We start from the raw sequence: 68,271 nt of genomic DNA on the forward strand, positions 1-68,271 counted from the left end.
CCCCGCTCTGGGCCACTGGCGACCCCGGGGCTTAGCTCTGCGGCACCAGCGGGCCAAGGGCCGGACCGCGCACCCCGGCCGACCCGCGCCCAGCTCGGCCCTCGACCACGCTCTGGGCCGCTGCCGAACCCGGGGCGTAGCTCCGCCGCACCCGCGGGCCGAGGGCCGGGCCGAGTGCCAGAGCCGCCCCGCGCCTGGCCCGGCGATCGGCCCCGCTCCGGGCCACGGCCGACCCCAGGGTTTAGCCCCACGGCACCACCCGGCCAAGGGCCGGGCTGCGTGCAAGGGCCGCCCCGCGCCCGGCCTGGCCCTCGGCCCCGCTATGGGCTACTGTCGACCCCGGGGCTTAGCTCCATGGTACCTGCCAGCGGAGGGCAGGGCCGCGCGCCTGGGCCACCCCGCGCCTGGCCTGGCCCATGGTCCCGCTCCGGGCCGCTGCCGAACCCGGGGTTTATATCCGAGGCATGCGTGGGCTGAGGGCCGGGCCACGAACTCGGTCGGCCCCGCTCCAGTCCCGACCCTCGGCAGCAATCCAGGCCGCTGCCGACCCCGGGGCTTAGCTCCACGTCACCCACCGGCGAAGGACCGGACACCGCGACCGGTCCGGCCCTTGGCCCCTCTCCGGACCGCTGCCGACCCCGGTGCTTAGCACCGCGGCACCCGTGTGCAGAGGGCCGGTCCACGTGCCCGGGCTGCCCTGCTACCGTTGCGACCCTCGGCCGCGCTCCGGTTCGCTGCCAATCCCGGGACTTACATCCACGACACCCGCTGCCGAGGGCCGGGCCATGTGCCCGGGCAGCCCCGCTCCCTTCCCGAACCTCGGAAGCGATCAGGGCCGCTGCCGACCCCGGGGCTTAGCTCCACGACACGCGCAGTCCGAGGGCCCGGACGCGCATCCGGGTCTCCCCGCGCCCGGCCCAACCCTCGGGCCACCTCCGGGCCGCTGCCGACCCCTGGGCTTAACTCCGCGTCACCCGCCGGTGGAGGTCCCGGCAGCTAGCGCGTGCTGCCCCGCGCCTGCTCCAGCCCTCGGCCCCGCTCCGGACCACTGCCGACCCCGGGACTTACCTCCGCGGCACCCGCGGACCAAGGGCCCGGCCACGTGCCCGGGCTGCCCCACCCCAGGCCTGGCCTCGGCCCCGATCCAGGCTACTGCTGTCCCCGGGGCTTAGCTCTGTGGCAACCGCCGGCGGAGGACCGAGTCGTGCGCCTGGGGAGCCCCGCGCCCAGCTCAACCCTCGGCCGCGCTCCGGGCCGCAGCAGACTCTGGGCCTTAGGTCCGGGGCACCCGCCGTCGGAGTGCCGGGCCATGAGCCCGTGCCGCCCCGTGCCCGTCCCAATCCTTGGCCGCGCTCCGGGCCGCAGCAGACTCTGTGGCTTAGCTCCGCAGCACCCGCAAGCGCAGGGCCAGGCCGCGCGCCCGGATCGCCCCGCTCCCAGCACGGACCTCGACCCCGTTCCGGGCCGCTGCTGACCCCGGGGCTTAGCTACGCGGCACCCGCTGGCGGAGTGCCATGCCGCGAGGCCAGGCTGGCCCGCGCCCGGCCCAGCCTTTGGTCCCGCTCCGGGCCGCTGCCTAACCCTGGGCTTAGCTACGCAGCACCCGCTGGTGAAGGGGCGGGCCGCGCGACCTCGCCGCCCCATGCCTGGTCAGGCCCTCGGCCCCGCTCCGGTTCGGGGCGATGCCTAACCCCGGGGCTTAGCTCCGCGGCACCCGCCAGCAGAGGGCCGGGCCACACGCCCGGGCTGCCCCACGCCCAGCCCGGCCCTCGGCCCTGCTCCGGGTCGCTGCCGAACCCGGGGCGTAGCTCCGTCGCACCCGCGGGCCGAGGGCCGGGCCGCGCGCCAGGGCCGCCCCGTGCCCGGCCGGGCGCTCGACCCTGCTCCGGTCCGCAGCCGACCCCGGGGTTTAGCCCCACGGCACCCCCCGGCCAAGGGTCGGGCCGCGGGCAAGGGCCGCCCCGCACCCGGCCTGGCCCTCGGCCCAGCTACGGGACGCTGCCGACCCCGGGGCTTAGCTCCATGGTACCTGCGAGCGGAGGGCAGGGCCGCGCGCCTGGGCCGCCCTGTGCCCGGCCTGGCCCTTGGCCCCGCTCCGGGCCACTGCTGAACCCGGAGTTTAGCTCTGAGGCATGCGTGGGCCGAGGGCCATGCCGCATGCCGCGGCCACCCCGGGCCCGGCACGGCCGGGTACCGGGGCCGCCCCGGGCCCATCACGTCCGCGTGCTGGGGCCGCCCCGCGCCTGGCCCGGCCCTGGCCCCGCTCCGGGCCGTGGCCGAACCCGAAGCTTAGCTCCGCGGCACCCGCCGGTCGAGGGCCGGGCCGCGTGCCCAGGTCACCCCGTGCCCAGCATGGCCCTCGGCCCCGCTCTGGGCCGCTTCCGACCCTGGGGCTTAGCTCCATGGCACCCGCCGGCGGAGGTCAGGGTCGCGCGCCTTGGTCGCCCCGCGCCCGGCCTGGCCCTTGACCCCGTTCCAGGCCGCTGCTGAACCCGGGGCTTAGCTCCGCGGCACCCGCCGATGGTGGGCCGTTCCGCGCACCGGGTCCGGCCACGCCCGTTCCGGCCCTGGCCCCGCTCTGGGTCGCTGCCGACCCCGGGACTTAGCTCTGCGGCACCCGCGGGCCGAGGGCGGGGCCGCGCACCCAGGCTGTCCCGCACCCTGCCCAGCCCTCGGCCCCACTCTTGGCCGCTGCCTACCCCGGGGCTTAGCTCCGCGGCACCCGCCCGTCGAGGGCCAGGCTTCGTGCCCAGGCCGCCCAGCGCCCAGCCCGGCCATCGGCCCCGCTCCGGACCGCTGCCACCCCGGGACTTACCTCTGTGGCACCCGCAGACCAAGGGCCCGGTCATGTGCCCGGGCTGCCCCGCACCCGTCCCGACCACCGGCCCCGCTCCGGGCCGCTGCCGATCCCGGGACTTCGATCCGCGGCACCCGACGGCGAAGTGCCGGTCCGCACATCGGGGCTGGCCGCGCCCGGCCCGGCCCTCAGCCTCGCTCCGGGCCGCTGCCGACCCCGGGGCTTAACTCTGCGGCACCCGCCACTGGAGGACCGGGTAGCCCTCCAGGGCCACCCCGCTACTGTCGCGACCCTTGGCCGCGCTCCGGGCCACTGCCGACACCGGGACTTACATCCACTGCACCCGCAGGCCGAGGGCCGGACCACGTGCCCGGGCCGCCCCGCTCCCTTCCCGACCCTCGGAAGCGATCCGGGCCGCTGCCGACCCCGGGGCTTAGCTCCGTGACACCCGCGGGCCAAGGGCCGGGACGCGCGCCTGGACCGCCCCGCCCCCGGCCTGGCCGTCGGCCCCGATCCGGGCTGCTGCCGTTCCCGGGGTTTAGCTCCGCGGCAATCGCCGGCAGAGTCCCGAGTAGCGCGCCCGGGGAGCCCCGCGCCGGCCCAACCCTCGACCCCACTCCGGGCCGCTGGCGACCCCGGGGCTTAGCTCTGCGGCACCAGCAGGCTAAGGGCAGGACCGCGCACCACGGCCGACCCGCGCCCAGCTCGGCACTCGACCACGCTCTGGGCCGCTGCCGAACCCGGGGCATAGCTCCGCCGCACCTGCGGTCTGAGGGCCGGGCCATGCGCCAGGTCCGCCCCGCGTCCGGCCCGGCACTCGGCCCCGCTCCGGGCTGCGGCCGACCCCGGGGTTTAGCCCCACGGCACCCCCCAGCCAAGGGCAGGGCTGCGTGCAAGGGCCGCCCCGCACCCAGCCAGGCCCTCGGCCACGCTCTGGGCCGCTGCCGACCCCAGGGCTTAGCTCCACGGCACCCGCCGGCCTAGGGCAGGGCCGTGCGCCTTGGCCACCCCGCACCCGGCCTGGCCCTTGGCCCCGCTCCGGGCCGCTGCTGACCCCGAGGCTTAGCTCTGCTGCACCCGCCTATGGAGGGCCAGTCCGCGCGCCGGGTCCGGCCGCGCCCGGTCCGGCCCTGGCCCCGCTCCGGGTCGTTGCCGACCCCGGGGCTTACCTATGTGGCACCCGCGGGCCGAGGGCCGGGCCGCGCACCCAGGCCGCCCCGCGCCATGTCCAGCCCTCGGCCCCACTCTGGGCTGCTGCCTACCCCGGGGCTTAGCTGCGCGGCACCCGCAGGTCGAGGGCCGGGCCGCGTGTCCAGGCCACCCCGCGCCTAGCCCGGCCCTCGGCCCCGCTCTGGGCTGTTGCCGACCCCGGGGCTTAGCTCCACGGCACCCGCCGGCGGAGGGCAGGGCAGCGTGCTTGGGTCGCCCAGCGCCTGGTCTGGCACTTGGCCCTGCTCCGGGCCGCTGCCGACCCTGGGGCTTAGCTCCGCTGTACCTGCCAGTGGACGGCCCGTCCACGCGCCGGGTCCGACTGCGCCCATTCTGGCCCTGGCCCCGCTCCGGGTCGCTGCCGACCCCGGGGCTTAACTCTGCGGCACCCGCAGGCCGAGGGCCAGGCCGCGCGCCCAGGTCGCCCTGCACCCTGCCCAGCCCTCGGCCCCACTCTGGGCCGTTGCCGACCTCGGGGCTTAGCTCCGCAGCACCCGCCGGCAGAGGGCCGGTCCACGCAGCCGGGTCGGCAGCAACCTGCCCGGCCTTCGGCCCCGCTCCGGGCCACTGCCGACCCAGGGGCTTAGCTCCGCGGCACCCGCCAGTGGAGGGACAGGCCGCACGCCCGGGCACCACATGCCCTGCCAGGCCCTTGGCCCCGACCCTGGGCTTAGCTCCTCGGCACCCGCGGGCCGAGGACAGGGCCGCGTGAACGGGCCACCCCGCGCCGGGCCTGGCCATCAGCCCCCTCGGGGCCGCTGCAGACACCGGGGCTTAGCTACGCGGCACCCGCCGGCAGCGTAAAGGGTCGCATGCGCGGGCTGCCCTGCGCCCGGTCTGGCCCTCGGCCCTGCTCCGGACCGCTGCCGACCCCGGTGCTTAGCTCCGCGGCACCCACGGGCCGAGGGCCGGACCACGTGCCAGGGCCGCCCCGCTACCGTCGCGACCCTCGGTAGTGATGAGGGCCACTGCTGAACCCGGGGCTTAGCTCCACGGAACCTGCCGGCCAAGGGCCTGAGCGAGCCCGGGCCGACCCGTGCCCATCCCGACCCTCGGCCGCGCTCCGGGCCACTGCCGACTCCGGGACTTAAATCGGCGGCACCCGTGGGCCGAGGGCCGGGCCACGTGCCAGGGCCGCCCTGCTCCCTTCCCGACCCTCGGTAGTGATGAGGGCCACTGCTGAACCCGGGGCTTAGCTCCACGGAACCCGCCGGCCAAGGGCCTGAGCGAGCCCGGGCCGCCCCGTGCCCATCCCGACCCTCGGCCGCGCTCCGGGCCACTGCCGACTCCGGGACTTAAATCGGCGGCACCCGTGGGCCGAGGGCCGGGCCACGTGCCAGGGCCGCCCTGCTCCCTTCCCGACCCTCGGTAGTGATGAGGGCCACTGCTGAACCCGGGGCTTAGCTCCATGGAACCCGCCGGCCAAGGGCCTGAGCGAGCCCGGGCCGCCCCGTGCCCGTCCCGACCCTTGGCCGCGCTCCAGGCCGCTGCCGACCCTGGGGCTTAGCTCTGCGGCACCCGCGGTCCGAGGGCCGGGACGCGCACCCAGGGCGCCCCGCACCCTGCCCAGCCCTCGGCCCCGCTCCAGGCCGCTGCCGACCCCGGGGCTTAGCTACGCGGCACCCACCAGCGGAGGGACGGTTCACGCGGCCGGGTCGCTAGCGACCTGCCCGGCCTTTGGCCCCGCTTCAGGCACCTGGCGACACCGGAGCTTAGCACCGCGGCACCGCCGGCGGAGGGGCAGGCCCCGCGCCCCGGCGCCCAGTGCCCTGCCGGGCCCTTGGCCCCGCTCCGGGTCGCTGCCGACCCCGGGGCTTATCTCCACGGCACCCGCGGGCCGAGGGCCGGGCCATGCGCCCCGGCCGCCCCACCCCTGGCCTGGCCCTCGGCCCCGCTCCGGGCCGCTGCCGACACCGGGGCTTAGGTACGTGGCAACCGCCGGCAGAGGGCAGGGCCACGCGGCTGGGTCGGCCGCGCACTACCCGGCCTTCTGCCCCGCTCCGGGCCGCTGCCGACCCCGGGGCTTAGCTACGCGGCACCCCCCGGCCAATGGCCGGGCCGCGTGCACGGGCCGCCCCACGCCCGGCCTGGCCTTCGGCCCCGCTCCGGGCCGCTGCCGACCCCGGGGCTTAGCTCCATGGTACCTGCTAGCGGAGGGCTGGGCCGCGCGCCTGGGCCGCCCCGCCCCAGCCTGGCCCTTGGCCCCGCTCTGGGCCGCTGATGAACCCGGGGTTTAGCACCGAGGCATGTGCAGGCCGAGGGCCGGGCCGCATGCCGGGGTCGCCAAGGGCCCGGTATGGCCACGTGCCAGGGCCGTCCCGCGCCAGGCACGGCCGCCTGCCGGGGCCGCCCCGCGCCCGGCCCAGCCCTGGCCCTGCTCCGGGCTGTGGCCGACCCTGGGGCTTAGCTCCGCGGCACCATCCGGTGGAGGCCAGGTCCACGCTGCCGGGTCGGCAGCAACCTGCCCTGCCTTCGGCCCCACTCCGGGCCGCTGCCGACCCCGGGGCTTATCTCCGCGGCACCCGCGGGCCAAGGGCCTGGCCGCACGCCCGGGCCCCCCCGCCCCCGGCCTGGCCCTAGGCCCCGCTCCGGGCCGCTGCTGACACCGGGGTTTAGCTCTGCGGCAACCGCCCGCGAGGACCGGGCCAGACGCCAGGGGAGCCCCGCGTCCGGCCCAACCCTCGGTCCCGCTCCAGGCCGCTGCCGATCCCGGGACTTAGCTCCACGGTACCAGCGGGCCAAGGTTCGGGCCGCGCACCCCAGCCGACCCGCGCCCGCCCTTGCCCTCGACCTAGCTCAGGGCTGCTGCCGACCCCGCGGCTTATATCCGCGGCACCCGCTGCCAGAGGACTGGGCAGTGCGCCCTGGCCGCACCACGCCCGGCCCGGCCCTCGGCCCCGCTCCGGGCCGCTGCCGACCCCGGGGCATAGCTCACCGGCACCCGCGGGCCGAGGGCCGGGCTGCGCGTCCGGGCAGCACCGCGCCCGGCCCGGCCCTTGCTCCCGCTCCGGGCCACTGCCGACCCCGGGGCTTAGCTCCGCAGCACCCACGGCAGAGGCACGGGCTGCGTGTCCGAGCAGCACCGCGCCCGGCCCGGCCCTTGCTCCCGCTCCGGGCCACTGCCGACCCCAGGGCATAGCTCAGCTGCACCCGCGGGCCGAGGGCCGGGCTGCGCGTCCAGGCAGCACCGCGCCCGGCCCGGCCCTTGCTCCCGCTCCGGGCCACTGCCGACCCCGGGGCTTAGCTCCGCAGCACCCACGGCAGAGGCACGGGCTACGTGTCCGAGCAGCACCGCGCCCGGCCCGGCCCTTGCTCCCGCTCCGGGCCACTGCCGACCCCGGGGCTTAGCTCCGCAGCACCCACGGCAGAGGCACGGGCTGCGTGTCCGAGCAGCACCGCGCCCGGCCCGGCCCTTGCTCCCGCTCCGGGCCACTGCCGACCCCGGGGCATAGCTCAGCGGCACCCGCAGGCCGAGGGCCGGGCTGCGCAGTACGGGCAGCACCGCGCCCGGCCCCGCCCTCGGCCCCGCTCCGGGCCCGCTGCCGACCACGGGTCTTAGCTCCGCGGCACCCGCGGTCAGAGGGCCTGGCCCACGTGCCCAGGCCACCCCACGCCCGTCCCGACAGTTGGCCGCGCTCCGGGCCGCTGCCGACCCCGGGGCTTAGCTCTGTGGCACCCACGGTCCGAGGGCCGGGCCACGTGACCAGGCCACCTTGCACCCTGCCCAGCCCTCGGCCCCGCTCCTGGTCGTTGCCCACCCCGGGGCTTAGCTGCGCGGCACCCGCCACCGGAGGACCGGGCAGCGCTCCAGGGCCGCCCTGCGCCGGCCCTGCCCTCGGCCCCCGCTGTGGGCCGCTGCCGACCCGGGGGCTTAGCTCTGCGGCACCCGCGGTCCGAGTGCCGGGCAACGCCCCCAGGCCGCCCCGCGCCCTGTACTGCCCTTGGCCCCGCTCCTGGTCGTTGCCCACCCCGGGGCTTAGCTCCGCGGCACCGCTGTCAGAGGGCCTGGCCACGCGCCCGCGCCGCCCTGCGCCCAGCCCGGCCCTTCGTCCCTGCTCCGGAACGCTGCCGACTCCGGGGCTTATCTCCGTGGCACCCACCGGCGGAGGACCGGACGTGCACCCGAGCCTCCCCGCTCCCGTCCCGACTATCGGCTGCGTTCCGGGCCGCTGCCGACCCCGGGGCTTAAACTCCGCAGAACCTGCCCCGCACCGGCCCGGCCCTCGGCCACAATCTGGGCTGCTGCCGACCCCGGGACTTAGCTCTGCGGTGCTGGCCAGCGGAGGGCCTATTCACGTGCCCGGGCTGCCCAGCACCCAACCCGGCCCTTGGCCCCGCTTTGGGCCGCTACCGACCCCGGGGGCTCAGCTCCCGGCCTGGTCACGCTCCGGGCCGCAGCCGAACCCAGGGCTTAGCTCCGCGGCACCCGCTGGCTGAGGGCCGGTCCGAGCGCCCGGGCCGGCCGCGCCCGGCACTGCCCTCGGTCCAGCTCCAGACCATTGCCGACCCCCGGGTCTTAGTTCCGCAGCACCTGCGGACTGAGGGCCAGGCCGCGAGCCCGGGCCGCTCCGCGACCGGCAGCCCTTTGCCCCGCTCCGGGCCGCTGCCGAGCCCAGGGCTTAGTTCCATGGCATCCGCCGGCGGAGGGCCGGGCCGGGCGCCCGTGCCGCCCCGAGACCGTCCCGGCCCTAAGCCCCGCTCCGGGCCGCTGCCGACCCAGGGGCTTAACTCCGCGGCACCCCCCCGGCCGAGGGCTGTGCCGTGCGCCCTTGTAGCCCCGCGCCCGGCCTGGCCCTCGGCCCGTTCCTGGGCCACTGCCGACCTCAGGGCTTAGCTCCATGGCACCCACTGGCAGAGGGCCGTGCCGCACGCCCGGGCCGCCACGCGCCCGGCCCGGCCCTCGGCCCCGCTCCGGACCGCTGCCGACCCAGGATCTTAGCTCCGCATCACCCGGGTGCGAGAGCCGGGCCACGTGCCCGGGCCACCCCACGCCTGGCCCGGCCATCGGCCCCGCTCCAGGCCGCTGCCAACCCCGGGGCTTAGCTCCGTGGCACCAGTGGGCCGAGGGCCGGGACGCGCGCCTGGGCCGCCCCGCACCAATCCCGACCCTCGGCACCGCTACGGTCCTCTGCCGACCCCGGGGCTTAGCTCTGCGGCGCTCGCCGGCGGAGGGCCTGTTCACGCGCCCAGTCACGCGCACGGGCTGCCCCACGCCAGTCCCGTCCCTTGGCCGCGCTCCGCGCCGCTGACGACCCCGGGGCTTCGCTCCGCGGCACCCGCCGGTGGAGGGCCTTGACACGCGCCCAGGCCGCCCCGCGCCCTGTCCGGACCTCGGCCCCATTCCGGGCTGCTGCCGACCCCAGGGCTTAATTCTGCGGCACCCGCCGGCCCGGGACCAAGGGGCGCGCGGCCTGGCAAACCCGCGACAGGCCCGGCCCTCGGCCCCGCTCCGGGCTGCTGCCGACCCCGGGGCTTGGATTCGTGGCACCCACGGGAGAGGGACGGGCAGTGCACCCGCGCCGCCTCGCGCCCGGCACGGCCCTCGGCCCCGCTCAGGGCCGCTGCCGACCCTGGGGCTTAGCTCCGCGGCACCCGCGGGTCGAGGGCCGGGCCACGCGCCCGGGCCGCCCCATGCCCGGCCAGGCCCTGGGCCCACTCCAGGTGGCTGTTGACCCCGGGGCTTAGTTCCGTGACACCCGTCAGCGGAGGGCCGGTCCACGCGCCCGGGGCCGGCCGTGTCCGGCACGGCCCTCGGCCCCGCTCCTGTCCGCTGCTGACCCCGGGGCTTAGCTCCACAGGACCGACGGCGGAGGGCCGGGACGCGCGCCAAGGCCGCCCCCGCGCCCGGATCAGGCCTCGTCCCTGCTCGAGGCTGCTGCCGATCCCGGGGCTTAGCTCCGCGGCACCCGCCGGTGGAGGGCCGGGCCGTGCGCCCAGGCGGCCACCTCTCCCGGCCCGGCCTTCGGCCAAGCTCCGGGCCACTGCCGACCCCGGGGCTTAGCTCCGCGGCTCCCGCCTGTGGAGGACCGTGCCGCCGCGCCGTGCTGCCCCGAGCCCGTCACAGCCCTCAGCCCGCCTCCGGGCCGCTGCCGACCCCGGGGCTTAACTCCGCGGCACCCCGCGGCCCAGAGTTGGGCCACGCGCCCTTGTAGCCCCGCGCCCAGCTCGGCCCTCGACCCCGATCCGGACCGCTGCCGACCCCGGAGCTTAGCTCCGCGGCACCCGGGTGCCGAGGGCGAGCCGCGCGCTTGGGCCGCCCTGCGCCCGGCCTGGCCCTCGGCCCCGCTCCGGGCCGCTGCCGACCCCGGGGCTTACCTCCGTGGCACCAGCGGGCCGAGGGCCGGGCCACGCAACCGGGCCGCCCCGCACCAATCCCGACCCTCGGCACCACTCCAGGCCGCTGCCGATCCCGGGGCTTAACTCCGCGGCAGTCTCTGGTCGAGAGCTGGGACGCGCTCCTGGGCCGCCCCGTGCCTGGCCCAGCCCTCGGCCCCGCTCCAGGCTGCTGCCGACCCCGGGGCTTAGCTCCGCGGCACCCGCTGGCAGAGGTCCGGGTCGCGCGACTGGGCCGCCCCAAGCCCGGCCCGGCCCTAGGCCCCGCTTCTGGCCGCTGCCGACCCCGGGGCTTAGCTCCGCGGCACCCGCAGCCCGAAGACCCGGCTACGCGCCTGGGCCGCTCCGCGCCCGTCCCGACCCCCGGCCGCGCTCCTGGCCACAGAAGACTCTGGGCTTAGCTCCGCGGCACCCGCCGGCGGAGGGCCTGGCCGCGCGCCCGGTCTGCCCCTCACCATATCCGGTCCTCGGCCCCGCTCCGGGCCGCTGCCGACAACGGGGTTTAGCTCCGTGGAACCCGTGGGCCGAGGGCTGGGTGGCGCACCCGGGCCTCCCCGGGCCCATCCCGACCCTCGGCCGCGCTCGGGGCTACTGCCGACCCTGGGGTTTAGCTCCGTAGCACCCGCCGCTGGAGGGCCGGGCCGCGCGCCCGGGCCGCCCCGCGCCATATCCGGCCCTCGACCCCGCTCCAGGCCGCTGCCGACCCCGGGGCTTAGCTCCGCAGCATGCATCGTCGGAGGACCGGGGTGTGCGCCCAGGCCGCCCCGCGCCGGCCAAGCCCTGGCCCCGCTCCGAATCGCTGCCGACCCCGGTGCTTGGCTCCACGGCACCCGCGGGCCGAGGGTGGGGCCGCGCGCCTGGGCCGCCCAGTGCGCATCCCGACCCTCTACCGTGCTGCGGGCCGCTGCCTACCCCGGTGCTTCGCTCCACGGCACCTGCCGGCGGAGGGCCCGGCCGCGTGCCTGGGCCGCCCCGCACCCTACCAGGCACACGGCCCCGCTCCGGGTCGCTGCCGACCCTGGGGCTTAGCTCCGCGGCACCCGCGGGTGGAGGGCCGGTCCTCGAACCAAGGCCGCCCCGCTCCCTGCCCGGCCGCGCGCCAGGGCCGAACTGCGCCCGGCCAGGCAGTGGCCCCTCTCCGGGCCGCTGCCCACCCCAGAGCTTAGCTCCACGGCACCCGCTGGCGGAGGTCCAGGCGGCCCGCCCGGGGCACCCTGTGCCTGGCCCGGCACTCGGCCCAGCTCCGGGCCGCTGCCGACCCCGGGTCTGAGCTCCGCGGAACCCGCCGGCGGAGGTCCGGGTCACGCGCCCCGGCCGCCCCGCGCATGGCCCGGGCCTCGGCCCAACTCCGGGCCGCTGCCAACCCCGGGGCTTAACTGCGAAGCAGCTGCCAGCCGAGGGACTGCCCGTGAGGCCTGGCCGCACCGCGCCCGGCCCGCCGCTCGGCCCCCGCTCCGGGACGCTGCCGACCCCGGGGCTTATATCCGCGGAAAAACCCCGGGCCGAGGTCCGGGCCGTGCGACCGGGGCCTCCCCGCGCACATCCTGACCCTCGGCCGCACTCCGGCCCGCTGCCGACCCAGGGGCTTAGCTGGGTAGCACCCCACCGCCGGAGGGCCAGGCCGCGCGCCCAGGCCACCCCGCACCCTTCCCGGCCCTCAACCCCGCTCCGGGTCGCTGCCGACCCTTGGGCTTAGCTCCGAGTCACCCACCGGCGGAGGACCGGGCCGCGAGCCCGAACCGCCCCACACCTGGCCCGGAACTCGGCCCTGCTCCGGGCACCTGCCGACCCCGGGGCTTAGCTCCGTGGAATGCGCCGGCGGAGGGCCGGCCGCGCGCCCCAGACCGCACCGCGCCGGGCCCAGCCCTCGATCCAGCTCCGGGCCGCTGCCGAATCCGGCGCTTAGCTCCGCGGCACGCACCGGGCAGAGTGCTGGTCCGCGACGTCCGGGGCCGCCCAACGCCCGGCCCGGCCCAAGCCAAGCTCCGGGCTGCTGCTGACCCCGGGGCTTAGCACCACGGAACCCGCCGGCGGAGGTCCGGGCCGCACACCAGAGCCACCACAGCGCACGGCCAGGCCTTCGGCCCCGCTCCGGGACGCTGCCGACCCCGGGGCTTAGATCCGCGGCACCCGCGGGTGAGGGCCGGGCGGCGCGCCCGGGCCGCTCCTCGCCCGTCCCGACCCTCGGCCGCGCTCCTGGCCGCAGGAGACTCCGGCCTTAGCTCCCCTGCACCCGCCGGTGGAGGGGCGGGCACGCGCCCGGGCCGCCCCCGCGCCATATCCTACCCTCGGCCCCGATCCAGGCCGCTGCCGACCACGGGGCTTAGCTCCGTGGAACCCGTGGGCAAAGGGCCGGTCGCGCGCCCGGGCCTCCCCACGCCAATCCCGACCCTCGCCGCGCTCTGGGCCGCTGCCGACCCTGGGGCTTAGCTCCGTAGCACCCCGCCGCCGGAGGGCCGGGCCGCGCGCCCAGGCCACCCCACGGCCGGCCCGGCCCTCGACCCCGCTCTGGGCCGCTGCCGACCCTCGGCTCTTAGCTCCGCGGCATGCGTCGTCGAAGGGCCGGGCCGCGCTCCCTGGCCTCCCCGCGCACGGCCAAAGCACTGGCCCCCTCTCCGAGCCGCTGCCGACCCCGCGGCTTAGCTCCGCGGCACCCACCATTAGAGGGCCGGGCCACTCGCCCGGGCCACCCCGCGCCGGCCAAGCCCTGGCCCCGCCTCCGGGCCGCTGCGGACCCCGGGGCTTAGCTCCACGGCACCCGCCGGCAGAGGGCCGGGCCACTCGCCCGGGCCGCCCCGCGCCCGGCCCGGCCCTCTGCCCCGCTCCAGACCACTGCCGACCCCGGGGCTTAGCTCCGCGGCACCCGCAGGCCGAGGGCCCGGCCGTGCGCCTGGGCCGCCACACGCCCATCCCGACCTTCGGACGCACCCCGGGCCACTGCCGAAACCGGGCCATAACTCCGCGGCACCCACAAGCCGAGGGCCAGGCCGAGTGGCCTGGCCGCCCCACGCCCGTCCCGACCCTTGGCCGCGCTCCGGTCCCCTGCCAACCCCAGGGCTTCGCTCCGAGACACCTGCCGGCGGAGGGCCGTGACACGCGCCTGGGCCGCCCCGCGCCCGGCCGGGCCCTCGGCCCCGTTCCGGGCTGCTGCCGACCCCGGGGCGTAACTCCGCGGCACCTGCAGCCCGAGGGCCCGGCTGCGCGCCCGGGCCGCTCCGCGCCCGTCCCGACCCTCGGCCGTGCTCCTGGCCATAGGAGACTCCGGGCTTAGCTCCGCGGCACCCGCCGGAGGAGGGCCGGGCCACGCGCCCGGTCTGCCCCTCGCCATATCCGGTCCTCGGCTCCGCTACGGGCCACTGCCGACAACGATGTTTAGCTCCGTGGAACCCGTGGGCTGAGGGCCGGGCCGCGCACCCGGGCCTCCCCGGGCCCATCCCGACCCTCGGCTGCGCTCGGGGCTGCTGCCGACCCTGGGGTTTAGCTCCGTAGCCCTGGCCCCACTCCGAGTCACTGCCGACCCCGGTGCTTAGCTCCATGGCACCCGCGGGTCGAGTGTGGGGCCGCACGCCCGGGCCGCCCAGCGCACATCCCGACCATCGACCGCTCTGCTGGCCGCTGCCTACCCCGGTACTTCGCTCCACGGCACCTGCCGGCGGAGGGCCGGGCCACGCACCTGGGCCGCCCCACACCCTACCCGGCACACGGCCCCGCTCCGGGCCGCTGCCGACCCCGGGGCTTAGCTCTGCGTCACCCGCGGGTCAAGGGCCGGGCCTCACACCAGGGCCGCCCCGCTCCCTGCCCGGCCGCGCACCAGGGCCGACCCGCTCCCGGCCAGGCACTGGCCCCTCTCCGGGCCGCTGCCCACCCCGGAGCTTAGCTCCGCGGCACCCTCCGTCGGAGGTGCGGGCGGCGCGCCCGGGGCACCCTGTGTCCGGCCCGGCCCTCGGCCCAGCTCCGGGCCGCTGCCGACCTCGGGGCTTAGCTCCGTGGAATGCGTCGGCGGAGGGCCGGCCGCGCGCCCAGACTGCCCCGCGCCAGGCCCGGCCCTCGAACCCGCTGCGGGCCGCTGCCGAACCTGGGGCTTAGCTCCGCGGCACGCACCGGCAGAGGGCCAGGCCGCGCGCCCAGGCCGCCCCATGCCCGGATCGGCTCTCGGCCCCACTCGGGGCCACTGCCGAACCCGGTGCTTAGATCCGCAGCACCCGCGGACCAAGGGCCAGGCCAAGAGCCCGGGCCGCCCCGCGACCAGCCGCCCTCTGCCCCGCTCTGGGCCGCTGCCGATCCCGGGGCTTAGCTCCGCGGCACCCGTGAGTCGAGGGCTGGGCCGTGCGCCCAGGCCGCCCCACGCCCGGCCAGGGCTTGGCCCTGCTCCAGGCGGCTTTTGACCCCGGGGCTTAGTTCCGTGACACCCGGCAGCGGAGGGCCGGTCCACGCGCCCGGGCCGGCCGCGTCCGGCCCGGCCCTTGGTCCCGCTCCTGGCCGCTGCTAACCCCGGGGCTTAGATCCACGGGACTGCTGGCAGAGGGCCGAGCCGCGCACCAAGGCCGCCCCGTGCCCGGATTGGCCCTCGTGCCCGCTCTAGGCCGCTGCCGACCCCGGGTCTTAGCTCCGCGGCACCCCCCTGCTGAGGACCGGGCCGCGCACCCGTGCTGCCCCGAGCCCGTCACGGCCCTCAGCCCCGCTCCGGGCCGCTGCCGACCCCGGGGCTTAACTCCGTGGCACCCCCCGGTCGAGAGCTGGGCCACGCGCCCTTGTAGCCCTGCGCCCAGCCCGGCCCTCGACCCCGATCCGGGCCGCTGCCGACCCTGGAGCTTAGCACCACGGCACCCAGGTGCCGAGGGCGAGCCGCGCACCTGGGCCTCCCCGCGCACGGCCTGGCCCTCTGCCCCACTCCGGGCCGCTGCCGACCCCGGGGCTTACCTCCGTGGCACCAGCGGGCCAGGGCAGGGCCGCGCACCTGGGCCTCCCCGCGCACGGCCTGGCCCTCTGCCCCACTCCGGGCCGCTGCCGACCCCGGGGCTTACCTCCGTGGCACCAGCGGGCCAGGGCAGGGCCGCGCATCTGGGCCGCCCCGCACCCATCCCGACCCTCGGCACCGCTGCAGGTCGCTGCCGACCCCGGGGCTTAGCTCCGTGGAACCCGTAGGCAATGGGCCGGGCCGCGCGCCCGGGTATCCCCGCTCCCGTCCCGACCCTCGCCGCGCTCTGGGCCACTGCCAACCCTGGGGCTTAGCTCCTTAGCACCCGCTGCCGGAGGGCCGGGCCGCGTGCCCAGGCCACCCCGCGGCCGGCCCGGCCCTCGACCCCACTCCGGGCCGCTGCCGAACTCGGCGCTTAGCTTCGCGGCATGCATCGTCGAAGGGCCGGGCCGCACGCCCGGGCCGCCCCGCGCCGGCCAAGCACTGGCCCCTCTGCGAGCCGCTGCTGACCCCGGGGCTTAGCTCCGCGGCACCAGCTGGAGGAGCGAGGGTCTGCGTGCGCGGGCCGGCCGCGTCCGGCTCGGCCCTCGGCCCCATTCCGGGCCACTGCCAACCCCGGGGCTTAGCTCGGCAGCACCCGCCTTTAGAGGGACGGGCCGCTTGCCCGGGTCACCCCGCGCCGGCCAAGCCCTGGCCCCGCTCCGAGCCGCTGCCGACCCCGGTGCTGAGCTCCGCAGCACCCGCGGGACGAGGGTGGGGCCGCGCGCCCGGGCCTCATAGCGCGCATCTTGACCCTCGACCACACTGTGGGCCACTGTTGACCCCGGGGCTTCGCTCCGCGGTACATGCCGGCGGAGGGCCGGGCCGCGCTCAGGTCCGCTGCCGACCCCCGGGGCTTAGCTCCACGGCACCCCCCGGCAGAGGGCCGGGCCACTCGCCCGGGCCGCCCCGCGCTCGGGCCGGCCCTCTGCCCCGCTCCGGGCCGCTGCCGACCCCGGGGCTTAGCTCCGCGGCACAGGCGGGCCGAGTGCCAGGCCACCTGCCTAGGCCGTCGCGCGTCCATCCCGAACTTCGGACGCGCCCCGGGCCACTGCCGAAACCGGGCCATAACTCCGCGGCACCCACAAGCCTAGGGCAGGGCCGAGCGGCCTGGCCGCCCCTCGCCCGTCCCGACCCTCGGCCGCGCTCCGGGCCCCTGCCTACCCTAGGGCTTCGCGGAGGGCCGTCACATGCGCCCGAGCCGCCCCGCGCCCCGCCGGTCCCTCGGCCCCGCTCCGGGCCGATGCCGACCCTGGGGCTTAGCTCCACGGCACCCGCCAGCAGAGGGCCGTGACACGCGCCCGGGCCGTCCTGCGCCCGGCCTGGCCCTCGGCCACGCTCCGGGCCGCTGCCGACCCCGGGGCTTAGCTCCGTGGCACCCAAGGGCGGAGGGCCGGGCTGAGTGCCAGGGCCAACCCATGCCTGGCTCGGGTCTCTGCCCCGCAATGGGCCGCTTCCGACCCCGGGGATTAGAACCGCGGCACCCGCCAGCGGAGGGCCGGGCCATGCGCCAGGGCCGCCCTGCGCCCGGCACGGCCCTCGGCCCGCCCCGGGCCGCTGCTGACCCCAGGGCTTAGCTTCGCGCACCCGCAGGCCGAGGGCCGGGCTGCGCGCCCGGGCTGCACCACGCCCGGCCCGGCCCTTGTCCCCGCTCTGGGCCACTGCTGACCCGGGACTTACCGCCGCGGCACCCACGGGCTGAGGGCCAGGCCACGTGCCCGGGCCGCCCCACTCTCGTCCCGACCCTCGGCAGCGATCTGTGCCGGTGCCGAACCCGGGGCTTAGCTCCGTGGCACCCGCCGGCAGAGGGGCCGGCCACGTGCCCGGGTAGCCCCGCACCCGGCCCGACACTCGGCCCCGCTCACGGCCGCTGCCAACCCCGGGTCTTAGCTCCGAGGTCCCAGTGGGCCAAGAGCCTGCCCACGTGCTGGGACGGCCCTCGACCCAGGTCTGGGCCACTGCCGACCCCAGGGCTCAGCACCGCAGCACCCGCGGGCGATGGACTGGCCACGCGCCCGGGCCGCCCCGCGACCTGCCCGGCCCTCAGCCCCACTCCGGGCCGCTGCCAACCCCGGGGCTTAGCTCCGCGGCACCCGCGGTTTGAGAGCCGGGCCTCGCACCGGGGCTGCCCCGCGCCCTGTATGGCCACGCGCTGGTGCCGTCCCATGCCCGGCCAGGCCCTTGCCCCGCTCCAGGCGGCTGCTGACCCCGGGGCTTAGCTCCGTGGCACTCCTCAGCGGAGGGCCGGTCCACGCGCCCTGGTCAGCCGCGTCCGGCACGGCCCTCGGCCCCGCTACTGGCCGCTGATGACCCCGGGGCTTAGCTCCGCGGCACCCGCCGGTGGAGGGCCAGGCCGCGCGCCCAGGCCGCCCCGCGCCCGGACCGGCCCTCGGCCCCGCTCCGGGCCGCTGCCGACCCCGGGGCTTAGATCCGCAGCACCTGCAGGCCCAGTGCCGGGCTGCGCGCCCGGGCCGCACCGCGCCCGGCCTGGCCCTCGGCCCCGCCCCGGGCCGCTGACAACCCCAGGGCTTAGCTCCGCGGCACCCGCCAGCAGAGGACCAGGCCACGCGCCTGAGCCGCCCCGCTCCAGTCCCGACCCTCGGCCCCGCTCCGGGCCGCTGCCGACCCCGGGGCTTATCTCCGCGGCACACGTCAGTGGTGGGCCTGGCCACACGCCGGGCTGCCCAGCGCCCGGTGTGGCCCTCGGCCCCACTCCTGGCAGCTGCCGACCCCGAGGATTCGCTCCGCGGCCTACGCAGGCCAAGGGCCGGGCCGCTCGCCGGGGCCGCCCCGCGCCCTGCCCAGCCCTGGACCCTCTCCGGGCCGTTGCCGACCCCGGGGCTTAGCTCGCGGCACCTGCGGGCCGAGGCCCGGCTGCGAACCCGGGCCGCACCACGCCCGGCCTGGCCCTCGGCCCGGCTCCGGGCCGCTGCCGACCCTGGGGCTTAGTTCTGTGGCACCCGCGTGCCGAGGGCTGGGCTGCGCGCCTGGGCCGCCCCGCGCCCGGGACGTTCCTCGGCCCCGGTCCGCCCCGCGCCAGAACCGACACTCGGCTGCGCTCCAGGCTGCTGCGAACCCAGGAGCTTAGCTCCGCGGCACCCGCCGGCCGAGGGCTGGGCCACTCGCCCGTGCCACCCCGCTCCAGGCCCGGCCCTCGGCCCCATTCCGGGCCGCTGCCGACCCCGGGGCTTAGCCCCGCGGCACCCGCCGGCGGAGGGCCGGGCCGTAGGCCCGTGCCGCCCTGCTCCCTTCCCGACCTTCGGCCGCGTTCCGGGCCTCTGCAGACCCTGGGGCTTAGCACTGTGGCACCCTCTGGCGGAGGGCCGGGCCCCGCGCCCGGTCTGCCCCGCGCCCGGCCCGGCCCACGGCCCTGTTCCGGTCCGCTGCCGTCCCCGGGACTTGGCTCCGTGGCACACACGGGCAGAGGGTCGGGCCGCGCGCCCGGGCCGCAACATGCCTGGCCCGGTCCTCGGCACCGCTGTGGGCCGCTGCCTACCCCGGGTCTTAGCTCCGCGACACCAGCGGGCCAAGAGCCGGGCCGCACACCTGGGCCGCCCCGCACCCGGCCCGGCCCTTGGCCACGCTCCGGATGCTGCCATCCCAGGGGCTTTGACCCGCGGCACCCGATGGCGGAGGGCCTGGCCTCGCGCCCTGGCCGACCCGTGCCCGGGCCAGCCCTCGGCCCCCGCCCCGGGCCGCTGCCGACCCCGGGGCTTAGCTCCGCGGCACCCACCATCGGTGGGCCTGGCCGCGCACCGGGCCGCCCCACGCCTGGCCTGGCCCTCTACCCCGGTCCTGACCGCTGCTGACCCCGGGGCTTAGCTCCGCGGCACCCGCCAGCGGAAGGCCTGGCCACGCGCCCGGGCCACCCCGCACCCGGCCTGGCCCTCGGCCACGCTCTGGGCCGCTACCGACTCTGGGGCTTAGCAACGAGGCCCACGCGGGCCGAAGGCCGGGTTGCGCGCCGGGGCCGCCCCGCGGCCTGCCCAGCTCTGGCCCCGCTCATGGCCGCTGCCGACCCCGGGGCTTAGCTCTGCGGCACCCGCCGGCGGAGGGACGGGTCGTGCCCTGGGCTGCCCCGCACCCGTTCCGGCCCTCGGCACCGCTCCGGGATGCTGCGAACACTGGGGCTTAGCTCCACGGCACCCGCCAGCAGAAGGCCCGCACACGCACCCGGGCCGCCCAGCGCCCGACCCGGCCCGCGGCCCCGCTCCGGACCTCTGCCGACCCAGGGGCTTAGCTCTCCAGTAACCGCGGGCCGAGGGCCGGGGAGCGCGCCGGGGCTGCACTGCGACAGGCCCGGCCATCCACCCCGCTCCGGGCCGCTGCCGACCTCGGGGTTTAGCCCCGCGGCACCCACCGGTGGAGGGCCGGGCCACAGGCCCGAAGCGCCCTGCTCCCTTCCTGACCCTCGCCCGTGTTACGGGCCGCTACCGACCCCGGGGCTTAGCACTGCGGCACCCGCTGGCAGAGGGCCGGGCCATGCGCCCGGTCTGCCCCACGCCAGGCCCGGCCCACGGCCCTGCTCCGGGCTGCTGCCGAGCCCGTGGCTTAGCTCCACGACACCAGCGGGCCGAAGGCCGGGCCGCGCGCCTGGGCCGCCCCGCGCCCGTCTTGGCCCTCGGCCACGCTTCGGACCGCTGCCAACCCAGGGGCTTTGACCCGCGGCACCCGATGGCGGAGGGCCTGGCCTCGCGCCCTGGCCGACCCGTGTCCGGCCCAGCCCTCGGCCCGACCCCGGGCCGCGGGCGACCCCGAGGCTTCCTTCGGCGGCACCCGCCGGCGGAGGGAATGGCCGCACGCCCGGGCCGCCCCGCGCCCGGCCCGGTCCTCGTCCCCGCCCCGGGCCGCTGCTGACCCCGGGGCTCAGTTCCGCGGCACCCGCCGGCGGAGTACCGGGACACCAGAGACGCCCTGCTTCGGTCCCCACCATCGGCCGCGTTCTGGGCCGCTGCCAACCTCGGGAATTAGCCCTGCGGCACCCGCCGGCGGAGGGACGGGCCGTGCACTTGGGCTGCCCCGCGCCCGGCCTGGCCCTCGGCCCCGCTCCGGGCCGCTGCCGATCCCGGGGCTTAGCTCCGCGGCCCACATGGGCCGAGGGACGGGCCGCGTGCCCGGGCCGCCCCACGCCCGTTCCGACACTCGGCCGAACTCCAGACCGCTGCCAACCCTGGGGATTAGCTCCATGGCACCGGGCGGCCGAGGAAAGTGCCGCGCGCCCGGGCCGCCCCGTGCCTGGCCTTGTCCTCAGCCCCGCTTTGGGCCGCTGCCGACCCCGGGGTGTAGGTCCGCGACACCAGCGGGCCGAGGGCCAGGCTGAGCGCCTGTGCCGCCCCGCGTCCGGCCCGACCCTCGGCCACGCTCTGGGCCGCAGCCAACCCAGGGGATTTGACCCGCGGCACCAGCTGGCATGGGCCTGGCCGCGCGCCCGGGCTGACCCGCGCCCGGCCCCGCCCCGGGCCGCTGCTGACCCCGGGGCTTAGCTCCGCGGCACCCGCGTGCAGAGAGCCGGGCCTTTTGCCCGGGCGGCACCGTGCCCGGCGCGGCCCTTGGCCCCGTCCCGGGCAGCTGCCGACCCCGGGGCATAGCTCCGCAGCACCCGCGGGCCGAGGGCCGGGCCATGCGCCCGGGCCGCACCTAGCCTGGCCCGGCCATCGGCCCCGCTCCGGGCCGCTGCCGAACCCGGGGCTTAGCTCCACGGCACCTGCCGGCGGAGGGCCTGGCCACGCACCCGGGCCTCCCAGCGCCCTGCCTGGCCCTTGGCCCCGCTCCGGGACGCTGCCAACCCCGGGGCTTTGCTCCGCAGCACCCGTCGGCGGCGGGCTGGTCCGCGCACCCGGACTGGATGCTCCCGCCACGGCCCTGGGCCCCGATCCGGGCAGCTGCTGACCGCGGGACTTAGCTACGCAGCACTGGCGGGACGAGGACCGGGCCGCGTGCCCTAGCAGCCCCGCTCCTGTCGGGACCCTTGGCCACGGTCTGGTCCGCTGCCGACCCCGGGGATTAGCTCCGGGGCACCCACCAGCGGAGGACAGGGCCGCGCGCCTGAGCCGCCCCGCTCTCGTCCCGACCCTCGGCCGCATTCAGAGCCGCTGACAACCACGGGGCTTAGCTCTGCAACACCCGCCGGTGGACGGCCAGCCAAGCACCCGGGCTGCCCTATGCCCGACCAGGCCCTGACCCCGCTCCGGGCCGCTGCCATCCCCGGGCCTTAGCTCCGCGGCACCCCCCCTCCGGCGGAGGGCTGGGCCGCGCGCCCGGGCCGCGTTGCGCCCAGCCCGGCCCTCGGCCCCGCTCCGGGCCGCTGCCAACACAGAGGCTTATCTCCGCGGCACCCACCGGTGGAGGGCCAGTCATTGCGCCCGGGACGGCCGCGCCCGTCACGGCCCGCGGCCCCGCTCCGGGCCGCGGCTGACCCCGGGGCTTAGCTCCGCAGCACCCGCCGGCAGAGGACTGGGCCAAGCGCCCGGGCTGTCCCTCGCCAGGCCCGGCCCTCGGCCCCGTTCCATGCCGCTGCCGACCCACGAGCTTAGCTCCGCGGCACCCGGGTGCCGAGGGCCGGGCCGCGTTCCCGGACCGCCCCGCACCCGGTCCGGCCATCGGCCCCACTCCAGGCCGCTGCCGACCCTGGGGCTTAGCTCCGTGGCACCAGCGGGCCGAGGGCCGGGCCGCGCGCCCAGGTTGCGCCCCGCCCGGCCCTCGGCCCCGCTCCGGGCCGCTGCCAACACAGATGCTTATCTCCACGGCATCCGCCGGCGGAGGGCCGGTCCTCGCGCCCGGGACGGCCGCGTACGTCACGGCCCCCGGCCCCGCTCCGGGCCACTGCCGACCCCGGGGCTTAGCTCTGAGGCATCCACGTGCCGAGGATCGGGCCGCGTGCCAGTGCCTCCCCGCGCCCGGCCCGGCCCTCGGACCCGCTCCGGGCCGCTGACAACCCCGGGACTTAGCTCTGCGGCACACGCCAGAGGAGGGCCTAACCATGCGCCCGGGCAGCCCAGCACCTCGCCTGGCCCTCGGCCTCACTCCAGGCCGCTGCCGACCCCGGAGCTTAGCTCCGCGGCACCCACCGGCGGAGGACCGGGCCAAGCGCCCAGGCTGCTCGGCGCGCGGCCCGGCCCTCGGCCCCGTTCCGGGCCGCTGCCGACCCCGGGGCTTAGCACCGCGGTACCCGCCGGCGGAGGACAGGGCCGCGCCCCGGGCTGCCCCGCATGCTGCCTGCACCTCGGCCCTGCTCCGGGCTGCTGCCGACCCCGGGGCTTAGCTCCGCGGCACCCGCGGGCAGAGGACCAGGCCGCGTGCACAGGCCGCCCCGCTCCCGTCGCGACCCTCGGCCACGCTCCGGGCCTTTGCCGACCCCCGGGCTTAGCTCCGCAGCACCCGTCGGCGGAGGTCCGGGCCGCGAGCCCGGGCCTCCCCGCGCCCGGCCCCGCCCTCGATCCCGCTCCAGACCACTGCCGACCCCGGGGCTTAGCTCCGCGGTACCCGCCGGCCGAGGGCCGGGCTGAACGACCGTTCCACCCCACACCCGGCCCTGTCCTCGGCCCCGATCCGTGCCGCTGCCGACCGCAGGGCTTAGCTCCGCGGCACCCGCGGGCCGAGGCCCGGGCCGCGCACCCGGGCCGCCCCTCACCCGGCACGGCCCTCGGTCCCGCTACGGTCCGCTGCCGACCCCAGAGATTAGCTCTGTGGCACCCTCCGGCGGAGGGCTGGGCCAAGCGCCCGGGCCTCCCTGCGCCTGGCCCTGCCCTCGGCCCGCTCTGGGCCGCTGCCGACCCCGGGGCTTTGCTCCACGGCACCTTCGGGCCGAGGGCCGGGCCGCTCGCCCAGGCTACCCCGCTCCTGGCCCCGCCCTCGGCCCCACTCCGGGCCACTGCCGACCCCGGGGCATAGCCCCGTGGCACCCGCCAGCGGAGGGCCTGGCCGTGCGCCAGGGCCTCCACGCACCCGGCCCGGCCCTCGGTCATGCTCCGGGCCGCTGCCGACTCCGGGGGTTAGCTACGAGGCCCACGCGGGCCGAGGGCCAGGCCGCACGCCGGGGCCGCCCCGCGCCCGGCCCGGCCCTGGCCCCGCTCAGGGTCGCTGCCAACCCCGGGGCTTAGCTCTGCGGCACCCACTGGCGGAGGGACGGGCCGTGCCCTGGGCTGCCCCGAACCTGTTCCGGCCCTCGGCACTGCTCCAGGCCACTGCAAACACCGGGGCTTAGCTCTGCGGCACCCGCCAGCGGAGTGCCCGCCCAAGCACCCGGGCGTAGACAATTAAGGAATTATAAGGAACATAATATTTCACTCACATATTTTATTAGAACAAGTGGATCTTTTCCCTAATCTTAAAACAGAACGTGTACGTGCCCCCTGTTGTCTTGGAAACATGACCCATGGCCTGATGTAATGTGTGATTTGCCACGTTGTTTCTGTAACTGTATAAAAAGAAGAACTCTGGATGCAATAAACCGCAGCAGCACTCAACCTCTCTTGTGTTGGTGTCTGTCTGTCCAACGCGCCGAATCTCCTGCTCTCCTGTGCACCTTCGCCTGGTCCCCCTCAGTCTGGTGGTCTTTGACCAAGCAAGTCTGCGGCACTTAGCTATGCGGCACCCACCGGCCGAGGGCTGGGCCGCGTGCCAGGGATGTCCCGCGCCCGGCTCAGCCCTCGGCCCAGCTCCGGGCCGTTGCCGACCCCGGGGCTTAGCTCCGCAGCACCCGCGGGCCGAGGGTCGAGCCACGCGCACGGGCTGCCCCGTGCCTGGCCCAACCCTTGGCCCCGCTCCGGGTCGCTGCCGACCCCGGGCCTTAGCTCCATGGCACCAGGAGGCCGAGGGCCGGGCCGCGCGCCTGAGCCGCCCCGCACCCGGCCCGGCCCTAGGACACGCTCTGGGCCGCTGCCGAACCCGGGGCTTAGCTCCACGGCACACAATGGCGGAGGACCGGGCCGCGCGCCCGGGCCGACCCACTCCTGGCACATCCCTCGGCCGTGCTCCAGACCGCTGCCTACCCCGGGGCTTAGCTCCGCGGCACCCGTCGGCGGAGGGCCTGGCCACGTGCCCGGGCCGGGCCGCACGCCTGTGCTGCACTGCACCCGGCTGGGCCCGCAGCACCTCCCCGGGCGGCTGTCGACTCTGGGGCGTAGATCCGCGGCACCCGCGGGCCGAGGGCCAGGCCGCGAGCCGGGGGGGCCCCACTACCTTCCTGGCCATGGCCCTGCTCCAGGCCGCTGCCGACCCAGGGGCTTAGCTATGCGGCACCCGCTGGCGGAGGGCCTGGCCACGTGCCCGGGCCGCCCAACGTCCGGCCCGTCCCGCGGCCCCGCTCCGGGCCGCTGCCGACACCGGGGCTTAGCTCGGCGGCACACGTCAGCGGAGGGCCTGGCCACAAGCCCGGGCCGCCCAGCGCCCGGCCTGGCCCTCGGCCTCGCTCCGGGCCACTGCGGACCCCGGGACTTATCTCTGCAACACCAGCGGGCCGATGGCCGTGCCTCGCGCCTGGGTCTCCCTGTGCATTCCCGGCCCTCGGACATGATCCGGTCCACTGCAGAGACAGGGGTTTTGCCCCGCGGCACACGCCGGCGGATATCCTCGCCGCCCCGGGCTGCTGCTGACCCTGGGGCTTAGCTCCGTGGCACCCGCGGGCCTAGTGCCGGGCTGCGCGCCTTTGCTGCACCGCGCCCGTCCCGGCCCTCGGCCCTGCCCCGGGCCGCTGCCGACCCCGGGGCTTAACTCCGCGGCATCCACTGGCGGAGGGCCTGAACTTGCGCCAGGGCCGCCCCGCGACCAGCCCGGCCCTCAGCCTCGCCCCGGGACAGTGCTGACCCCGGGGCTTAGCTCCGCGGCACCCGCGGTCCGAGGGCCGAGCCGCGTGTCCGGGCCACACGACGCCCGGCCCGTCCCTCGTGCCTGCCCCGGGCCGCTGCCAACCCCGGGGCTTAGATCTGTGGCACCCGCCGACGGAGGACCGGGACGTGCACCCGAGCCGCCCCCCTCCCGTCCCGACCATCGGCCGCGTTCTGGGCCGCTGCCGACCCCGGGGCTTAGCTCCGCGACACCCGCGGACCGAGGGCCGTGCCGCACGCCTGGGCCGCCCCGCGCGCTTACGGACACTCGGCCGTGCTACAGACCGCTGCCGACCCCGGGGCATAGCTCCGTGGCACCAGCGGGCGGAGGGCCGGGCCGCGTGCCCGAGCTGCCCTCTTCCCGTCCCGATCCTCGGCCCCACTTCGGGCCGCTGCCGACCCCGGGGCTTAGGTCCGCGGCACCCCCCGGCGGAGGGCTGTGCTGCGCGCCCGAGCTACACCGCGCCCCGCACGGCCCTCGGCCCCGCTCCGGGCCACTGCCCACCCCGATACTTAGCTCCGTGGCACTCGTGGGACAAGGGCTGGGCCGCGTGCACGGGCCGCCCCGCTTCCATCCCGAAACTCGGCCACGCTCCAGGCCGCTGCCGACCCCCGGGCTTAGCTAGGCGGCACCAGCGGGCTGAAGGCCAGGCTGCGTGACCGGGCAGCCCCACGCCCGGATGGGCCATCGGCCCTGGTCCGGGCCGCAGCCGACCTCGGGACTTATCTCCGCGGCACACAATGGCGGAGGGCCGGGCGGCGCGCCCGGGCCGACCCGCACCTGGCCCAGCCCTCGGCCCCGCTCCGGGCCGCTGCTGAACCTGGGGCTCAGCTCCCTGGCACCCGCCGGCGGAGGGCCGGGCGGCGCGCCCGGGGCGCCCTGCGCCCAGCCCGACCCTCGAGCCCGCTCCTGGCCGCTGCCGACCCAGGGGCTTAACTCCGCGGCACCCGCCGGAGGAGGACCAGCTGCGCACCCGGGCCGCCCTCCTCCCGTACCGATCCTCGTCCCCGCTTCGGGCCGCTGCCGACCCCAGGTCTTAAGTCCGCGGGAAGCGCCAGCCGAGGGCCGGGCCGCACGGCCTGGCCGCCCTGCGCCCGGCCCGGCTCTCGGCCCTTCTCTGGGCCGCTGCCGACCCCGGGGATTACATCCGCGGCACCCGCGGGCAAGGATCGGGCAGCGTGCCTGGGCCACCCCACGCCCGGCCTGACCCTCAGCCACGCTCCGGCCGCTGCCGACCCTGGGGCTTAGATCCGCGACACCAGCGGCCCGAGGGCCGGGCCGCTCACCCTGGCTGCCCCGTGCCCGGACCGGCCCTCCACCCCGCTCTGGGCCGCTTCCAACCCCGGGACTTAGCTCCGTGGAACCCGCTGGCAGAGGACCGTGCCGCGCGCCCGGGCTGCCCCGCGCCCATCCCGGCCATTGGCCCCACTCCAGGCCGCTGCCGACCGCGGGGCTTAGCTCCGCGGCACCCGACAGCGGATGACCGGGCCACGTGCCCGGTCTACCACTATCCCATCGGGACCCTCGTCCGCGTTCTAGGCCGCTGCCGACCCCAGGGCTTAGCCCCGCGGCACAAAACAGCGGAGGGCCGGGCCACGTGCCCAGGCTGCCGCGATCCCGTCGGGACCCTCGGCCGCGTTCTAGTTGCTCCCGACCCCGGAGCTTATCTCTGCGGCACACAACGGCGGAGGCCAGGCCGAGTACCCAGGCCAACCCGTGCCTGGCCCACCCCTCGGCCAAGCTCTGGGCCGCTGCTGACCCCGGGGCTTAGCTCTGCGGCACTCGCCAGCTGAGGGCCTGGCCGCGCACCTGTGCCGCACCGCACCCGGCCGGGCCCGCGGCACCGCTCCGGGCCGCTGCCGACCCCGGGTCTTAGCTCCACGGCACCCGCCGGCGGAGGACCGGACCACGTGCCCGGGCTGCACCGATACCTTCGGGACCCTCGGCCCCGCTCCGGGCCACTGCTTACCCCGGGGCTTAGCTCTGTGGCACCATGGTCCGAGGGCCGGGCCGTGCACGCGGGCTGCACCGCGCCCGGACCGACACTCGGCCGTGCTCCAGACTGCTGCTGACCCCGCGGCATAGCTCCGTGGCACCAGTGGGTGGAGGGCGGGGCCGCGCTCCCAAGCCGCCCTTCTCCCGTTCCGATCCTCGGCCCCGCTTCGGGCCACTGCCCACCCCGGGGCTTAGCTCCGCGGCACCCCCCGGCGGAGGGCTGGGCCGCGCGCCCGGGCCACACCGCGCCCCGCCTGGCCCTCGGCCCCACTCCGGGCCGCTGCCCACCCCGGGGCTAAGCTCCGTGGCACCCGCGGGACAAGGACTGGGCCGCGCGCACGGGCCGCCCCACTTCCATCCCGAAACTCGGCCATGATCCGGGCCGCTCCACGGCACCCGCGGGTCAAGGGCCGGGCCTCGCACCAGGGCCTCCCCGCTCCCTGCCCGGCTGCGCGCCAGGACCGATCCGTGCCCGGCCAGGCCCTGGCCCCTCTCCGGGCCGCTGCCGACCCCGGGGCTTAGCTCCGCGGCACCTGCCGGTGGAGGGCCGGGCAGCGCGCCCAGGGCGCACTGGGCCCGGCCCGGCCCTCGGCCCCGCTCCGGGCTGCTGCCGACCCCGGGGCTTAAATCCGCGGCAAGCGCCATCCGAGGGCCAGGCCGCGCGGCTTGGCCGCCCCACGCCCGGCCTGGCCCTCGCCCCTTCTCCGGCTGCTGCCGACCCTGGGGCTTAGCTCCGTAGCACCCGCCGCCGGAGGGCTGGGCCGTGTGCCCAGGCCGCCCCGCGCCAGGCCCGGCCCTCGACCCCGCTCCGGGCCGCTGCCGACCCCGGGGCTTAGCTCCGTGGCATGCGTCGTCGGAGGGCCGGGCCACGCGCCCAGGCCGCCCCGCGCCGGCCAAGCCCTGGCCCCGCTCCGAGCCGCTGATGACCCTGGGGCTTAGCTCCACGGCTACCACCGGCGGAGGGAGGGTCCAAGTGCGTGGGTCGGCCGCGTCCGGCTCGGCCCTCGGCTGCGCTCCGGGCCGCTGCCGACCCCGGGGCTTAGCTACGCGGCACCCGCCGTTAGAGGGTCGGACCGCTCGCCCGGCCGCCCCGAGCCGGCCAATCACTGGCCCCGCTCCGAACCGCTGCCGAACCCGGGGCTCAGCTCCGCTGCACCCGCGGGTTGAGGGTGGGGTCGCGCGCCCGGGCCGCCCAGCGAGCATGCCGACCCTCGACCGCGCACCGGGCCACTGCCGAAACCGGGCCATAACTCCGCCGCACCCGCAAGCCGAGGGCCGGGTCGTGCGGCCTGACCGCCCCGCGACCAGCCCAGCCCCCGGCCCCATTCCGGTCCGCTGCCCACCCCGGGGCTTAGATCCTCGGCACTTGCGGTCGAGAGCCGGGCAGCGCGCCCAGGCTGCCCCGCGCCCGGCCCGGCAGTATGCCCCGCTCCGGTCCTCTGCTGACCCTGTGGCTTAGCTCCGTAGCACCCGCCGCCGGAGGGCCAGGCCGCTCGCTCAGGCCGCCTCGCGCCAGGCCCGGCCCTCGACCCCGCTCCGGGCCAATGCCGACCCCGAGGATTAGCTCCGCGGCAAGCGTCGTCGGAGGGTCGGGCCGCGCGCCCGGGCCGCCCCGCGCCGGCCAAGCCCTGGCCCCGCTCCAAGCCGCTGCTGACCCTGGGGCTTAGCACCGCAGCACCCGCCGGCGGAGGGAGGGTCCGAGTGCGTGGGCTGGCCGCGTCCGGCTTGGCCCTCGGCCCCGCTCCGGGCCGCTGCCGACCCTCGGCTTAGATCCGCGAGACCCGTGGGCGAGGGTCGGGCAGCGCGCCCGGGCCGCCCCGCGCCCGGCCCGACCCTCAGCCGCGCTCCAGGCCGCTGCCGAACCCGGGGCTTAACTGCGCAGCACCCGCCAGCCGAGGGCCAGGCAGCGCGCCCGGGGCGCCCTGCGCCCAGCCCGACCCTCGGCCCCACTCCGGGCCCCTGCCGACCCCGGGGCTTAGATCCTTGGCACCCGCAGTTGAAGGCCGGGCGACGCGCCCAGGCCGCCCCTCGCCCAGCCCGTCCGACGGCCCAGCTCTGGTCCTCTGCCGACCCCGGGGTTAGCTCCACGGCACCTGCGGGCCGAGGGCCGGGCCGCGCGCCCAGGCTGCCCCACATCCTTCCCGACCCTAGGCCGCGCTCCGGGCCGCTGCCGACCCCGGGGCTTCACTCCGCGGCACCCGACGGCGGAGGGCCGTGACACACGCCTGGGCAGCCCCGCGCCCGGTCCGGCCCTCGGCCCCGTTCCGGGCTGCTGCCCACCCCGGGGCTTAACACTGCGGCACCCGCCGGCCGAGGGCCGTGCCGCGCGACCTGCCCAACCCGCGACAGGACTGGCCCTCGGCCCCGCTCCGGGCTGCTGCCGACCCCGGGGCTTGGATTCGTGGAACCCACGGGAGAGGGCCGGGCAGCGAACCCGCGCTGCCTCGTGCCCGGCCCGGCCCTCGGCCCCGCTCAGGGACGCTGCCGACCCCGTGCTCTGCTCCGCGGCACCCGCGGGTCGAGGGCCGGGCCGCGCGCCCGGGCTGCCCCACGCCCAGCAAGGCCCTGGCCCCGCTCCAGGCGGCTGTTGACCCCGAAGCTTAGTTTTGTGGCACCCGTCAGCGGAGGGCCAGTCCATGCGCCCGGGCATACCGCGTCCGGCCCTGCCCTCGGCCCCGCTCCTGGCCGCTGCTGACGCCAGGTCTCTGCTCCGCGGCACAAAACGGCGGAGGGCCGGGCCACGTGCCCAGGCTGCCGCGATCCCGTTGGGACCCTCGGCCGTGTTCTGGTTGCTCCCGACCCCAGGGCTTATCTCTGCGGCACACAACGGCGCCTGGCCCAGCCCTCGGCCAAGCTCAGGGCCGCTGCCGACCCCGGGGCTTAGCTCTGCGGCACTCGCCGGCCGAGGGCCTGGCCGCGCATCTGTGCCGCACCACACTCGGCCGGGCCCGCGGCACCGCTCCGGGCCGCTGCCGACCCCGGGTCTTAGCTCCACGGCACCCGCCGGCAGAGGACCGGACCACGTGCCCGGGCTGCACCGATACCTTTGGGACCCTCGACCCCGCTACGGGCCGCTGCTGACCCCGGGGCTTAGCTCTGTGGCACCGTGGTCCGAGGGCCGGGCGGTGCGCGCGGGCCACACCACGCCCAGACCGACACTCGGCCGCGCTCCAGACTGCTGCTGACCCCGCAGCATAGCTCCGTGGCACCAGTGGGCGGAGGGCTGGGCCGCGCTCCTGAGCCGCCCTCCTCCCGTCCCGATCCTCATCCCCGCTTCGGGCCGCTGCTGACCCCGGGGCTTAGCTCCGCTTCACCCGCGGCCCGAGGGCCGGGCCGCACGCCTGGGTCGCCCCGCGCCCTTACGGACACTCGGCCGCGCTACAGACCACTGCCGACCCCGGGGCATAGCTCTGCGGCACCAGCGGGCGGAGGGCCGGGCCGCGCGCCCGAGCCGCCCTCTTCCCGTCCCGATCCTCGGCCCCGCTTCGGGCCGCTGCCGACCCCGGGGCTTAGCTCCGTGGCAGCCCCTGGCGGAGGGCTGGGCCGCGCGCCCGGGCCACACAGCGCCCTGCCCGGCCCTCGGCCCCGCTCCGGGCCGCTGCCCACCCCGGGGCTTAGCTCCGTGGCACCCGCGGGACAAGGGCTGGGCCGCATGCACGGGCCGCCCTGCTTCCATCCCGAAACTCGGCCACGCTCCAGGCCGCTGCCGACCCCGGGGCTTAGCTAGGCGGCACCAGCGGGCTGAGGGCCAGGCCACGTGACCGGGCAGCCCCACGCCCGGACGGGCCCTCGGCCCTGGTCCGGGCCGCAGCTGACCCCGGGACTTATCTCCGCGGCACACAACGGCGGAGGGCCTGGCCGCGCGCTTGGGCCGACCCGCACCTGGCCCCGCCCTCGGCCCCGCTCTGGGCCGCTGCCGACCCTGGGACTCAGCTCCCTGGCACCCGCGGGCGGAGGGCGGGGCAGCGCGCCCGGGGCGCCCTGAGCCCAGCCTGACCCTCGAGCTCACTCCTGGCCGCGGCCGACCCCGGGGCTTAGCTACGTGGCACCCGCCGGAGGAGGACCGGCCGCGCACCCGGGCCACCCTCCTCCCGTCCCGATCCTCGTCCCCGCTTCGGGCCGCTGCCGACCCCGGGGCTTAGATCCGCGGCACCCACAGGCGAGGTTCGGGCAGCGCACCCGGGCCGCCCCGCGCCCGGCCCGAACCTCAGCAGCGCTCCGGGCCGCTGCCGACCCTGGGGCTCAGCTCCCTGGCACCCGCCAGCGAAGGGCCAGGCGGCGCACCCGGGGCCCCCTGCGCCCAGTCCGACCCTCGAGCCCGCTCCTGGCCGCTGCCGACCCCGGGGCTTAGCTCCGCGGCACCCGCCGGAGGAGCACCGGCCGCGCACCCGGGCGCCCCGCGCCTGGCCCGTACCTCGGTCCCGCTCCTGGCCCCTGCCAACCCCGGGGCTTAGCTCCGTGGAACGCGCCGGTGGAGGGAAGGACTGCGCGCCCAGGCCGCCCCGCGCCAGGCCCGACCCTCGACCCCGCTCCAGGCCGCTGTCGACCCCGAGGCTTAGCTTCACGGCACCTGCCGGCGGAGGTCCGGGCGGCGCACCCGCGGCGCCCTGCGCCCGGCTCAACCCTCTGCCTGCTCCGGGCCGCTGCCGACCCCAGGGCTTAAATCCGCGGCAAACGCAAGCTGAGGGCCGGGCCACGCGGCCTGACTGCCCCGCGCCAGGCCCAGCCCTCGGCCCTTCTCCGGGCCGCTGCCGATCCCGGGGCTTAGCTCCACGGCACCCGCGGGTCGAAGTCCGGGTCTCGCACCAGGGCCGCCCCGCTCCCTGCCCGGCTGCGCGCCAGGACCGACCCATGCCCGGCCAAGCCCTGGCCCCTCTCCTGGCCGATGCCGACCCAGAGGCTTAGCTCCACGGCACCCGCCGGCGGAGGGCCGGTCCTCTTGCACGGGCCTGCCGCGTACAGCCGGGCCCTCGTCCCCTCTCGGGGCTGCTGCCGACCCCGGGGCTTAGCTCTGCGGCACCCGCCGGCGGAGGTCCAGGCAGCGCGCCTGGGGCGCCCTGCGCCCGGCCTGGCCCTCGGCCCCGCTCCGGGCCGCTGCCGACCCCGGGGCTTATGTCCGCGGCAAGCGCCAGCCGAGGGCCGGGCCGCGCGGCCTGGCCGCCCCGCACCCGGCCTGGCCCTCGGCCCTTCTCCGGGCCGATGCCGACCCCGGGGCTTAGATCCGCGGCACCCGCGGGCGAGGATCGGGCAGCGCGCCCGGGCCGCCCCGTGCCCGGCCCGACCCTCGGCCACGCTCCGGGCCGCTGCCGACCCCGGTGCTTTGCTCCCTGGCACCCGCCGGCAGAGGGCCAGTTGGCCCAGATGGGTAGGCCGCGCCCTTCCTGGTCTTCGCCCCGCTGCGACCCGCTGCCGACCCCGGGGCTTAGCTCCTCGGCACCCCCGGGCCAAGGGCAGGGCTGCGCGCCCGGGCCGCCCCACGGCCAGCCCAGCCCTCGGACCCGCTCCGGGCCCCTGCTGCCCCCATGGCTTAGATCCGTTGCACCCGCCGGCAGAGGGCCGGGCCATGCACCAGGGCCGCCCCGCACCCAGCCCGGCCCTCGACCGCGCTCCTGGCCGCTGCCGACCCCGGGGCTTAGCTTCGCGGCACCCGCCGGCGGAGGACCGGGCCGCGTACCCGGGCCTCCCCGCGCCTGGCCCGTACCTCGGCCCCGCTCTTGGCCCCTGCCGTCCCCGGGGCTTAGCTCTGTGGAACACCCCGGCGGAGGGCCGGACCGCGCGCCCAGGCCACCCCACGCCAGGCCCGGCCCTCGACCCCGCACCGGGCCGAAGCTGACCCAGGGGCTTAACTCCGCGGCAAGCGCCAGCTGAGGGCCGGGCCGCGCGGCCTGACCGCCCCGCGCCTGGCCCAGCCCTCGACCCTTCTCCGGGCCGCTACTGAGTCTGGGGCTTAGATCCGCGGCACCCGCTGGCGAGGGCCGGACGACGCGCCCAGGCCGCCCCGCCCCCGGCGCGGCTCTCGGCCCCACTACGGGCCGCTGCCGACCCCAGGGCTTAGCTCCGCGGCATGCGCCGGCGGAGTGCCGGTACGCGCGCCCGGGCTGCACAATGCCCGGCCCGGCCCTCGCCCCACTACTGGCCGCTGCCGACCCTTGGGCTGAGCTCCGCAGAACCCGCCGGCGGAGTTCCGGGCCGCGCGCCCGGGCCGCCCTGCGCACGGCCCGGCCCTCGGCCCCGCTCCGGGCCGCTGCCGAACCCGGGGCTTAAGTGCGCAGCACCCGCCAGCCGAGGGACGGGCCGCGCGGCCTGGCCTCCCCGCGCCCGGCCGGCCACTCGGCCCCACTCCTGGACGCTGCCGACCCCGGGGCTTAGATCCGCGGTACCCGAGGGCGAGGGTCGGGTGGTGCACCCGGGACACCCCGCGCCTGCCCCGGCCCTCGGCCCCGCTCTGGGCTGCTGCCGACCCCAGGGCTTAGCACCGCGGCACACAACAGCGGAGGAAAGGGCCCCTTGCCAGGGCCGACCCACGCGTGGACCATCCCTTGGCCATGCTTCGGAACGCTGCCGACCCCGGGGCTTATCTCCACGGCAACCACCGGCCGAGGGCCGGGCCACGCTCCTGTGCTGCACCGCAATTGGCCGGGCCCGCGGCACCTCCCCGGGCGGTTGCCGACTACGGGGCATAGCTCCGCGGCACCCGCGGGCCGAGGGCCGGGCCGCGAGCCGGGGATGCTCGCTCCCTTCCTGGCCATGGCCCCTCTCCAGGCCGCTGCCGACCCCAAGGGCTTAGCTCCGCGGCACCCGCCAGCGGAGGGCCTGGCCACGTGCCCGGGCTGCCCAACGCCCGGCCCGGCCCTCGGCCACGCTCCGGGTCGCTGCCGACCACGGGGCTTAGCTCCGCGGCACACGCCAGCGGAGGGCCTGTCCACGTGCCCGGGACACCCAGCGCCCGGCCCAACCCTCGGCCTCGCTCCGGGCCACTACCTACCCCGGGACTTAGCTCCGAGGCATGCGTCGTCGGAGGGCCAGGCCGCGCGCCCAGGCCTCCCCGCGCCGGCCAAAACCTGGCCTGCTCCGAGCCGCTGCTGACACTGGGGCTTAGCTCCGCGGCACCCGCCGGCGTAGGGAGGGTCCGCGTGCGTGGGCCGGCCGCGTCCGGCTCGGCCCTCGACACCCACTTTGGGTCGCTGCCGACCCCGGGGCTTAGCTACATGGAACGCGCCAGCGGAGGCCCAGGCCGCGCGCACAGTACGCCCCGCGCCAGGCCCGGCCCTCGACCCTGCTCCGGTCCCCTGCCGACCCCAGGGCTTAGCTCCACGGCACCCTCAGGACGAGAGACCGGCTGTGCGCCCGGGCCGCCCCACGCCCGTTCTGACCTTCGGCCGCCCACCGGGCCACTGCTGAAACCGGGCACCCGCAAGCCGAGGGCCGGGCCGCGCGGCATGGCCGCCCCGCGCTCAGCCCAGCCCCCAGCCCTGCTCCGGGCCGCTACCTACCCCGGGGCTTAGATCCTCAGCACCCGCGGTCGAGGGCCCGGCGGCGCGCCTGGGCCGCCCCGAGCCCGCCCCGGCCCTGGGCCATGCTCCGGGCCGCTGCCGACCCCGGGGCTTAGCTCCAAGGCACCGGCCGGCGGAGGGCCGGACCGCGCGCCTGGGCTGCCCCGCACCCTGCCCCGCACTTGACCCCGCTCCAGGCCGCTGCCGACCCCGGGGCGTAGCTCCGCGGCACCCCTCGGAGGAGGGTCGGACCGCGAGCCTAGGTTGGTCGCGTCCGGCCTTGTCCTCGGCCCTTCTCTGGGCCGCTGCCGACCCCGGGGCTTAGCTCCACGGCACCCGCGGATCAAGGGCCGGGCCTCGCACCAGGGCCTCCCCGCTCCCTGCCCGGCTGCGTGCCAGGACCGACCCGTGCCCGGCCAGGCCCTAGCCCCTCTCCGGGCCTCTGCCGACCGCGGTACTTAGTCCCGCGGCACCCGCCGGCGGAGGGCCGGGCAGCGCGCACAGGGCGCCCTGGGCCCGGCCCGGCCCTCGGCCCCGCTCCGTAGCACCCGCCGCCAGAGGGCCGGGCCTTGCGCCCAGGCCGCCCCGCGCCTGGCCCGGCCCTCGGCCCCGCTCCGGGCTACTGCTGACCCCGGTGCTTAGCTCTGCGGCACCCGCTGGCGGAGGTCCGGGCCACGCGCCTGGGCTGCCCCGCGCCCGGCCTGGCCTTAGGCCCCGCTCCGGGCCACTGCCCTCCCCGGGGTTAACTGCGCAGCACCCCCCAGCCGAGGGCCGGGCCACGCGGCCTGACCGCCCCGTGCCCCGCCCGACACTCGGCCCCGCTCCGAGCCGCTGCCGACCCTGAGGCTTAGATCCGCTGCACCCGCAGGCAAGGGCCGGGCGGCGCACCCAGGCCGCCCCGCCCCCAGCCTGGCTCTCGGCCCAGCTACGGGCCGATGCCGACCCCGGGGCTTACCTCCCCGGCATGCACCAGCAGAGTGCCGGTCCGCGTGCCCGGGCCGTCCAACGCCCGGCCAGGCCCTCGCCCCTCTCCGGGCCGCTGGCAACCCCGGGGCTTAGATCCGTGGAACCCGCCGGCGGAGGTCAGGGCCGCGCGCCCGGGCCGCCCCGTGCATGGCCCGGCCCTCGGCCCCGCTCTGGGCCGCTGCCGACCCCGGGGTTTAGCTCCGCGGCACCCGCGGGCCGAGGGCCGGGCTCCGCGCCTGGGCTGCTCTGCGCTCGTCCCGACCCTCGGCCACGCTCCTGGCTGCAGGAGCCTCCGGGCTTATCTCCGCGGCACCCGCCGGCGGAGGGCCGGGCCGCGCGTCCGGGCTGCCCCACGCCATATCCGGCCCTCGGCCGCGCTCCGGGCTGCTGCCGACCACGGGGTTTAGCTCCGTGGAACCCGTGGGCCGAGGCCAGGCCGCGCACCCGGGCCTCCCCGGGCCCAATTCCGACCCTCGGCCGCGCTCCGGGCTGCTGGCGAATCTGAGGCTTAGCTCCGTAGCACCCGCCGCTGGAGGGCCGGGCCGCGCGCCCGGGCCGCCTCGCCCCATATCCGGCCCTCGACCCCGCTCTGGGCCGCTGCCAACCCCGGGGCTTAGCTCCGCAGCATGCGTCGTTGGAGGGCTGGGACGCGTGCCTAGGCCGCCCCACACCGGCCAAGCCCTGGCCCCGCTCCGAGCCGTTGCTGACCCCAGGGCTTAGTTACTCGGTACCCGCCGGCGGAGGTAGGGTCTGCGTGCGTGGGCCGGCCGTGTCCGGCTCGGCCCTCGGCCCCGCTCCGGGCGGCTGCCGACTCAGGGGCTTAGCTCCGCGGCACCTGCCAGTAGAGGGCCGGGCCGCTGGCCCGGGGCGCCCCACGCCGGCCAAGCCCTGGCCCCGCTCCGAGCCGCTGATGACCCCGGGGCTTAGCTCCGCGGCACCCGCGGGCCGAGGATGGGGCTGCGCGCCAGGGCCGCCCAGCGCACATCCCGACCCTCGACCGCGCTGCAGGCCGCTGCCGACCCTGCTGCTTCGCTCCATGGCACCTGCCGGCGGAGGGCCGGGCCGCGCGCTGGGCCGCCCCACACCCTGACCGTCACTCAGCCCCGCTCCGGGCCGCTGCCGACACCGGGTCTTAGCTCCGCGGCACCCGCGGGTCGAGGGCCGGGCCTCGTACCGGGGCAGCCCCGCTCCCTGACCGGCCGCGCGCCAGGGCCGTCCCGCGCCCGGCCAGGCACTGCCACCTCTCCGGGACACTGCCGACCCCGGGGCTTAGCTCCGCGGCACCCGCCGGCGGAGGTCCGGGGGGCGCGCCCGGGGAGCCCTGCGCCCGGCCCGGCCCTCGGTCCCGCTCCGGGCCGCTGCCGACCCCGGGCCTTAGCTCCGTGGCATGTGCCGGCGGAGTGACGGTCTGGGCGCCCAGGCCACCCAATGCCCGGCCCGGCCCTCGCCCCGCTCTGGGCCGCTGCCGACCCCTGGTCTGAGCTCCGCGGAACCCGCCGGCGGAGGTCCGTGCCGCGCGCCCAGGCCACCCCGCGCACGGCCCGGGCCTCGGCCCAGCTCCGGCCTGCTGCCGACCGAGGGGCTTAACTCTGCGGCAACCCCTGGCCGAGGGCTGGGCCACGCGCCCTTCTAGCCCCGCGCTCGACCCGGCCCTCGGCCCCGTTCCGGGCCGCTGCCGACCCCGGGGCTTAGCTCCGCAGAACCCGCATGCGAAGGCCGGGCCGCACGCCCTATCCGCCCCGGGAACGGCCCGGCCCTCAGCCCCACTCCAGGCCGCTGCCGACCCCGGGGCTTACCTCCGCGGCACCCAAGGGCGGAGGGCCGGACCGAGCACCCGGCCAACCCGTGTCCGGCTCGGCTCTCGGCCCCGTAACGGGCCGCTGCCGACCCCGGGGCTTAGCACCTTGGCACCCGCTAGCGGAGGGCCGGGCCACGCGCCAGGGCTGCCCTGCGCACAGCACGGCCCTCGGCCTGCCCTGGGCCGCTGCTGACCCCGGGGCTTAGCTCTGTGCAGCTGTGGACCGAGGGCCAGGCCGCGCACACGGGCTGCCCCACGCCCGGCACGGACCTCGGCCCCGCAAAGGGCCGCTGCTGACCCCGGGTCTTAGCATCGCAGCACCCGCCGGCAGAGGACCGTGCCACGCGCCCAAGCCGCTCCGCTCCAGTCCCGACCCTCGGCCGCGTTCTGGGCCTCTGCCGACTCCGGGACTTAGCTCTGCCGCACCCGCCGGTGGAGGGCTGGGCCAAGCACACGGGCTGCCACACATCCGGCACGGACCTCGGCCCTGCTCCGGGCCGCTGCCGACCCCGGGGCTTATCTCTGCGGCACACGACAGCGGAGGGCCAGCCCACGCGCCGGTCTGCCCAGGGCCTGGCGCGGCCCTCGGCCCCGCTCCTGGCCGCTGCTGACCCCGAGGATTAGCTCTGCGGCCTATGCGGGCCAAGGGCCGGGCCACGCGCTGGGGCCGCCCCGCGCCCGGCCCAGCCCTGGACCCGCTCCAGGTCGCTGCCGAGCCCGGGGCTTAGCTCCATGGCACCGCCGGCGGAGGGCCGGGCCGCCCGCCCGTGCCGCCCCGAGACCGTCGCAGCCCTTTGCCCCGCTTCGGGCCGCTGCCGACTCAGGGGCATAACTCCGCGGCACCCCCCGGCCGAGGGCTGGGCCGCGCGCCCTTGTAGCCCCGCGCCCGGCCCGGCCCTCGGCCCTGTTCCAGGCCGCTGCCTACCCCGGGGCTTAGCTCCGTGGCACCCACAGGCAGAGGGCCGTGCCTCGCGCCTGGGCCGCCACGTGCCCGGCCTGGCCCTCGTCCCCGCTCCGGGCCGCTGCCGACCAGGAGCTCAGCTCCGTGGCACCTGCGGGCCGAGGGCCGGGCTGTGAACCCGGGCTGCCCCGCACGCATCCCGACCCTTGGCACCTCTCCGGGCCACTGCCGACCCCGGGGCTAGGCTCGGCAGCACCCGCCGGAAGAGGGCCGGGCCGCACACCCAGGCCGCCCCGCGCCCATCCCCGCCCTCGGCTCCGCTCCGGGCTGCTGCGGACCCCGGGGATTCACTCCGCGGCAGCTGCGGATCGGGGGCCGAGCCTCGCACCGTGGCCGCCCCGCACCCTGCACGGCCGCGCGACGGGGCTGCCCCGCGCCCGGCCCGGCCCTCGGCCCTGCTCCGGGCCGCTGCCGACCCCGGGCCTAAGCTCCGTGGCATGCGCCGGCGGTGTGACGGTCCGGGCGCCCGGGGCACCCAATGCCCGGCCCAGCCCTCGCCCCGCTCTGGGCCGCTGCCGACCCCTGGTCTGAGCTCCGCGGAACCCGCCAGCGGAGGTCCGTGCCACGCGCCCAGGCCACTCTGCGCACGGCCCGGGCCTCGGCCCAGCTCCGGGCCGCTGCCGACCCTGGGGCTTAACTGCGCAGTACCCGCCAGCCGAGGGACTGCCAGACCCCGGGGCTTAGCTCCACGGCAACCCCCGGCCGAGGACTGGGCCGCACGCCCTTCTAGCCCCACGCTCGTCCCGGCCCTCGGCCCTGCTCCGGGCCGATGCCGACCCCAGGGCTTAGCTCTACGGCACCCGCGTGCATGGGCCGGGCCGCACGCCCAGTCCACCCCGGGAGAAGCCCGGACCTCAGCCCCGCTCCAGGCTGCTGCCGACCCAGGGGCTTAACTCCGCGGCAACCTCCGGCCGAGGGCGGGGCCGCGCGCCCTTCTAGCCCCGCGCTCGACCCGGCCCCCGAGCCGCCCCACTCCCTTCCTGACCTTCGGCCGCGTTCCGGGCCGCTGCCCACCCAGGGGCTTTGCTCCACGGCACCCGCGGGCCGAGGGCCCGGCCGCGTGCCCGGACCGCCCCACACCGGTACGGACACTGGGTTGCACTCCAGACCGCTGCAGACCCCGGGGCTTAGCTCCGCGGCACCCGCCGGCCGAGGGCCGGGCCGCTCGCCCCGGGCCACCCCACGCCCGGCCCAGTCCTCAGCCCCACTCCGGGCCGCTGCCGACCCCGGGGCTTAGCCCGCGGCATCTGCCGGCGGAGGGCCGAGCCACGCATCCGAGCCACCCCGCTCCCTTCCTGACCCAAGGCCGTGTTCCGGGCCGCTGCCGACCCCGGGGCTTAGCTCCGCGGCACCCGCGGGCCGAGGGCCGGGCCGTGTGCCCAGGCCGCCCCGCGCCAGTACGGACACTCGACCGCGCTACAGACCGCTGCCGACCCCGGGCTTAACTCCGCGGCACCCACCGGCCGAGGGCCGGGCCACTCGCCCGGGCCACACAACGTCCGGCCCAGTCCTCAGCCCCACTCCGGGCCGCTGCCGACCCCGGGGCTTAGCGCCGCGGCACCCGCCGGCCGAGGGCCGGGCCGCTTGCCCGGGCCACCCAACGCCCGGCCCAGTCCTCAGCCCCACTCCGGGCCCCTGCCGACCTCAGGGCTTAGCCAGCGGCATCCGCCGGCGGAGGGCTGAGCCGCGCGCCCGAGCCGCCCCACTCCCTTCCTGACCCTCGGCCGCGTTTCGGGCTGCTGCCCACCCTGGGGCTTTGCTCCACGGCACACGCGGGCCGAGGGCCGGGCCGCGTGCCCGGACCACCCCACGCCGGTACGGACACTGGGTCGCGCTCCAGACCGCTGCAGACCCCGGGGCTTAGCTCCGCGGCACCCGCCGGCCGAGGGCCGGGCCGCATGCCCGGGCCACCCCACGCCCGGCCCAGTCCTCAGCCCCACTCCGGGCCGCTGCCGACCCCGGGGCTTAGCCTGCAGCATCCGCCGGCGGAGGGCCGAGCCACGCACCCGAGCCACCCCGCTCCCTTCCTGACCCTCGGCCGCGTTCCGGGCCGCTGCCGACCCCGGGGCTTAGCTCCGCAGCACCCGCGGGCCGAGGGCCGGGCCGTGTGCCCAGGCCGCCCCGCGCCAGTACGGACACTCGACCGCGCTACAGACTGCTGCTGACCCCGGGCTTAGCTCCGCGGCACCCACCGGCCGAGGGCCGGGCCGCTCGCCCGGGCCACCCCACACCCGGCCCAGTCCTCAGTCCCACTCCGGGCCGCTGCCGACCCCGGGGCTTAGCTCCGCGGCACCCGCCGGCCGAGGGCCGGGCCGCTCGCCCGGGCCACCCAACACCCGGCCCAGTCCTCAGCCCCACTCCGGGCCCCTGCCGACCTCAGGGCTTAGCCCGCGGCATCCGCCGGCGGAGGGCCGAGCCGCGCACCCTAGCTGCCCCGCTCCCTTCCTGACCCTCGGCAGCGTTCCGGGCCGCTGCCGACCCCAGGGCTTAGCTCCGCGGCACCCGCGGGCCGAGGTCCGGGCCGTGTGCCCAGGCTGCCCCGCGCCGGAATGGACACTCGACCGTGCTACAGACTGCTGCCGACCCCGGGGCTTAGCTCCGCGGCACCCGCCGGCCGAGGGCCGGGCGGCTCGCCCGGGACACCCCACGCCTGGCCCATCCCTCGGCCCCACTCCTGGCCACTGAAGACCCCGGGGCTTAGCCCCGCGGCATCCGCCGGCGGAGGGCCAGGCCGCGCACCCGAGCTGCCCCGCTCCCTTCCTGACCCTCGGCCACGTTCCGGGCCGCTGCCGATTCTGGGGCTTAGTTTTGTGGCACCGGACGGCGGAGGGACGGGCCGCGCGCCCTGGCTATCCCGCGCCCAGCCCGGCCCTCAGCCCCGCTCCGGGCCGCTGCCGACCCCAGTGCTTAGCTCCGCGGCACCTGCGGGCCGAGGGCTGGGCCACGCGCCAGGGCCGCCCCTCGCCCGTACCGACACTCGGCCGCACTCCAGACCTCTGCTGACCCCGGGTCTTAGCCCCGCGGCATCGGCCGGCGGAGGTCCGAGCCGCGCTCCCGAGCCGTCCCACTTCCTTAATGACCCTCGGCCGCGTTCCGGGCCGCTGCCGACCCCGGGGCTTAGCTCCACGGCACCCGCCGGCCGAGGGCTGGGCCGCTCGCCTGGGCCACCCCACGCCCGGCCCAGTCCTCAGCCCCACTCCGGGCCGCTGCCGACCCCGGGGCTTAGCCCCGCGTCATCCGTTGGCGGAGGGCCGAGCCACGCGCCCGAGCCGCCCTGCTCCCTTGCTGACCCTTGGCCACATTCCGGGCCGCTGCCGATTCCGGGGCTTAGCTCTGCGGCACCCTACGGCGGAGGGACGGGCTGTGCACCCTGGCTGTCCGGCGCATGGCCTGGCCCTCAGCCCCGCTCCGGGCTGCTTCCGACCCCGGGGCTTAGCTCCGCGGCACCCGCGGGCCAAGGGTCGGGCCGCGTGCCTGGGCCACCCCATGACCGGCCCGGTCCTCGGCCCCGCTCCGGGCCGCTGCCGACCCTGGTGCTTAGCTCTGCGACACCAGTGGGCCAAGGGCCGGGCCGCGCACCTGGTCCTCCCCGCGCCTGGCCCGGCCCTCGGCCATGCTCCGGGCCGCTACCGACCCAGGGGTTTTTGCCCGCTGCACCCACGGCGGATGTCCTGGCCGCACGCCCGGACCGCCTCACACCTGGCCTGGCCCTCGGGCCCGCCCCGGACCGCTGCTGACCCTGGGGCTTAGTTCTGCCGCACCCGTGAGCTGAGGGCCGGGCTGCGCGCCTGTGCAGCACCGCCCCCGGTCCGGCCCTTGGCCCCGCCCCGGGCTGCTTCCGACCCCGGGGCTTAGCTCCGTGGCATGTGCCGGTGGAGTGACGGTCTGGGCGCCCAGGCCACCCAATGCCCGGCCCGGCCCTCGCCCCACTCTGGGCCGCTGCCGACCCCTGGTCTGAGCTCCGCGGAACCCGCCGGTGGAGGTCCGTGCCGCGCGCCCAGGCCACCCCGCGCACGGCCCGGGCCTCGGCCCAGCTCCGGGCTGCTGCCGACCCAGGGGCTTAACTCCGCGGCATCCCCTGGCCGAGGGCTGGGCCGCGCGCCCTTCTAGCACCGCGCTCGACCCGGCCCTCGGCCCCATTCCGGGCCGCTGCCGACCCCGGGGCTTAGCTCCGCAGAACCCGCATGCGAAGGCCGGGCCGCACGCCCGATCCACCCCGGGAACGGTCCGGCCCTCAGCCCCACTCCAGGCCGCTGCCGACCCCGGGGCTTAGCTCTGCGGCACCCGCTGGCGTAGGGCTGGGCCGCGTGCCCGGGCTGCCCGGGCACGGCCCGGCCCTCTGCCCCGCTCCAGGCCGCTGCCGACCCCGGGGCTTACCTCCGCGGCACCCAAGGGCGGAGGGCCGGACCGAGCGCCCGGCCAACCCGTGTCCGGCTGGGCTCTCGGCCCCGTAACGGGCCGCTGCCGACCCCGGGGCTTAGCACCACGGCACCCGCTAGCGGAGGGCCGGGCCACGCGCCAGGGCTGCCCATCGCACAGCACGGCCCTCGGCCTGCCCTGGGCCGCTGCTGACCCCGGGGCTTAGCTCTGTGCAGCTGTGGACCGAGGGCCGGGCCGCGCACACGGGCTGCCCCAGGCCCGGCACGGACCTCGGCCCCGCTCCGGGCCGCTGCCGACCCTGGTGCTTAGCTCTGCGACACCAGTGGGCCGAGGGCCGTGCCGCGCACCTAGTCCTCCCCGCGCCTGGCCCGGCCCTCGGCCATGCTCCGGGCCGCTACCGACCCAGGGGTTTTTGCCCGCTGCACCCACGGCGGATGTCCTGGCCGCACGCCCGGACCGCCCCACACCTGGCCTGGCCCTCGGCCCTGCCCCGGACCGCTGTTGACCCTGGGGCTTAGTTCTGCCGCACCCGTGAGCTGAGGGCCGGGCTGCGCGCCTGGGCAGCACCGCCCTCGGTCCGGCCCTTGGCCCCGCCCCGGGCTGCTTCCGACCCCGGGGCTTAGCTCTGTGGCACCGCCGGCAGAGGGTCTGGCCACGCGCCTGGGCCGCCCCGCGCCCAGGCCGGCCCTCGGCCCTGCTCCGGGTCGCTGCCGACCCCGGGGCTTAGCTCCACGGCACCCACCGGCGGAGGACCGGGACGTGCACCCGAGCCGCCCCGCTCCCGTCCCAACCATCAGACACGTTCCGGGCCGCTGACGACCCCGGGGCTTAGCTCCACAGCACCCGCCGGCGTAGGGCCGGGATGCGGCCCGGTCTGCCCCGCGCCTGGCCCGGCCCTCGGCCTTGCTCCGGGCCGCTGCCGACACTGGGGCGTAGCTCCGCGGCCCCCACCAGCGGAGGGCCTGGCCACACGCCCGGGCCTTCCAGTGCCCGGCCCGGCCCTCGGCCCAGCTCCGGGCTGCTGCCGACCCCGGGGCTTAGCTCCGTGGCACCCGCGGGACAAGGGCCCCACTGCGCGCATGGGCCGCCCTGCTCCCATCCCGACACTCAGCCGCGCTCCGGTCCGCTGCCTACCCCGGGGCTAAGCTCCGCGGCACCAGCGGGCCAAGGGCCGGGCCGTGCGCCTGGGCCACCCCGTGGCTGGCCTGGCCCTCGGCCATGCTCCGGGCCGCTGTCGACCCCGGAACTTAGCTCCGCGGCACCTGCCGGCGGAGGACCAGGCTGCGCGCCCGCGCTGCCCTGCGCCCGGCCCGGCCATCGGCCCCGCTCCGGGCCGATGCCGACCCCGTTGCTTAGCTCCGCAGCACCCGCCGGCGGAGGACCGGGTCACGTGCCCGGGCTTCCCCGATCCCGTTGGGACCCTAGGCCGCGCTCCAGGCTGCTGCCGACCCCGGGGCTTAGCCCCGCGGTACCCGCTGGCATGGGTCCGGGCCGCGCGCCTGGGCCTGCCCACGTGCACCTCGACCCTTGGCCCCGCCCAGGGCCGCTGCTGACCCCGAGGCTTAGCTCCGTGGCACCCGCTGTCCGAGGGTCGGGCCGCGCACCCGAACCGTCCGCTTCCCTCCCATCCCTCGGCCGCGTTCTGGGCCGCTGCCGACCCCGGGGCTTAGATCTGCGGCACCCGCCGGCGGAGGGCTGGGCCGTGGGCCCGTGCCGCCCCATGCCCGGCTCGGCCCTCGGCCCCGCTCCGGGCCTCTGCCGACCCCGGGACTTAGCTCCGTGGCACCCACGGTCTGAGAGTCGGGCCGCGCGCCAGGGCCGCCCCGCGCGCGTACCGACACTCGACTGCGCTCCAGACCGCTGCTGACCTCGGGGCTTAGCTCAGCGGCACCCGTGGGCCGAGGGCCAGGCCGCGCGCCTGGGCCGCTCTGCGCCAGTAAAGACACTTGGCCGCGCTCCAGACCGCTGCCGATCCCGGGGCTTAGATCCGCGGCACCCGCCGGCCGAGGGCCGGGCCGCGCGCCTGGGCCACCCCATGCCCGGCCCAGCCCTCGGCCCCAATCTGGGCCGCTGCCACCCCGGGTCATACCCTCACGTCATCCGCTGGCCAAGGGCCGGGCCGCTCGCCCGGGCCACCCCATGCCCGGCCCGGGCTTCGGCCACTCTCCGGGCCGCTGCTGACCCCGGGGCTTTGTTACACGGCACACGCCGGAGCAGGGCAGGGTCGCGCACCCGGGCCGCCCCGCGTCCGCCTCAGCCCTCGGCTCCGCCCCGGACCGCTGCTGACCCCGAGGCTTAGCTCCACAGCACCCGCTGTCCGAGGGATGGGCTGCCGGCCCGAGCAGCCCCGCTCCCCTCCCGACCATCGGCCGCGTTCTGGGCCGCTGCCTATCCCGGGGCTTAGCTCCGCGGCACCCGCAGTCCGAGGGCCGGGCCGCGTGCCCAGGCCGCACCAAGCCTGGCTCGGTCCTCAGCCCCGCTCCGGGCCGCTGCTGACCCCTGGGCTTAGCTCCGCGACACCAGCGGGCCGAGGGCAGGGCTGCGTGACTGGGTCTCCCTGCGCTCGGCCCGGCCCTCGGCCATGCTCTGGGCTGCTACGGAGCCAGGGACTTTGCCCCGCGGCACCCGCCGTAGAATGGCCTGGCTGCGCGCCCGGGCTGCCCCGCGCCCGGCCCGGCCCTCGGCCCCACCCCAGGCCGCTGCTGCGGGCCGCTGCCGTCCCCGGGGCTTATCTCCATGCCACCCGCCAGCGGAGGGCCTGGCTACGCGCCGGGGCCATCCAGCGCCCGGTCCAGCCTTTGGCCCCGCTCCGGGCCGCTGCCGACCCCGGGGCTTAGCTCCGCGGCATCCGCCGGCGGAGGACTGGGCCACGTGCCCTGGCTGCCCCGATCCCGTCGGGACCCTCGGCCGCGTTCTGGGCCGCTGCGAACCCCAGGGCTTAGCCCTGCGGCACCAGCGGACCGAGGCTCGGGCCGCGCGCCCAAGCCGGCCCGCTCCCGTCCCTACCCTCGGCCCCGCTTCTGGCTCCTGAGGACCCCGGGGCTTAGCTCCGCGGCACCCCCCAGCGGAGGGCTGGGCCGCACGCCCGGGCCGCCCTGCGCCCGGCTCGGCCCTCGGCCCCTCTCCGGGCTGCTGCCGACCCCAGGGCTTAGCTCCGTGGCACACGCGGGCCGAGGGCTGGGCCCCGCGCCAGGGCCGCCCCGTGCCCGTACCGACACTCGGCCGCGATCCAGACTGCTGCTGACCCCGGGGCTTATATCCACGGCACCCGCCGGCCGAGGGCCGGGCCACGCGCCGGGGCCGCCCCGCGCCAGTACGGACACTCGGCCGCGCTCCAGACCGCTGCCGACCCCGGGGCTTAGATCCGCGGCACCCGCCGGCCAAGGGCCGGGCCGCTCGCCCGGGCCACCCCATGCCTGGCACAGCCCTCGGCCCCACTCCGGGCCGCTTCCGACCCCGGGTTTTAGCCCCGCGGCATCCGCCGGCAGAGGGCCGAGCCGCGCACCTGAGCTGCCCCACTCCCTTCCTGACCCTCGGCTGCGTTCCGGGCCGCTGCCGACCCCGGGGCTAAGCTCCGCAGCACCCGCGGGCCGGGGGCCGGGCCGTGTGCCCGGGCCGCCCCGCGCCGGTACGGACACTCGACCGCGCTCCAGACCGCTGCCGACACCGTGGCTTAGCTCCGCGGCACACGCCGGCCGAGGGCCGGGCCGCTCGCCCGGGCCACCCCAGGCCAGGCCCAGCCCTCGGCCCCACTCCGGGCCGCTGCCGACCCCGGTGCTTAGCTCCACGACACCAGCGGGCCGAGGGCCGGGCCGCGCACCTGGGCCTCCCCGCGCCCGCCCCGGCCCTTGGCCACGCTCCGGGCCACTACCGACCCAGGGGTTGTTGCCGCGGCACACGCCGGCAGATGTCCTGGCCACGCGCCCAGGCCGCCCCGCACCTTGCCCGGCCCCTGGCCCCGGCACGGGCCGCTGCTGACCCTGGGGCTTAGCTCCGCCGCACCTGCGGGCCAAGGGCCGGGCTGCACGCCCGGGCCGCCCCAAGCCCAGCCCGCCCTCGGCGCTGCTCCAGGCCGCTGCGACCCTGGGTCTTAGCTACGCGGCACCCACCGGCGGAGGACCGGGACGTGCACCCGAGCCGCCCCACTTCCGTCCCGACCATCGGCCGTGTTCCGGGCCGCTGCCAACCCCAGGGCTTAGCTCCACGGCACCCGCCGGTGTAGTCCCAGGCTGCGCCCCTGGCTGCCCTGCGCCCGGCCCGGCCCTCGGCCCCGCTTAGGGTCGCTGCCGACACTGGGGCTTAGCTCCGTGGCACCCACTGGACAAGGGCCCGGCCACGCGTATGGGCCGCCCCGCTCTCGTCCCGACACTCGGCCGCGCTCCGGGCCGCTGCCTACCCCGGGGCTAAGCTCCACGGCACCAGCGGGCCGAGGGCCGGGTCACGTGCCCGGGCTGACCCGCACCCGGCCCAGCCATTGGCCCCGCTCCTGGCCGATGCCGACCCCGTGGCTTAGCTCCATGGCATCCGCTGGCAGAGGACCAGGCCACGTGCCTGGGCTGCCCCGATCCCGTCGGGACCCTAGGCCGCGCTCCGGGCCGCTGCCGACCCCGGGGCTTAGCCCCGCGGTACCCGCCGGCATAGGGCAGGGCCGCGTGCCCTGGCCAGCCCGCATCCACCTCGGCCCTCGCCCCGCCCCGGGCCGCTGCTGACCCCGAGGCTTAGCTCCGCGGCACCCACGGTCCGAGGGTCGGGCCGCGCGCCCGAGTTGCTCCGCTCCCCTCCGGACCCTCGGCCGCGTTCTGGGCCGCTGCCGACCCCGGGGCTTAGCTCTGCGGCACCCACCAGCAGAGGGCTGGGCCGCGCGCCTGTGCTGCCCCACGTGCGGCTCTGCCCTCACCCCGCTCCGGGCTGCTGCCCACCCCGGGGCTTAGTTCTGCGGCACCCACGGGCCGAGGGTCGGGCCGCGCGCCCCGGCCGCCCTGTGCCCGGCCCGGCCCTCTGCCCTGCTCCGGGCCGCTGCTGACCCCGGGGCTTAGCTCTGCGGCACCCGCGGGCTGAGGGCAGGGACGCGCGCCCAGGCAGCACCGCGCCCGACTTGGCCCTCGGCCCCGTCCCGGGCCGCTGCCTATCCCGGGACTCAGCTCCGCGGCACCCGTGGTCCAAGGGCCGGTCCGTGCGCCCGTGCCGAAACATGCCCGACTCGGTCCTCGACCCCGCTCTGGGCCGCTGCTGACCCCTGGGCTTAGCTCCGCGGCACCAGCGGGCCGAGGGCGGGGCCGCGTGCCTGGGCCTCCCTGCACATGGCCCGGCCCGCGGCCACGATCTGGGCCGCTGCTGACCCAGGGGCATTGCCCCGCGGCACCCGCCGTAGAATGGCCTGGCTGCGCGCCCGGGCGGCCCCGCGCCCGGCCCGGCCCTCGGCCCCGCCCCAGTCCGCTGCTGACCCCCGGGCTTAGTTCCGCGGCACCCGCGGGCCGAGGGCCGGGTCGTGCGCCCGGGTCCCACAGAGCCCGGGCGGGCCCTCGGGCCTGCCGCGGGCCGCTGCCAACCCCGGGGTTTAGTTCCGCGCCAGTGCCAGCGGAGGGCCTGGCCACGCGCCCGGGCCGTCCATTGCATGGTCGGGCCTTCGGCCCCGCTCCGGGCCGCTGCCGACCCCGGGGCTTTCCTCCGCGGCATCCACCGGTGGAGGACCGGTCTACGTACCCTGGCTGCCCCGATCCCGTCGGGACCCTCGGCCGTGTTCTGGGCCGCTGCTGACCCCAGGGCTTAGCCCCGCAGCACCAGTGGACCGAGGGTCGGGCTGCGCGCCCAAGCCGCCCTGCTCCCGTCCCGACCCTCGGCCCCGCTTTGGGCAGCCGAGGACCCCGGGGCTTAGCTCCGTGGCACCCACCGGCGGAGGGCTGGGCCGCGCGCCCGGGCCGCCCCGTGCCCGGCCCGTCCCTGGCCCCGCTCCGGGCCACTTCCAACCCTGGGGCTTAGCTCCGCGGCACCCGTCGGCGAAGGGCTGGGCCATGCGCCCGGGCCTCCCCAAGCCCGGCACATCCCTCGGCCTCACTCCGTGCAGCTGCCGACCCCTGGTCTTAGCTCCGCGGCACCCCCCAGCGGAGGGCCGGGCAGCACGCCCGGGCCGCACCGCGCCCGGCCCTGCCCTCGGCCCCGACCCGGGCCGCTTCCGACCCCAAGGCTTAGCTCCACGGCACCGCCGTCGGAGGGCCTGGCCGCGTGACTGTGCCGCCCCGCACCCGGCCTGGCCCCCGGCACCGCTCCGGGCCGTTGCCGAACCCGGGGCTTAGCTCCGTGGCACCCGTGGGCCGAAGGCCGGGAAGCGAGCCGGGGGCGCCCCGCTCCCGTTCCGGCCATGTCTCAGCTCCGGGCTGCTGCCGAACCCGAGGCTTAGCTCTGTGGTACCCGCCGACGGAGGGTCAGTCCGCGTGCAAGGGACAGCCGCGACCGGCCAGGCTGTTGGCCCCGCTCCGGGCCGCTGCCAATGCCGGGGCTTAGCTCCTCGGCACACGTCAACGGAGGGCCTGGCCCCGCGCCCGGGCCGCACCGCGCCCATCCTGGCCCACAGCCCCGCTCCAGGCCGCTGCCGACCCCGGGGCTTAGCTCCGCAGCACACGTCAACGGAGGGCCTGGCCCCGCGCCCGGGCCGCCCAGCGCCCAGCCCGGCCCTCGGCCCCGCTCCGGGCCGCTGCTGACCCCGGGGCTTAGCTCCGTGGCACATGCGGGCCGAGGGCCGGGCCGCGCCGCGGCCGCCCCACGCCTGGACCGGCCCTGGCCCCGCTCCAGCAGGTGCCGACCCCGGGGCTTAGCACCCCAGCACCCGTGAGCCGAGGGCTGGGCTGCGTGGCCGGGCTGTCCCGCGCCCGGCACATACCTCGGCCCCGCTCCAGGCCGCGGCCGACCCTTGGGCTTAGCTCCACGGCACCCACTGGCGGAGGGCCTGTCCACGCGCCCGGGCTGCCCAGCGCCCAACATGACCCTCAGCCCCGCTCCGGGCCGCTGCCGAACCCGAAGCTTAGCTCCATGGCACCAGAGGGCTGCGGGCGGGGCTGCGCGCTAGGGCCTCCCCGCACCCGGCCCGGCCCTCGGCCACACTCCTGGCCGCTGCTGAACACGGGGCTTAGCTCCGCGGCACCCGCAGGCCGAGGCCCGGGCCGCGCTAGGGCCTCCCCGCACCCGGCCCGGCCCTCGGTCACACTCCTGGCCGCTGCTGAACACGGGGCTTAGCTCCGCGGCACCCGCAGGCCGAGGCCCGGGCCGCGCGCCCGGGCCGCACCGCGCCCATCCCGGCCCTCGACCCCTCCCCGGGCCGCTGCCGACCCCGTGGCTTAGCTACACGGCACCTGCCAGCGGAGGACCGGGACGCGCACCCGAGCCACCCCGCTCCCGTCCCGACCATCGGCCGCGTTCCGGGCCGCTGCTGACCCCAGGACTTAGCTCTGCAGCACCCACCGGCGGAGGGCCGGGCCGCGTTCCCAGGCTGCCCCACGCCCGGCCCGGTCCTCGGCCCCGCTCCGGGCCGTTGCCGACACCGGGGCTTAGCTCCGCGCCACCCGCCAGCGGAGGGCCTGGCCACGCGCCGGGGCTATCCAGCGCCCGTTCCGGCCTTCAGCCCTGCTCTGGGCCGCTGCCGACCCTAGGGCTTAACTCTGCGACCCAGGCGGGCCGAGGGCTGGGCCGCTCGCCGGGGCCGCCCCATGCCCGGCCCTGCCCTGGCCCCGCTCCGGGCCACTGACGACCCCGGGGCTTAGCTTCGCGACACCCGCCGGCGGACAACCAGGCCGCGTTTTGGGCCGCTGAGAACCCCAGGGCTTACCCCGTGGCACCCGTGGTCCGAGGGTCGGACCGTGCGCCCGAACCGCCCCGCTCCCATCCTGACCCTCGGACCCGCTTTGGGGCGCAAACGACCCCGGGGCTTAGCTCCATGGCACCCCCCGGCGGAGGGCTCGGCCGCGCGCCCGGGTCTCCCTGCACCTGGCCCTACCCTTCGCCCCGCTCTGGGCTGCTGCCGACCCCGAGGCTTAGCTCCTCGGAACACGCGGGCAGAGGGTCGGGCCGCGCCGGGGCCGTCCTGCGCCCGGCCCGGCCCTGGCCCCGCTCCGGACCACTGCCGACCCCGGGGATTAGCTCCGCGGCACCCGCCGGCGAAGGGCCGGTCCGTGTGCCTGGGCCGGCCGCACCCGGCACGGCCCTCAGTCCCGCTCCGGGCAGCTGCCGCCCCCGTGGCTTAGCTCCGCGGGACCCGCTGGCCGAGGGCCGGGCCGCGTGCCCGGGCCGCCCCGCGCCCGACACATCCCTCGGCCCCGCTCCGGGCCGCTACCAACCCCGGGGCTTAGCTTCACGGCACACGAGGGCCGATGGCCGGGCCGCGCGCCGTGGCCGCCCCTCTCCCATCCCGGCCCTGGCCACGCTTCAGGCCGCTGCTGACCCCATGGCTTAACTCCGCGGCACCTGGTGGCAGAGGGCTGGTCCGCGCGCCCTGGCCGCACCGCGGCCGGCTCTGCCCTCGTCCACGCTCTGGGCCACTGCCAACCCCGGGACTTAGCTCCGCGGCGCCCGCGGACCGAGGGCCGGGCCGCGCGCCCTGGCCGCACCGCGGCCGGCTCTGCCCTCGGCCCAGATCCGGGCCGCTGCCGACAAAAGGGCTTAGCTCCGCGGCACCCGTTGGCGGAGGACCGTTCTAATCGTCTGGGACGCCCCGCGCCCGGCATGGCCCTCGACCATATTCCGGGCCACTGTGAACCCCGGGACTTAGCTCCGTGGCACCCGCCGGCGGAGTACCGGGCCACGCGCCCGGCCTGCCCCGCGCCGGGCCCGGCCATCGGCCCCGCTCCGGGCCGATGCCGACCCCGGGGCTTAGCTCCGCGGCACCCGCCGGCGGAGGACCGGGCCACGTGCCCGGGCTGCCCCGATACTGTAGGGACCCTAGGCCGCGCTCCGGGTGACTGCCGAACCCGGGGCTTAGCCCCGCGGTACCAGCCAGCGGAGGGCCGGGCCGCACGCCCTGGCAGCCCCGCGTCCGCCCCGGCCTTCGGCCCCGCCCCGGCCCGGTGCTTAACCCGGGGCTTAGCTCTGTGGCACTCGCGGTCCGAGGGTCGGGCCGCGCGCCCGAGCCGCCCCGCTCCCGTCCCGACCCTCGTCCACGTTCTGGGCCGCTGCCGACCCCTGGGCTTAACTCTGCAGCACAGGCCGGCGGAGGGCTTGGCCGCGCGCCCGGGCTGCCCCGCGCCCGGCCCGGCCCTCGGCCCCGCTTAGGGCCGCTGCCGACCCCCGGGCTTAGCTCCGTGGCACACAACGGCGGAGGGACGGGTCGAGCGCCCGGTCTGACCCGCACACGGCCCAGCCCTCGGCCCCGCTCCGGGCCGCTGCCGACCCCTGGTCTTAGATCCGCGGCACACGCCGGCCAAGGGCCAGGCCACGTGCCTGAGCCGCCCCACACCCGGCCAGGCCTGCGGCACCAGTCCGGGCCGTTGCTGAACCCGGTGCTTAGCTCCGTGGCACCCGCAGGTCAAGGGCCGGGCGGCGAGCTGGGAGGTCTCCGCTACCGTTCCAGCCATGGCCCAGCTCCGGGCCTCTGCCAAACCCGGGGCTTAGCACTGCGGTACCCGCCAACAGAGGGTCAGTCCGCGTGCCAGGGACGGCCGCGACCAGCCCGGCCCTCGGCCCCGCCCTGGGGCGCTGCCGACCCCGCGGCTTAGCTCCACGGCACCCGTGGGCCGAGAGACGAGGCCTGGCGCCCGGGCCGCCCCGCGCCTTACCCAGCCCTCGGCCCCGATCCCGGCCGCTGCTGACCCTTGGGTTTAGCTCCGCGGCAACAGCCGGCGGAGGACTGGGCCGCTCGCACGAGCCGCCCCGCTCCCGTCCCGACCCTCGGCCGCAATCTGGGCTGTTGCCTACCCCGGGGCTTAGCTCTGCGGCACCCGCAGTCCGAGGGCCGGTCCGCTCACCCGGGCCGGCCGCACCCAGCACGGCCCTCAGTCCCGCTCCGGCCAGCTGCCTACCCCGGGGCTTAGCTCCGCGGCACCCGTCGACAGAGGGCCGGGCCGCGCACCCGGGCCGCACCACGCGTGTACCTGCCTCGGCCCCGCTTCGGGCCGCTGCCAATACCGGGGCATAGCTCCGCAGCACACTCCGGCGGAGGGCTTGTCCATGTGCCCGGGCCGCCCAGCGCTCGGCCCGGCCCTCGGTCCCGCTCCGGGCCGCTGCCGACCCTGGGGCTTAGCTTCGCAGCACCAACAGGCCGAGGGTCGGGCCGTGCGCCCGGGACACCCCGCCCCCTACCGACACTCGGCCGTGCTCCAGACCGCTGCCGACCCTGGGGTTTATCTCCGCGGCACCCACCGGCGAAGGACAGGGCCGCGCACCCGAGCAGCCCCGCTCCCGTCCCGAACCTCTGCCGCGTTCTGGGCAGCAGCAGACCCCGGGGCTTAGCTCTCCGGCACCCGCCGGCGGAGAGCCGGGCCGTGCGCCCAGGCCGCCCCGCGCCCGGCCAGGCCCTCGGCCCCGCCCCAGGCCGCTGCTGAACCTTGGGCGTAGCTCCGCCGCAACCGCGGGCCGAGGGCCGGGCTGCACACCCGGGCCGCACCGCGCCCGTCTCGGCCCTCAGCCCTGCCCCAGGCTGCTGCCGACCCCGGGCTTAGTTCCGCGGCACCGCTGGCAGAGGGACTGGCCGTGCGCCCACGCCGCCCCGCGCCCAGCCCGGCCCTCGTCCCTGCTTCGGACCGCTGCCGACCCCGGGTCTTATCTCCGTGGCACCCACCACCTAGGACCGGGACGTGCACCCGAGCCGCCCCGCTCCCGTCCGAACCATTGGCTGCGTTCCGGGCCGCTGCCGAACCCGGGGCTTAGATCCACGTCACATGCCGGCCAAGGGCCGGGCCGCGCGCCTGTACCGCCCCGCACCCGGCTGGGCCCGCGGCACCACTCCGGGCCGTTGCTGAACCCGTCGCTTAGTTCTGCGGTACCCGCTGACCTAGGGTCAGTCCGTGTGCCAGGGCCGGCCGCGACCGGCCCGGCCGTCGGCCCCGGTCCGGGGCGCTGCCCCACATCTTAGCTCCACGGCACCCGCGGGCCGAGAGACGGGGCCGCGCGCCCGGGCCGCCCCGCGCCTTACCCAGCCCTCGGCCCGATCCCGGCCGCTGCCTACGCCGGGGCTTAGCTCCCCGGCACCAGGCGGCTGAGGACCGGGACGCGCGCCCGAGCATCCCCGCTCCCGTCCGGACCCTCGACCGCAATCTGGGCTGCTGCCGACCCCGGGGTTTAGCTCTGCAGCACCCACCGGCAGAGGGCCGGGATGCGCGCCCGGGCTGCCCCGCGCCGGCCCGGCCCTCGGCCCCGATCCGGGCCACTGACGACGCCGGGGCTTAGCTCCGCGGCACCCCCCGGCGGAGGGCCAGGCCGCGCGCCCCAGCAGCACCGCGCCCGGCCCAGCCCTCGGCCCCAATTCGGGCCGCTTCCGACCCCGGGGCTTAGCTCCGCGGCGCTCTCCGGCGGAGGGCCTGTTCACGCTCCCGGGCTGCCCAGCGCCCAATCCGGCCCTCGGCCCCGCTCTGGGCCGCTACCGACCCCGGGGCTTAGCTCCCGCCCCTGGTCACGCTCTGGGCCGAAGCTGAACCAAGGGCTTAGCTCCGCGGCACCCGCTGGCTGAGGGCCGGTCCGCGTGCCCGGGCCGGCCGCGCCCGGCACAACCCTCGGTCCCGCTCCAGACCGCTGCCGTCTCCCGGGGCTTAGTTCCGCGGCACCAGTGGGCCGCAGATCGGGCCGCGCGCCCGGGCCACCCCGCGCCCAGCACATACCTCAGCACCGCTCCGGGCCGCTGCCGACCCCGGGGCTTAGCTCCAGGGCACCTCCCAGCGGAGGGCCGGGCCACACGCCTGGGCCACACCGTGCCCGTCCCGGCCTTCGGCCCCCCTTCGGGCCGCTGCCGACCGCGGGGCTTAGCTCCCGGCCCTGGTCACGCTCTGGGCCGCAGCGGCACCCGCTCGCTGAGAGCCGGTCCACGCGCCCTGGTCGGCCGCACCTGGCACGACCCTCGGGCCCGCTCCAGACCGCTGATGACCCCCGGGGCTTAGTTCTGCGGCACCAGCGGTCCGCGGGCTGGGCCGCGCGCCTGGGATGTCCTGGGGCCGTCACGTCCCTCGGCCCCGGTCTGGGCTGCTGCCAACCCTGGGGCTTAGCTCACGGCCCTGGTCACGCTCCGGGCCGCAGCCGAACCCAGGGCTTAGCTCCGCGGCACCCGCTGGCTGAGGGCCAGTCCACGCGCCCGGGTCAGCCGCACCTGGCACGGCCCTTGGTCCCGCTCCAGACCGCTGATGACCCCCGGGGCTTAGTTCCGCGGCACCAGTGGGCCGCGGGCCGGGCCGCGCGCCCGGGACGTCCTAGGGCCGTCATGTCCCTCGGCCCCGGTCTGGGTCGCTGCTGACCCCGGGGCTTAGCTCCGCGGCACCCGCCGGCGGAGGGCAGGGGCCGCACACCGACACCGGGGCTTAGCTTCGCGGCACCAACAGGCCGGGCCGCACCGCCCCGCGCCAGTACCGACACTCGGCCACGCCCCAGACCGCTGCCGACCCAGGGTCTTAGCCCGCGGTACCCGCGGGCCGAGGGCCGGGGCGTGCACCCGGGCCGCCCCGCGCCCATACAGACACTTGGCAGCTGCCTTCCCCGGGGCTTAGCCCCGCGGCATCCGCCAGCGGAGGGCCAGGCCGCGCGCCCGAGCTGGCCCGCTCCCTTCCCGACCCTCGGGCGCGTTCCCGGCCGCTGCCGACCCCGGGGCTTAGTTTTGCACCCGCCGGCGGAGGCAGTGGCCCTGACCGCGCGCCCGGGCTGCTCCACGCCCGGCACGGCCCTCGGCCCCGCTCCGGGCCGCTGCCGACCCCGGGGCTTAGCTCCGCGGCACCCGCCGGCAGAGGGCCTGGCCTCGCGCCCAGGCCATTGCTGACCCCGGGGCTTAGCTCCGCGTCACCAGCGGGCCGAGGGAGGGGCCGCGTGCCTGGGCCTCCCCGCGCCCTCCCCGGCCCTTGCCACGCTCTGGGCCGCTGCCAACCCAGAGGCTTTGCCCCGCTCCACCCGCCGTCGTATGGGGTGGCCGCGCGCCGGGCCGCCACGTGCCCAGCCCGGCCCTCGGCCAAGCCCCGGGCCGCTGCCGACCCCGGGGCTTAGCTCCGTGGCACACGCCGGCGGAGGGCCTGGCCACGCGCCCGGGCCGTCCAGCGCACAGCCGGGCCTTCGGCCCCGCTCCAGCCGCTGCCGACGCCGGGGCTTAGCTCCGCGGCAACCGCCGCCGGAAGGCCTGGCCACACGCCCGGGCCACCCAGAGCCCAGCCCGGCACTCGGCCCCGCTCTGGGCCGCTGCCAACCCAGGGCTTAGTTCTGCGGCTCACGCGGGCCGAGGGCTGGGCCGCGCACCGGGGCCACCCTGTGCAAGGCCCGGCCCTGGCCCCGCTCCGGGCGGCTGCCGACGCCGTGGCTTAGCTCCGCGGCACCCACCGGCGGAAGGCCTGGCCACGCGCCCCGGCCTCCCAGTGCCCAGCGCAGCACTCGGCCCCGCTCCGGGCCGCTGCCTACCCAGGGCTTAGCTCCGCGGCTCACGCCAAAGGAGGGCATGGCCACGCGCCCGGGCCATCCAGCACCCGGCCCGGCCATCGGCCCCGCTCCGGGCGGCTGCCGATGCCGTGGCTTAGCTCCGTGGCACCCACCGGCGGAAGGCCTGGCCACGTGCCCGGGCTGCCCCGATCCCGTCGGGACCCTCAGCCGCGTTCTGGGCCACTGCGGACCCCAGGGCTTAGCCCCGCGGCACCCGAGGTCCGAGGGTCGGGCCGCACAACCGAGACGCCCTGCTCCCATCCCGACCCTCGGACCCACTCCGGGCCTTCGGCCCCGCGCCAGCCGCTGCCGACCCCGGGGATTAGCTCTGTGGCACCCACGGGACAAGGGCCAGGCCGCGCGCACGGGCCCCACGCTACCGTCCCGACACTCGGCCGCGGTCCGGGACGCTGCCAACGCCAGGACTTAGTTCAGTAGCACCCGCCGGCGGAGGACTGGGCCACGTACCCGGGCTGCCCCGATCCCATCGGGACCCTCGGCCGCGTTCTGGGCTGCTCCCGACCCTGGGGCTTAGCTCCGCGGCACCTCCCGGCGGAGAGCTGGGCCGCGCGCCTGGGCCACCCCACGCCCTGCCTGGCCCTTGGTCCCGCTCCGGGCCGCTGCCGACACCAGGGCTTAGCTCTGCGGAACCCGCCAGAGGAGGACATGCCACGCGCCCGGGCCATCCAGCACCCGGCCCGGCCTTCGGCCCCGCTCTGGGCCGCTGCCTACCCCGGCGCTTAGCTCCGAGGCGCAGGCGGCCCGAGGGCCGGGCCGCGTGCCGGGGCAGCCCCGCGCCCGGCACGAGCCTATCCCCGCTCTGGGCCGCTACCGACCCTGGGGCTTAGCTCCACGGCACCCGCGGGCCGAGGGCCGGGCCGCGCACCCGGGCCGCACCACACCCGGCCTGGCCCTCGGCCCCGCTCCGGGCCGCTGCCGACCCCGGGGCTTAGCTCCGTGGCACACGCCGGCGGAGGGCCTGGCCATGCGCCTAGGCCATCCAGCGCACGGCCGGGCCTTCGGCCCCTCTCCAAGCCGCTGCCGACGCCGTGGCTTAGCTCCACGGCACCCGCCGGCGGAAGGCCTGGCCAACTGCCCGGGCCTCCCAGCGCTCAGCCCGGCACTCGGCCCCGCTCTGGGCCGCTGCCAACCCAGGGCTTAGCTCCGCGGCTCACGCGGGCCGAGGGCTGTACCGCTTACTGGGGCCGCCCCGTGCCTGGCCCGGCCCTGGCCCCGCTCCGGGCGGCTGCCGACGCCATGGCTTAGCTCCGTGGCACCCACCGGCGGAAGGCCTGGCCACGCGCCCCGGCCTCCCAGTGCCCAGCGCAGCACTCGGCCCCGCTCCGGGCCGCTGCCTATCCAGGGCTTAGCTCCGCGGCTCACGCCAAAGGAGGGCATGGCCAGGCGCCCGGGCCATCCAGCACCCGGCCCGGCCATCGGCCCCGCTCTGGGCCGCTGCCTACCCCGGCGCTTAGCTCCGAGGCGCAGGCGGCCCGAGGGCCGGGCCGCGCGCCTGGGCAGTCCCGCGCCTGGCCCGAGCCTAGCCCCGCTCTGGGCCGCTACCGACCCTGGGGCTTAGCTCCGCGGCACCCGCGGGCCGAGGGCCGGGCCGCGCACCCGGGCCGCACCACACACGGCCTGGCCGTCGGCGCCGCTCCGGGCCGCTGCTGACCCCGGGGCTTAGCTCCGTGGCACACGCCGGCGGAGGGCCTGGCCATGCGCCAGGGCCGTCCAGCGCACGGCCGGGCCTTCTGCCCCTCTCCGGGCCGCTGCCGACGCCGAGGCTTAGCTCCGCGGCACCCGGCGCCGGAAGGCCTGGTCACCTGCCCGGGCCTCCCAGCGCCCAGCCCGGCAGTCGGCCCTGATCTGGGCCGCTGCCAACCCAGGGCTTAGCTCCGCGGCTCACGCGGGCCGAGGTCTGTGCCATGCACTGGGGCCGCCCCGTGCCCGGCCCGGCCCTGGCCCCGCTCCGGTCGGCTGCCGACGCCGTGGCTTAGCTCCGTGGCACCCACCGGCGGAGGGTCTGGCCACGCGCCCTGGCCTCCCAGCGCCCAGCGTGGCACTCGGCCCCGCTCCGGGCCGCTGCCAACCCAGGGCTTAGCTCCGCGGCTCAGGCGGGCCGAGGGCTGTGCCGCGCACCGGGGCCGCCCCGTGCCCAGCCCGGCCCTGGTCCCGCTCCGGGCGGCTGCCGACGCCGTGGCTTAGCTCCGCGGCACCCACCTGCGGATGGCCTGGCCACGCGCCCGGGCCTCCCAGCGCCAAGCCCGGCCCTAGGCCCCGCTCCGGGCTGCTGCCTACTCCGAGACTTAGCTCCGCGGCACCCGCCGGTGGAGGACCAGGCCGCGCGCCCGGGCTGCCCCTCGCGCAGCCCGGCCATCGGCCCCACTCCGGGCCGCTGCCGACCCCGGGACTTAGCTCCGAGGCACCCGCCGGCGGAAGGCCTGGCCACGCGCCCGGGCCTCCCAGCGCCCAGCCGGCACTCGGCACCGCTCCGGGCTGCTGCCGACACCGGGGCTTAGCTCCGCCACACCTGCCGGGGGAGGACCGGGCCGTGCGCTTGGGCTGCCCCTCGCCCGGCCCGGCCATTGGCCCCGCTCCGGGCCGCTGCCGACCCCGGGGCTTAGGTCCGCAGCACCCGCCGACGGAGGACCGGGCCACGTGCCCGGGCTGACCCGATCCCGTCGGGACCCTCAGCCGCGTTCTGGGCCACTGCGGACCCCAGGGCTTAGCCCCGCGGCACCCGAGGTCCGAGGGTCGGGCCGCACAACCGAGATGCCCCGCTCCCATCCCGACCCTCGGACCCACTCCGGGCCGCTGCCGACCCCGGGGCTTAGCTCCGTGGCACTCACGGGACAAGGGCCAGGCCGCGCGCACGGGCCGCCACGCTACCGTCCCGACACTCGGCCGCGCTCCGGGACGCTGCCAACCCAAGGACTTAGTTCTGCGGCACCCGCCGGCGGAGGACCGGGCCACGTGCCTGGGCTGCCCCGATCCCATCGGGACCCTCGGCCGCGTTCTGGGCCGCTCCCGTCCCTGGGGCTTAGCTCCGCGGCACCCCCGGCGGAGTGCTGGGCCACGTGCCTGGGCCGACCCGCGCCCTGCCTGGCCCTTGTCCCCGCTCCGAGCCGCTGCCGACACCAGGGCTTAGCTCCGCGGCACCCGTCAGCGGAGGGCATGGCCACGCATCCGGGCCATCCAGCACCCGGCCCGGCCTTCGGCCCCGCTCTGGGCCGCTGCCTACCCCGGCGCTTAGCTCCGAGGCGCAGGCGGCCCGAGGGCCGGGCCGCGCGCCGGGGGAGCCCCGCGCCCGGCCCGAGCCTTGCCCCGCTCTGGGCCGCTACCGACCCTGGGGCTTAGCTCCGTGGCACCCGCGGGCCGAGGGCCGGGCCGCGCAACCCGGGCCGCACCGCACCCGGCCTGGCCCTCGGCCCCGCCCCTTGCCGCTGCCGCCCCCCCGGGCTTAGGTCCGTGGCACACACCTGCGGAGGGCCTAGCCACGCGCCAGTGCCGTCCAGCGCACGGCCGGGCCTTCGGCCCCTCTCCGGGCCGCTGCCGACCGGGGCTTAGCTCTGCGGCAGCCGCCGGCGGAAGGCCTGGCCACCTGCCCGGACCTCCCAGCGCCCAGCCCGGCACTCGGCCCCGCTCTGGGCCGCTGCCAACCCAAGGCTTAGCTCCGCGGCTCACGCAGGCCAAGGGCTGTGCCGCGCACTGGGGCCGCCCCGTGCCCGGCCCGGCCCTGGCCCCGCTCTGGGCGGCTGCCGACGCCGTTGCTTAGCTCCGCGGCACCCACCGGCAGAAGGCCTTTCCACGCGCCCTGGCCTCCCAGCACCCAGCGTGGCACTCGGCCCCGCTCCGGGCCGCTGCCAACCCAGGGCTTAGCTCCGCGGCTCACGTGGGCTGAGGGCTGTGCCGTGCACTGGGGCCGCCCCGTGCCCGGCCCAGCCCTGGTCCCATTCCGGGCGGCTGCCGACGCCGTGGCTTAGCTCCGCGGCACCCACCGGCGGAAGGACTGGCCACACGCCCGGGACTCCCAGCACCCAGCCCGGCCCTAGGCCCCGCTCCGCGCCACTGCCGACTCCGAGACTTAGCTCCGCGGCACCCGCCGGTGGAGGACCGGGCCGCGCGCCCGGGCTGCCCCTCGCCCGTCCCGGCCATCGGCCCCGCTCCGGGCCGCTGCCGACCCCGGGACTTAGCTCCGAGGCACCCGCCGGCGGAAGGCCTGGCCACGCGCCCTGGCCTCCCAGCGCCCAGCCCGGCACTCGGCACCGCTCCGGGCTGCTGCCGACCCCAGGGCTTAGATCCGCGGCACCCGCCGGGGGAGGTCCGCGCCGTGCGCTCGGGCTGCCCCTCGCCCGGCCCGGCCATCGGCCCCGCTCCGGGCCGCTGCCGACCCCGGGGCTTAGGTCCGCGGCACCCGCCGGCGGAGGACCGGGCCACGTGCTCCGGCTGCCCGGATCCCGTCGGGACCCTCAGCCGCGTTCTGGGCCACTGCGGACCCCAGGGCTTAGCCCCGCGCACCCGAGGTCCGAGGGTCGGGCCGCACGCCCGAGAGGCCCCACTCCCATCCCGACCCTCGGCCCCGCTTCGGGCCGCTGCGGACCCTGGGGCTTAGCTCCACGGCACCCCTCAGCGGAGGGCTGGCCTGCGCGCCCGGGCCGCCAAGCACCCGGCCCGTCCCTCGGACCCACTCCGGGCCGCTGCCGACCCCGGGGCTTAGCTCCGTGGCACCCACGGGACAAGGGCCAGGCCGCGCGCACGGGCCGCCACGCTACCGTCCCGACACTCGGCTGCGCTCCGGGACGCTGCCAACCCCAGGACTTAGTTCTGCGGCACCCGCCGGCGGAGGACCGGGCCACGTGCCTGGGCTGCCCCGATCCCGTTGGGACCCTCGGCCGCGTTCTGGGCTGCTCCCGACTCTGGGGCTTAGCTCCGCGGCACCCCCCGGCGGAGTGCTTGGCCGCGCGGCTGGGCCGCCCTGCGCCCTGCCTGGCCCTTGGCCCCGCTCCGGGCCGCTGCCGACACCTGGGCTTAGCTCCGCGGCACCCGCCAGCGGAGGGCATGGCCACGCGCCCCCCGCCATCCAGCACCCGGCCCGACCTTTGGCCCCGCTCTGGGCCACTGCCTACCCCGGCGCTTAGCTCCGAGGCGCAGGCGGCCCGAGCGCTCGGCCCGTCCCTCGGCCCTGCTCTGGGCTGCTGCCAACCCCGGTGCATAGCTCCGCGGCACACGCGGGCCGAGGGCTGTGCCCCGCGCCAGGGCCACAACGTGCCTGGCCCGGCCTGGGCCCCACTCTGGGCTGCTGCCGACCCCGGGGTTTAGCTCCGCGGCACCCGTCGGCAGAGGGCCAGGACACGCGACCGGGCCAGCCGCGCCCGCCACGGCCCTCGGCTCCCCTCCGTGCAGCTGCCGACCACGGGTCTTAGCTCTGCGGCACCCACGCGCCAAGGACCGGGCCGCGCGCCCGGGCCACCTTGCGCCCGGCACGGCCCTCGGCCCCACTCCGGGCCACCGCCGACCACGGGACTTAGCTCCGTGGCACCCGCCAGTGGAGGGCCGGGCCGCGCGCCCGGGTTGCCCCGCGCCTGGCTCGGCCCTGGTCCCTGCTCTGGGCCGCGGCCGACCCCGGGGCTTAGCTCTGCGGCTCATGCCAGTGGAGGGCCTGGCCATGCGCCCGGGCCGCCCAGTGTTCGGCCCGGCCCTCGGCCTCGCTCCGGGCCACTGCCTATCCCGAGGCTTATCTCCCTGGCACCCGCCGGTGGAGGACCGGGACGTGCTCCCGAGCCGCCCCGCTCCCGTCCCGACCATCGGCCGCATTCTGGGCCGCTGCCGACCCCGTGGCTCAGCTCCGCAGCACCCGCCGGCGCAGGGCCTGGCCACGAGCCCGTGCCGCCCAGCGCCCGGCCCGGCCCTAAACCACGCTCCGGGCCGCTGCCGACCCCAGGGCTTAGCTCCACGGTACAAGCGGGCCGAGGGCCGGGCCGCGCGCCGGGGCCGCACCACGCCCGGCCCGGCCCTGGCCCCGCTCCGGGCCACTGCCGACCCCGGGACTTAGCTCCGCGGCACCCACCAGCGGAGGGCCTTTCCGCGTGCCCAGGCCGGCCGCTCCCGGCACAACCCTCAGTCCCGCTCCGAGCAGCTGCCCAACCGAGGGCTTAACTCCGCGGCACCAGTGGGCCGCGGGCCAGGCCACGCGCCTGGGCCGCCCCACACCCGTCACGTCCCTCGGCCCCGCTCCGGGCCGCTGCCGACCCCGGGGCTTAGCTCCGGGAAACCCCCGGCGGAGGGCCGGATGGTGCGCCAGGGCTGCACCGCGCCCGTACCGACACTCGGCCGCTCTCCAGACCGCTGCCGACCCTGGGGCATAGCTCCGCGGCACCAGCTGGTGGAGGGCCGGCCGCGCGCCCAAGCTGCCCCGCTCCCGTCCCGATACTCGGCCCCGCTTCGGGCCGCTGCCGACCCCGGGGCTTAGTTCCGCGGCACCCCCTGGCGGAGGGTAGGGCCGCGCGCCCGGTCCGCCCTGCGCCTGGCCTGGCCCTCGACCCCACTCCGGGCCACTGCCCACCCCGGGGATTAGCTCCGTGTCACCTGCGGGACAAGGGCCGGGCCGCGCGCACTGGCCACCCCGCTCCCGTCCCGACACTCGGCCTCGCTCCGGGCCGCTGCCGACCCCGGGACTTAGCTCGGGGGCACCAGGAGGCTGAGGGCCGGGCCACGTGCCCGGGCAGCCCCACGTCTGGACCGGCCCTCGGCCCCGCTCCTGGCCGCTGCCGACCCCGGGACTTAACTCCACGGCACCCGCCGGCGGAGGACCCGGCCACGTGCCCAGGTTGCCCCGATACAGTCGGGACCCTCGGCCGCACTCCAGGTCGCTGCCGACCCCGGGGCTTAGCCCCGCGGCACCCGCCGGCGGAGGGCCGGGTCACGCGCCCGGCCCACCCCGGCCCGCCCAGCCCTCGGCCCAGCCCCGGACCGCTGCTGACCCCGGGGCTTAGCTCCGCCGCAACCCACGGTCCGAGGGTCGGACCGCGCCCCCGAGCTGCCCCGCTCCCATTCCGACCCTCGGCCGCGTTCTGGGCCGCTGCCGAACACGGGGCTTAGCTCTGTGGCACCCGCCGGTGGAGGGCCTGGCGACGCGCCTGTGCCGTCCAGCTCCCGGCCCGGCCTTCGGCCCCGTTCCGGGCTGTTGCCGACCGCGGGGCTTAGTTCCGCGGCACCCGAGGGCCAAGGGCGGGGCCGCGTGCCAGGGCCACCACGCGCCAGGCATGGCCCTCGGCCCCACTCTGGGCCGTTGCCGACCCCGTGGCTTAGCTCCGCGGCACCCACCGGCAGAGGGCCTGGCCGCGCGCCAGGGCCAGCCCGCGCCCGGCCCGGCCCTCGGCCCCTCCCTGGGCAGCTGCTGACCCCGCGGCTTAGCTCCGCGACACCCGCCGGCGGAGGACTAGGACGTGCACCCCAGCCGCCCAGCTCCCGTCCCGACCATCAGCCACGTTCTTGGCAGCTGTCGACCCTGGGGCTTAGCTCTGCGGCACCCGGCGGCGGAGTGCTGGGCCGCGCACCCGGCCTGCCAGGTGCCCGGCCCATCCATCGGCCCAACTCAGGGGCTGCTGCCGATCCCGGAGCTTAACTCCGTGGCAACCGCCGGCCGAGGACTTGGTCACGTGCCCGGGCTGCCCCGATACTGTCGGGACCCTCGGCCCCGCTCCGGTCGCTGCCGAACCCGGGGCTTACCTCCGCAGCTCCCGCCTGCGGAGGACCAAGAAGCGCACCCGAGCCGCCCCGCTCAAGTCCCGACCATCGGCCGTGTTCCGGGCCGCTGCCGACCCCAGGACTTAGCTCTGCTGCACCCGCCGGCGGAGGACAAGTCCGCGCGCCCGGGCTGCCCCGTGCCCGGCCCGCCCTCGGCCACGCTCCAGGCCGCTGCCGACACCAGGGCTTAGCTCCGTGGCACCCGCCAGCGGAGGGCATGGCCACGCGCCCGGTCCGTCCAGCGCCCGGCCCGGCCTTCGGCCCCGCTCTGGGCCGCTGCCTACCGCGGCGCTTAGCTCCGAGGCGCAGGCGGGCCGAGGATCGGCCCACGCGCCGGGGCAGCCCCACGCCTGGCCTTAGCCTGGCCACGCTCTGGACCACTACTGACCCCAGGGCTTAGCTCCGCGGCACCCGCGGGCCAAGGGCCGGGCCGCGCGCCCGGGCCGCACCGCGCCCGGCCTGGCCCTCGGCCCTGCTCCGGGCCACTACTGACCCCGGGGCTTAGCTCTGCGGCACCCGCGGTCCGAGGGTCGGACCGTGTCCCCGAGCTGCCCTGTTCCCATTTCGACCCTCGGCCGTTTCTGGGCTGCTGGCGACCCCGTGGCTTAGCTCTGCGGCACCTGCCGGCGGAGGGCTGGGTCGCGCGCCACGGCTGCCCCGCGCCCGGCTCGGCCCTCGGCCCAGCTCCGGGCCGTTGCTGACCCCGGGGCTTAGCTCCACGGCAACCACGGGCCGAGGGTTGGGCCGCGCACCGAGGCTGCCGCGCGCCCGGCCCAGCCCTCAGCCCCGCTCTGGGCTGCTGCTGACCCCGGGGCTTAGCTCTTCGGCACCAGGGGGCCGAGGGCTGGGCCACGCGCCTGGGCCGCCCCGCGCCCAGCCCAGCCCTAGGCCACGCTCCGGGCCGCTGCCGACCCCGGGGCTTAGCTCTGTGGTACCTGCCGGCCGAGGGCCGGGCCGCGCGCCTGTGCTGCACTGCAGCTGGCCGGGCCCGCGGCACCTCCCCGGGTGGCTGCTGACTCTGGGGCGTAGCTCCGTGGCACCCGCGTGCCGAGGGCCAGGCCGCGGGCTTGGGTCCCTGCTCCATTCCTGGCCATGGCCCCGCTCCAGGCCGCTGCCGACCAAGGGGCTTAGCTCCACGGCACCCGCCGGCGGAGGGCCTGGCCATGTGCCCGGGCCGCCCAACACCCATCCCGGCCCTCGGCCCCGCTCCGGGCCACTGCTGACCCCGGGGCTTAGCTCCGAGGCACACGTCAGCGGAGGGCCTGGCCACGCGCCCGGGCCGCCCAGTGCCCGGCCCGGCCCTCGGCCTCGCTCCGGGCCACTGCCTAACCCGGGGTTTAGCTCCGCGGCACTTGCCGGCGGAGGACCGGGACGTGCATCGGAGCCGCCCAGCTTCTGTCCCGACCATCGGTCGCATTCTGGGCTGCTGCCGACCCCAGGGCTTAGCTCCACGGTACCCGCGGTCCGAGGCCCGGGCCGAGCGCCCAGGCTGCACCACGCCCGGCACAGCCCTCGTCCCCGCTCCAGGCCGCTGCCGACCCCGGGGCTTAGCTCCGCGGCACCCGCCGGCGGAGGGACTGGACACGCACCCGGGCCGCTGCCGTCCCTGGGTCTTAGCTCTGCGGCACACGCGGGCCGAGGGTGGGGCTGCACCGCGCCCGGCACAGCCCTGGCCCCGCTCCGGGCCACTGCCGACCCCAGGGCTTCGCACGGTGGCACCCGCCGGCGGAGGGCCTTTCCACGTGCCCAGGCCGGCCGCTCCCGGCACGGCCCTCAGTCCCGCTCTGGGCAGCTGCCGAACACGGGGCTTAGCTCCGCGGCACCAGCAGGCCGCGGGGCGGGCCACGCGCCCGGGCCGCCCCGCGCCCGTCACGTCCCTCGGCCCAGCTCCGGGCCGCTTCCGACCTCGGGGCTTACCTCCGGGTAACCCCCGGCGGAGGGCCGGGCCGTGCACCCGGGCTGCACCTTGCCCGTACCGACACTCGGCCGCGCTTCAGACGGCTGCCGACCCCGGGGCATAGCTCCACGGCACCAGCGGGCGGAGGACCGGGCCGTACGCCCCGGCTGCCCCGTGCCCGGCCCGGCCATCGGCCCTGCTCCGGGCCACTGCCGACGCCGGGAGTTAGCTCCGCGGCACCCAACGGTGGAGGACCGGGCCACGTTCCCGGGTTGCCCCGATACAGTCGGGACCATCGGCCGCGCTCCGGGCCACTGCCGACCCCGGGGCTTAGCCCCGCGGCACCCGCCGGCAGAGGGCCGGGCCGCGCACCCGGGCCACACCGCGCCCGCCCCGGCCCTCGGCCCCGCCCCGGACCGCTGCTGACACCAGGGCTTTGCTCCGCGGCACTCGCGGTCCGAGGGTCGGACCGCGCCCCTGAGCCTCCCCGCTCCCATTCCGACCGTCGGTCGCGTTCTGGGCCGCAGCCAACCCTGGGGCTTAGCTCTGCAGCACCCGCTGGCGGAGGGCTGGGCCGCGTGCCAGGGCTGTCCCACGCCCGGCTCGTCCCTCGGCCCAGCTCCGGGCCGTTGCCGACCCCGGGGCTAAGCTCCGCAGCACCCGTGGGCCGATGGTAGGGCCACGCGCCCGGGCTGCCCCGCACCCAGCCCAGTCCTTGGCTCCGCTCCGGGCCGCTGCCGACCCCGGGGCTTAGCTCCGCGGCACCCGCTGGCCGAGGGCCGGGCCGCACGCCTTTGCTGCACCACACCCGGCAGGGCCCGCGGCACCTCTTCGGGCGGCTGCCAATTCCGGGGCGTAGCTCCGCGGCATCCGCGGGCCGAGGGCCGGGCCGCGAGCCGGGGGGGGGCCGCTCCCTTCCTGGCCATGTCCCCGCTCCAGGCCGCTGCCGACCCCGGGGCCTAGCTCCGCGGCACCCGCGGGCCGAGGGTCGGGCCACGCGCCCAGGCTGCCCCGCGCCCAGCCCAGCCCTCGTCTCCGCTCTGGGTCGCTGCCAACCCCGAGCCTTAACTCCGCGGCACCCGCCGGCCGAGGGCCTGGCCACGTGCCCGGGCCTCCCAAAACCCGGCCCGGCCCTTGGACCGGCTCCGTGCCGCTACGGACAACAGGGCTTAGCTATGCGGCACACGCCAGCGGAGGGCCTGGCCACACGCTCGTACCGCCCAGCGCCCGGCCCGGCCCTCGGCCTCGCTCCGGGCCACTGCCGATCCCGGGGCTTATCTCCACAACACCAGCGGGCCGAGGGCCCGGCCTCGCACCTGGTCCTCCACGCGCCCGGCCCGGCCCTCGGCCACGCTCCAGTCCGCTGCCGACACAGGGGATTTGCCCCACGGAACCTGCCGGTGGATGTCCTGGCCGCGTGCCCGGGACGCCCCGCGCCCAGCCCGGTCCTCGGGCCCGCCCCGGGCCGCTGCTGACCCTGGAGCTTAGCTCCGCGGTACCCGCGGGCCTAGGGCCGGACTGCGCGCCCGGGCTGCACCGCACCTGTCCCGGCCCTAGGCCCCTCCCCAGGCCACTGCCGACCCCAGGGCTTAACTCCGCGGCACCCACCGGCAGGAGGGCCTGAACGTGCGCCAGGGCCGCCCTGCGACCAGCCCGGCCCTCGGCCTCGTCCTGGGCCGTTGCTGACCCCGGGGCTTAGCTCCTTGGCATCCGTGGTCCGAGGGCTGGGCCGCGCGCCTGGGCCACACCACGCCCGGCCCGTCCCTGTTCCCTGTCCCGGGCCGCTAAAAACCCCGGGGCTTAGCTCCGCGGCACCCGGCGGCGGAGGACCGGGACGTGCACCCGAGCCGCCCCCCTCCCGTCCCGACCATCGGCCGCGTTCTGAGCCGCTGTCGACCCCGGAGCTTAGCTCTGCGGCACCCACTGGCGGAGGGCTGGGAAGCACGCCTGAGCTGCCCCGCGCCCGGCCTGGCCCTCGGCCCCGCTCCGGGCCGCTTCCGACCCCAGGACAGAGCTCCACGGCACCCGCCGGCAGAGGACCGGGTCGCGCGCACCGGGTTGCCCCGTGTTCGGCCCGGCCATCGGCCCCACTACGGGCTGCTGCCGACCCCTGGGCTTAGCTCCGCGGCACCCGGGTGCCGAGGGCTGGGCCACGCGACCGGGCCGCCCCGTGCACTGCCCGGCCGTCGGCCCCGCTCTGGGCTGCTGCCGACCCCAGGGCTTAGCTCTGAGGCACCCGCCGGTGTAGGGCTGGGCCGCGCGCCTGGGCTGCCCCGCGCCCGGCCCGGCCCTCGGCCCCGCTCCGGGCCGCTGCGGACCCCGGGACATAG

Source organism: Sorex fumeus, unplaced genomic scaffold (genome assembly GCF_029834395.1).
Source record: "Sorex fumeus unplaced genomic scaffold, SorFum_2.1 ptg000069l, whole genome shotgun sequence".
Lineage (NCBI taxonomy): Eukaryota > Metazoa > Chordata > Mammalia > Eulipotyphla > Soricidae > Sorex > Sorex fumeus.